This window comes from Harmonia axyridis, chromosome 1, assembly GCF_914767665.1.
Source record: "Harmonia axyridis chromosome 1, icHarAxyr1.1, whole genome shotgun sequence".
In the NCBI taxonomy this organism is placed as follows: Eukaryota; Metazoa; Arthropoda; class Insecta; order Coleoptera; family Coccinellidae; genus Harmonia; species Harmonia axyridis.
The window spans coordinates 30,590,100-30,662,188 of NC_059501.1; the positions used below are offsets into that span (position 1 = coordinate 30,590,100).

Here is a 72,089-nt window from a genome sequence, read left to right on the forward strand (position 1 = left end):
AGGAAGACCCAAGAAATCATGGAAGGAAGGAATAACCAAGGCTATGAGTGATAGGAATCTAAGAGAGGACCAATGGAACGATAGGAACGAGTGGAAGTTAGGCATCGGATAACGTCGCCGGACGTTTTAAATCCGATTATATATATAATATAAGATTATTTTTGATATCTTTTTAACATGATGAATATCTGTAACTCCAATTCTGTGGCTAATCCATTCATTCTGTCACATCTTTTAGAACAAAATCATTCTAGAATATCTGAGATTCGCTCATATTTCATTGTTATATTTTATTTTTATATGTTGTTGCTCGAACTATCCTCCTACGGATATATCTATTATCTGTCAAATTTGTGATACAGAAACACTGTTCTGCCAATCAACATTTTCCAGTGAAAAGCAACAAACGATATTCATGGAAATATTCCATTAATTTCAATTAAAATCCAGTGAATTAAAGAAAATAATGTATAATACTCGTGCCGAAGCCGATTTCAACACTTGTTCGTTCACAAACTGGCTACTTCGTGGCTCGTTTTTGAATTTTGAACTCGTGGAAACACATCGTTCTATCTTTTCGTCACAACGCCCGTTATTTTTCGATTTTTGAGCCTTTAATTCTATTTTGTCCGCCCGCCTTACCGTCCGTAAACTCGATATCCAGAACCAGAGAATATTCAAGAAGAAGATCGAAAAAAATTTCCGGATCTTTCTGTTACCACAAAAACGATCTCGAGTTAGGACATAAATGGTTCCACGCATAAATCGGAGCATTTTGGCTGATGTTTTACAAAACCAAATAAAACATATTGAAGCTGGCTGATTTTAGGAGCACAGGTCGAATGATTTCAATGCGCCACCCACGATTGGCATCACCATCAAATATAACATATTGGCAGATAATATATTTTTTAGTTTTAAATTGCATTATTCATTTCAGATATTTATTGTATTTTGCCCACCACTAGTTATTTTTAGACTAAACGGCCAATCATTTGGGAACAAACTGAATATAGTTGAACATAGAAATTTATTCACAGGCGAAACTAATTTTTCACCTTGTTGATTTTGATTTCATTACTCAATACAATGTTTTTTGTTAATCGAAATTTAAATAAGTCCTTGCAGCTCTAGGATCTTGCTCTGTCTAAAAATGCAAAACTGGTGAAGTCTCAGTGCCTCAGGCTGTTTCTACATTGGAGGTACGAAGAAAAATAAGAGATTCTTCGGATAATTTTAAGAAAAAAAGTCCCGCAAACTAATTATTTTCGAGATGGTGTTTCATGTAGTCCTACTTTTTTATGATTAGATTGGGTATCTGAGTACCATAACTTAAAATGAATGTATTCATCACAGCTTACTAACTGGATCTTTATAATAATTTGAATTTTCCTGGGGAGAACTGGAAAATTGTATGATATTTTCATTTCGAAATCCGGTAGCAGACACGACAAAACTACAAGAAATCAAAAAGTGTAGTTTTTACTGGACCATAGTTTCTTTTCACATTTTTCGCAACTTCCAGTGGTCCACCAGAAGTAAGTTATGGAGGGAAGAAGCAAAATTTGTTGCATCAAATATAATTACCTTGTAGATTCGCATTCAAAATCAGCATACCACATGAAGAAATCTTCAAATTGGAATATCTATTACAAATTTAAGTTGAATATCTTGTGAAAGAAAGGTGCTAAGAGAAAAAACTTTAAAAAAATCATACTTTAACATACTGTATCTTGAAAACAAAGCGTTTGTGGGTCCATGTTTATAGGACTTTTCTGCTTAAATTCGAGAAACCTCCAATTTAGGAACACCCTGCATAGCCCAATGGACTAGTTTAGTGATGTTGATAATACTATATTCGACACTATAGAATTAAAATATAGAACAAAACTGATGAATCAGTGAAAAAATTTTGAAAATTCATCAATAAATGACTGAGAAATAGATTATTTAAATTTACGTATTTTAGCGCGGAACGTCTTTGGTCTCCGACTCGTCTGTGACGTCACGCCACTTGCCTGTGATCGCTAGACCATAAATTACGTTTAAATACTTAGCCGCGCCAAGGCTCTCGTTTGTAGTTGTACAGTGTAGTTTTAACTCGAGTTTTGTTTTTATGTCACCATAATGGAAGAAGGCTTCGTGAAAGGACAAAGTTATTTTTACTCAATAACTCATTTCAAACCAACTTACACCTTAGTATTTTTATCATCAGAAATAGACAGCTAGTACTGATAGGTACTTACATCAAAATGATCTTCACACACATATGAAGTAGTTTTAGGTCCAATACCAGTCGCCTCGTGTAAGTGGCGTGACGTCACACACTAGACTATGAAATTATTCTTCCAAGCGCAAGTTCAAAGTGCCATAACTTTTTCATTTCTAGAGATATTTCAATGATTCTTCCACATTTTTGTTTCATTTTATTTAAATTTTTAGAATAAATTAACAAAAAAAATGAAAACTAGTCCATTGCTTATTCAATATCCTAAAAAATCCGCTACTCCTCAAATCATCTGAAGAAAGAACTGAATATAAAATAAATATCATTATATGGTATATCAGCTCCAATAGAGAACACAGAGCACATTGCAAGATGATCGAATTGAGATAAACTGAAAGTTTCCTGAAGTGGAACTCGGAATTCTATACAGCCACCTATCCCGGCCCCAATCAACGAGCCGTTCTGTCGCCTTCACTACTGATTAGGTAGAAAAGAAATATAAATCTCACAGAGTGCTACTAACGGGATAAATCCGTGGCAGCCCGACACCTAGATCTATAGGGATAATGAGATAAATCGCGTATAATATCGTCTTGTTAGACGCTATTTCAATTCGAAATAAATCGGCATTAGCTCTTTATTCACAGGATTCCTTTCAGGCCCTCGATATATCTTCCACGGCCTGCTTCATTCATAATCCACTTCCCAAGTGGGACGCTGACCGAATAGAGAAGAACGCTTTGAATATTTTTATAAGGCGCTCTGGCTTGTGACATAATGAGCTCAAGCGAAGGTTGCGCTGTAGACGTGCACTGTGGTCATAGAAGGAATTGTAGGTATCGTTCAGACCTATTATAACGAGAAACCTGCAAGACGTGTCGAGTTTCCTTATAAAGATGATTTCACTTGAAAGCAAAGAGAGGAAAGAATTGCTCGGATATTTTCTCCCTTAAATGTGGGGAAATATTTCATCCGTCTATTCTAGGTCAGAAAAGTTTTTGCGGTGTTTCTATAAAAACTTTCATTCTATATAAGGAAGATTGTAGTCTGGAATTTGTCCTGACTACATAGGCCAATCGACTTCCCGGATTTTTCAACTGGTTAGTTTTGTGTGAAGAATCTGAAATAGCCCTCAGATTTTTGTCTATCAGATAAATCGACATATGAATAATTAAGTATATTATATTCTAAACTTAAGTATGATTCACGTTATAACTATAACTATTGCCTGTTAAAAACACAATGATTTAAATGTTTATCAACAAAATCATATGGTCTTAGGCAGTGGCGTAACTAGAGTTGACTCATGGGGGGGGTTATGTGTAAGAATTGAAAATTGCTATCACGCTCCTCTATACAATCATTCAAAAAAGTCTAAATTCAAGACGGCGAGGTGTTTTCGTCAGCTCGTCCAACACTACAGCAGCATTGATATTTAGCTCTCTGTGAGTATTGAGCATAGCAAGCCCGTTCAACCTTTGCTGGCCAGTTGTGTTCCTTAAGTATGTTCTCAATCTTCTAAGAGACGAGAAGGACCTTTCACTGGTTGATGTCGATACAGGAAGAGTGGTAAGAATTTTCAGGAGGGCGTTGATAGTGGGGAAAACATCCTGATGGCAGGCAGTGTAATAATTGATCGCCTTCCTTGAGCTAATTTTCAAATCTTTCACCCTCTCGTACCACATATGGAGTTCCCCAATGGCAGTGATGTCACCAATTTGAATATCTTCTTGATAGAAATTCAGGAGCTTTTTAAAACTTTCTTCCTGTGTTCTGGTGACTTCAGCATTACTGGTAATGCTTCATCTTTAATATCATTGTTGTATAGGTATCTAACGCCGATTGATGCTTGTTCTTATGTTGAGATGTCTGTCGTATCATCTGCAGGAACAGTAAAACATTTCGCGGAATTGACCATCTCAACCAATTTCTTCAACATTATATCGTTAATAGCCAAAATAATTTCATTTTGTGTTTTTGGTGAGAGGTAAAGTGCATTTTTCGATTATATTTCTAAATGTTTTTTCAGAGCCTCATCTCCAGAATTGGCTCTGAATCTCAGAAGAGCTCTGAAGTTTCCCTCATTTTCAACAGGACAAATTTCCAAATTAAGCTTCACGTGGTCTCGATGGCCTCGAAGTGGTATACCCTGCCGACCACAAAAAATTACTGTTTCAATTATTGGTAGGACTGCGATCCTATTTTCAATAATTTGTTGCTGCAGAGCTGTGTTTTGTAGCACCTCGACATTCGGTATCAAACCCCTATAAGTTTTCAACCGATCTTCAGCCTTAAGTAAAGAGCGTTTATGGTATTCATTATTTTCGTGGTTATTGAATTGTTCCACCGCGTCCTTCCAATGATTGAAAGGCTTTTTTACTAAGACACCCAATGGCTGAAAGCCTCTTTCTGCACCAAAAGACGAAAACAATGAACAATATCTGCAGTAAGCCCCGTCTTCGAACTTGGAGTAGAGCAGCCATTTCCACCTTAACAACCATCCATATTGAAATTTAAGGTTTCGGGCACCAGATCCCGGAAATTTGAAATTTCATTCAGGAATCCAAGGGTTCTCCATTATCACTCTTCTTTCTTCATCGCCAATCTGCAAAAGCTTTTGCACTTATTTACTACATCAATTAATTGAGCAGCATCATAAAAGTGACAAATACTGTTTCCAATTTTAACCTTATAATAACTCCGTGTTGAGCTCCAAAAGTTAATTCTCAAATTATTCATTTTTGTTAGATAAAACAAAATAAAATATTCGAAACTGTACAATTGGTAACAAAAAATTTTAATTTTACCTGTTCTTTCAAAATTATACCAATATCATTGGCTTCTCCTGATGGACCTGGTTGTGCATCTGAACAAGTTGTAGGTACACATACACTTCACAGAAGCATGATTTTCTATAGTGTCTTCCACAATCACATTATCAGTCACTTCCGATTTGATTTTCTTAAAAAACTTTAATAATGTGGTGGTACCTTTACGTTGTCCCTCAAATTTTCCCCAAAGTGTTCAAAAATCCCCCAAATTTGGGGAAAAATACCCCAACATGAAACATGACAACCCTGGATGATTGCAATAAGCAATAACATAATTAATCAGACGGGTCACGTGACTTGCTAGGCCCAGAGGCGCCGAGTATTGAGGGGCACTTACGGTGCCCCGATTCCCTCAAATGATAGTATTATTCGTTCTAGGTTAGGCGCGGTTCTAGGCGAGAAGACTATTCTACTTGTAAAAGTAAGAAATAATACTGAAAAGAGAGGCAATTTTGGTATCTTGCTTAAATAGCTGATGAATGAGAAAATTGCTTACACTTCAAGTAAGCATTTTTCATGTAGTACAATTCAAAAATATTTTTCTTCTCACAATCTGTAATTCCACAATAACAACTTTGAAAAAGCAAAATCTTCCAAGTTATTTTTTTATTGTTCTGCCAAAAAAAATTTTTACTTCTGATCAATGGGGGGGTTACGTCCCCAATAACCCCCCCCTTGTTACGCCCATGGTCTTAGGTATTCATTATCCAATTTCGATTTATATGACTTTCTACTCTTCTACTCTTCTACTCTTTCTACTTTAAATGATATTTATGAATTGGATCTTCTGATTATAATCATCAAAAGCACTTTATGTGAATTTAGTCGGCAAAACCTTATTTGCATTCCCTTTTCAATCAAATATCGCAACAGCTCCATACTTGGTGACCACCAGGAATATTTACATGTTAGAAATAATAATAAAATGGAAAGTCTTCATTCTTTCAGTATGTAGTTGCGAATTTGATTTTAAAAAAATGGTGAAAAAGGCGAGATTCACTCCACTTAATAAGTGCCTTGTTCGATCTAACCTATGATCCATAGCATTCAATTTTCTATACTGTCCAAGAAAATCATCCACACTCGTTTCAGTGTCTCCTCAAGGATCAACGCCACCTTTATATGTATCGCTGCTTTCAAGTCATAATTATGTTTCCTGTAGAAAATTTTGAAAACAATTCATAATGGTAGGTCAACTAGGGACTGGTCAATGCCAGCTGATGAACGCTGAATGCTCTTTGAGCAGCTACCACTGAGTCACCGTTTCCAATATACATATCATATGTAAACAGGCATTGCTCTACTGACCACTGCTCCATGGTGACTGAAAACCAAAAAGGCCATCCTTTGGACGGCGAATAGGGATTCATCAAGCCAAGTAGCTTGACATTTTAACCATCTGCTTGAATGAAAATCAAGCTCGTGAAAAATTACATACTTGAGCTTGACTTGACTATATTTTTGATATTTTTTGCTTGACTTGATATCAAGCTACTTGATATTACTTGAGCTTGACATACACGCGTCGCATGGCATATATTTCTGCAATCTCATGCGCGCTTAGACTAAATAAATGGATTCCTCGAGCGCCGAGAGACTGAAGCATTCGCTAGTATGACTTTATTAGTAGTTTTCTCACATTTCTATGGAATATCCTTCCAAACTTGGCCAAAATGGCCAAGTATTCTTTATCAACGCCAGCATCTTCAGTTCCGATGAAAGACAATTTCCCAGAGCTGCTTTCACAGTTACAAAAACCCGCAATAGGTTAGGCGACAAATCTATAAGATGCCTCATGTGTCATGTTAGATCCTGGATGGAAAATTATTAAATCAAACGAAGCCTGCAGGTCTCAATATTAAGAAACTTTATTTTTTCATCATTTTTCATTTTTTTTATGATTTATAGTGATTTGGTTTATGTTTCTATTTGATATTTTCGGTTCTCTCATACAATAAGTTTGATTAATAAAAGTATTTTGTGCAACAAGTGGGGAAAGTCCAACTTTTCTCGCGAGTGTCGAAGTTTGTGGCACGAGCCTGCAAGGCGAAAATTGCTAAAAATCAAGTAGCTTGATATGATTTAAGTACATGATAAATAAAGTCAAGTACTTGACTTGACTTGAGATTGAAAAACTACTACTTGACTTGACCTTGACTTGAAATCAAGCCAAGTAGCTTGAAAATCAAGCCAAACCGTAGATTCTTAACGGCGAATGAATGCCCCCCTCCCCTTCCATACCATGACTCACCAATTCTTAATACCGTCCCATTCAAAATGTATATGTTTCTGATCGTCACCTCGTAGATTCACCCTCTGAAGAGTCTGAAGTGATAGATCGGAATAATAGAACACCCGGAACATACATAATGAACTTCATCAAAATTAGAAGTTTGACGTTAACGTTCATCAGGAAAAGCTAAAATTTCTCTGGAATCAGTTTGAACCCAGTCTGAATATACCAACACAGAAACAAATTTCATTATGTTACAAAAGTTTGGAAATACACATACCTACAGATATACTGAAAAAGAGACAAGAAATAAAAGTTGTCGAGAAGAGTATGAAATGCATTTTACAAATCGTAAATATTAAAATCCCAAAAGTCACTGAGCGGTAGACCCGAGAACAATATTCTCAGCAGTATATTTATTTGATTCAGCATGGGGTGACTAAAAATATAAAAGGTAGAATATAGTTTTTAATATCACATATTCTGCTTGTATGCTTTATTGGCAATGTCCTATTTTACAACCCGACCAATGAGTATTCACCAAACTTATCTTTCCTTCAGCAAACACAAATAATTTGAATAAAGAAATAACTTCGTTTTCCCTGAAAATTCGTTGGAACCCGTAGACCACGAACAAACAAACCAAATTCTTTCCGCTGTCTGCTCTCTTTCATCATCCAGAAATCAGCACATTGGGCAAATCACATTCGCCAGATAAACCAAACCGTCCTTTGAGCAAACATAAAGAAGATCAACGAAACGACAAATGTCATTTTCTCGGCATTTTTCGCCCACCATCAGCAAGGCGTCACAACAACCTACGTAACACGAAACTCACAGTCATTTGCTCCTCCTGTACATCAATCATCTCGCAGCAGAGACTCCCTTAAGCTTTACAAAATCTGAAATGTATTATCATTTGGATGAGTATGCGTATCTTTGTGTGATTGAGCAGGTATACATGGAGTGGCTTCTGCGGAATGCGCATTATATTCAAATGTGGAGGCTGGATCTTTGTCACAGGGAAGTGCTGGAAAATCCCACTGATCCATCATTATTATTTGATGTAGTCTATGATCAGAATTAATTTTGTTGTAGGTATTGATGCTGTATTGGATTATACATTTTTTTCTCAACAATCGATATTTTATCATATTAGATAGATTTCAGTTTGTGAGACCTAAATATTATAAAAATTGGATAAGATAGGTACAACAAGAAAACACTAGAGACAAGATCTTTTCAACAAGTTTGAAATATACAATAATAAATTGTATACATTGTTTTCTGATATGGTTTATGTATTATTAGATCTTAAAAGCTACTTAAAAACAAACTGAGGGACCCCTACTCGATGCGGCTATGGCCATTTGCTTGGTAAGTAAATTATTATTATTTGCCAGGAGATGGCGAAAGAGGTCCCATGTCCTAGTGGAACTATGAAATATTGTATCTGTTTGGGCGAAATAATTTTGTGTGTGATTTGATTGTGAGCTATTGGACATTGAATATCATTTTAATCTGAATTCGAATTGAATGTTTCTTTATAGGCTTTAGAATATCGTAGGTATTTCACAATATTGTAGTTGATTCTAGGGCATGTTTCGTCAATAAAATACGAAAATCTCATTCAAACGATCTTACTTTTCGAATCTCAAAATATCTTCATCTGAATAATTCTACTGTATGTACGTGTTGAGGTACCAGGTTTTTCACCATAATTTGACCCCCCCTTTAACTTTGTAACTAGGAGAGGTACAAAAAAATGTTTTCTACAAAAGTTTGTAGGATTTCACATATGCCTACTTATGCGTTTCGTCCCTGGCACACACACCGGACTCATCAGTGTGACTTTGGTATAATTATGTGTGCCGTGTCACAGACGCTTGGGGAATTTATTATTATCGGGAGCCGCCGGGACTCGAACCCGGGACCTTGTTGCATCTCGGTGAGTGAGAACACAGTCTTAGCCTCTAGGCCACTGAGTGCTGTGTTTTATTATTGTTGCTATGTGGACTTTATGAGGAGCCGCCACAAGTTTCACGAAATCAACTAGTGTTTTTTTTAAATGATTTCACAAAACGAAATATATACAGAGTGGGCAACATATTGATAGCAACTTCATTTTTTCGAATGGAACTCCTTGTATATTTTTCTATATTTGACTAGCTCTTCTTTCCCTGATTTCGAATATATAACATATGTTTGGTCTATCTCTTTCATTCTGAGTACCACAGAGTTTCAAAGTTTAAGAACCACCTGGCAAGCTAAGTAATTTCAATTGAAGGTTGCGATATTCAGAATGCCCTTTTTTGAGTTATCTCGTTGGCAATGATATATAACAAACATTTGTCATTGAATAAAACTATTCACCGAATATGCACTACACAGCAGCGGAAAAATTTGAAATATTTTCGCTTTATGAAGAGACCAATAAAAATAAGAAAGCTACAAGGAGAAAATATATGCAGTTGCATCCAAATGATCCAATTTCAATTTATAGTGAAAAACGTAGGTCATATCGTTGCCAACCAGATAACTCAAAAAAGGGCATTTTGAGTTATCGCAGCCTTCCACATTGATTAATTTTGCCAGGTGGTTCTTAAAATTTGAAACTCTGTGGTACTCAGAATGAAAGAGATAGACCAAACATATGTTATATATTCGAAATCAGGGGAAAAAGAGCTAGTCAAATATAGAAAAATATACAGGGTGTTCCATTTGAAAAAATGAAGTTGCTATCAATATGTTGCCCACTCTGTATATATTTCGTTTTGTGAAATCATTTTAGGAAACACTAGTCGATTTCGTAAAAATTTTGTAGAAAACATTTTTTTGTACCTCTTCTAGTAACAAAGTTAAAGGGGGGGTCACATTATCGTGAAAAACCTGGTACCTACAAAACGTAGGTTTGTACTTTTTTGAAACGCAAAAACAATTGTGATACATTTTTGTGTTGAAGTTAATTCTGCATTGGGGACCATAGGTTAGGAGCCTCGACATTTTTCGGTAATAAGTTATTACAATTAGAGAAACTAAACCTACTAAAGAATTCATCATCGTCATGACCACCCGGGCCCTGTCTTAATACCGAACTCACATTAGACGTCAAGATATAGCTTATGATTTATGTTTTACTTCCTATTTGAATAAAATTGTTCATTCAGTAACCACCGAAACATTATCTTTACATTGGCACATAACAATGTGAATAACACAGAATAATAATAATAATATGTTATTGTATCGACCAGTGTCGCCGCTAGGACCAGCAAACTGGACATTTTGCCGAGCACCAAATTTTTTGGGCGCAGTCAGTTAAATTTTATTTTTCCGGGCCGCCAAAATATCTGGAGGCGGCCCTGGTGACAGCCGATGTTAAGTTTCAAAATATGCTTCGATAAATTGGCAACCGATCGTAGTGTGCAGTGAAAATAAAATTTATACCGAAAAGATGCTCTGTATCCGAAAAAAAGGTAGAATTACTATTTGGTATGTAACTCTGTTGATTTTGACACTCACACTTCGCATTAAGATGCGAATGCGTCAGGGTTTAATACATGTTTGAAATTTAAAATTAGAAATAGTTTTTCAAATGCAAATTGGATTCAAAAACTTAATATAATGAAATTATAACAAGCAACTTTGAGGTGTAACTCTGTAATAGTCTGAGTCTTAGAATACACGTTATAAACATCGTTATACATCGATCTGTTAATGTGAAAATGCCATTATATGCGGAAATGGTAGATTTGGTTGTAACGCAACAAGAATATAGCATTGGTCAGGCGATTGAACATTAAATGTAACATTCAGCGATCAGTAATTACACCCTATGGTGTCTCCTACTTACTCTTGCAAGGTCGTCGTGAATATTTAAATTCAATATTGACTCATTGCGACTAACGTTCATTCCATATATTATTCAAATATCTCCCCATGAAATGATAGATATTTCCAGGCATATATCAATATTTAATGTTTTTCATTGTGATTATTGTGGGCATTGTTTTTGTGTCCTATCGAAACTACTTACACAGCATTTTTATAGTTAATAATAAGAAAATTTTCTTAGTGACTCGTGGCTCGAGCTCCTTCGGTCACTTCGATACAAACCTTCATACTTCAAAATCATCATAGGATAAAGAGTCCAGGATGACCCCACTTGCCATACTACCTCTCACAATACATTGACAAAATTACACCAGTAGGTACTTTCCGTTACCTTTCATCTATCAATTTCTAATAGGCACCACACCACGTCTTTGATATATTTTTTTAAATTCGCCTCCATGACCTAATTTGTCATTTTAAAATGTGTAACGTTCATTTTTCGTTTCATGTATTGTTTATTATAACTTTTTTTATTGTGAGTGATGTCTGGTAGGGAGTATGGTTTTATATTTATTTGACCTACCAGCAATACTTCTTAACGAATATTTGTGATTTGTGATTTCCATAACTGAAGGATGTTTGATGGAGTATTTTATATAACAACAATATAGTATAATAGAAAATAAAACAGCAAAATTGACCAACAATCAAAAACAAGAAGCAAAAAGAAATAAAACCACTTGGGAGACATTTGAGCAATTTCACTGATACCTTATGACTGCCATTTAATCATGTAGGATTCAGAAAACTCAATTTACCACTTATCATGTCCTTTCATGTACTCCATTTGAATAAATAAATCATCATAATTTGAATTACTATCAACATATGTAATCATTTGTTATTGATTTACATATTGAACAACTGTTATTGGAGGTGTGACATACTAGCATAATTAACGATTTTAGAAATAATACCCTGTGTTAAGTTGAGAATGAGGTTTAAGATTCTCTGATATCGGCGTATTACTAATATGCCTTCGCTCTGAGCTCCAGCAACGTGCTAGCTAGTTTTTTGGGATATCAGGCTTCCTCTGCCATTTGTGATTTTTAACCCTCATCTTTTTCACAACAAACCCTATTATTTGACGATTCCGGATACTAAAATGTAGGTACTGAAGATCAATTTTTTTTTTGTTGAAACAGGGAATCCTCATGGACGAACAGCATGAGACTCTTACTCACTAAAGCAAACCTGCTCTTTGGAATATACCAGTAATAGATTCCTTCATCCTGATTGGAAACAGGTAAAATCTCACCTTTTTGGACATCATAGTTCAAGGGCACTGAAGATATCTTTCAGTATGCTACTCAAAAAAACGTTTATTTTATAAGTTGATAGGAATTATTCTGGTGAATTTTTTATCTACCAGTGGAAGTTTATAGTGCGTCCAATCATTATTTTCAACAAATTTGACAATTTACTATATCTCTAGGAATCGAGTTGTAACAGGAAGGATACGCTGTCAGATAAGAAAGAAAAAAGAAAGAAGGAAATGCTATTCAGAAGTAGGTAACAAAAATCATTCAATTTTTTTTACAATGATCACATAAATAATAATTTTAAAATAAACAAAATTATATCAGCATAATTGCAATTATCTCTCCCCAAAAAATTAATACTTTAATTCACAGGCTATGAGATACAGGCAACAGCCCGGCGGTGGGAAAGGACCAGAAAAGAAATCCAGAATGAAACCATGTGAAATGATTTTTTTTTTCTAGAACAGTTCACTAAAATAGCTCTGGTGCGCTAATAATTTCGAAAACCCGTTGAAAAGAACTGGACCATAATATGATATGAAGCTTTGAGTGATGTTTGTAGATTTGAACGGAACACTGAAAGTTTTTTCCTTGTTGATCTTGTTTTATATTTTCCTAGTGTCGTATCAACTGCATGACTAATTTTATTGAAATAGGTAATAGCTGAGTGAACATAGAGATTCCTGATATTCAGCACATTGAGGTCACCATACAAAACATCCGAAGATAATATATAATTGAGGCTCAACAAGCTATTGCTTAGCCAACAATAAACCTCTTTGAGACCCTGTTCAGCCTTGCCATAAACTTGCGATCACGAGTCACCCGCACAGTGTCATCAGCATACGAGACAATACTACAATCCTTCAGTATACCTCTCCTTGCGTTGATATAAACTGAAAAGAGTGATAGCCCCAAAACGGAGCCTTGCGGATAGCCCTGCTAATTAAACGCCACATATCATTAAAAAACACATCGCCAAAATTTGATGGCAGGTTACCCTAGAGAATTCTGCATAAGAGAGAGGCAACTAATGTCAAACTCAACAGGGAATCAAGCTGAATACAATGGGATTTCTTCATACTCGATAAGTTATTTTTCCCTTAATTCCTTCGAAGAAAACTGCATTTCAAACGTCTTTCCATCTCCCCCTGACATCCCAATTGATAAGAACGAACGACGGCAAGCCTTCAAATATCACTCAGACACTCGAGGAGCATTCGAATGAGGAGCACTGAATTAATTTCAAGTTGGGTTCATTCACAGCTCGATTCTTTATGGCCAAAAGGAGTGAAAAGTGGAGATAGGATAAAATAAATGCGACAGGAATAAATTCGGAATCCCTTGCTCAGTTTGGGCTTATCTGGGTCGTGCCTCCTACTTTTTGCAGAATCGGTGGCACCGTAATCAACGGAAATGAGACTGGTCCTTCGATCTGCGAAAATTCATCCGGATCCGACAGTTTCATAAGGAGAGGATGAGCTTGAATCGTGTTAATCTTTCACAAAAAAAAAGTTCATTCAAGTATAAGGACAGTTTATTGTAATATAATTGGTTTTAACTAATGAAGTTTCACCAGAAAGGATAAACTGATAGCAACATTTTTGTTCTTGAAAATTAAGACGATTCCAATGCAGTTAAGAGTATGAATTTCATCGAAATGCAACAACAAAAATGGCTTTCTGCAATTTGCAGACAGTTTTGCTTCGGTAGATCTACTGATGAGGAATTATATTTCAATTATCATGCATTTGTAAGAACAATCACAAGTTATGGGGATGGGTTGATGAAACTTGAGACAATTGAAAAAAATGGTTGGCAATTGTTTATACGGCTTGATGAATTCAAATTTCAAATTCAAATTCAAATTTATTCATCGACAAGTTAGTACAATAGATTCATACAGTGTATGCATAACTTAATTATAACAAACCTACTTAATGTACATCAAATTGAGCATGTATCAAGGGTAGAAAATTTCGCCTAAGTTGCATAACAACTTGTGTGCTACTCTTTTCAACCCAACAAAATAACTATTACTTCTAATACAAACTATTTTATAGTGACAGAGTGGACCAATAGAGAGGCATTTTTTTTTGTTGTTTTTTTTTTTTGTAAAATGTAAGATGCGCAACATCATGTAAATAACTGGGCAAAGTATTGTGGATTTTCTGCAATAAAATTTTTAACTTCGGTTTTAAATCTTCGTTGGCGATGGATTAATCTTCTTATATTTAATGGCAAAATGTTAAATATTTTCGGAATCAAAAAAGTCAGAAACCGCTGGCAAACGTTAGAGTGAAACAAAGGCAATTGTAAGTTTTCATTGAGGTTCGATCTTGTTGAATGTCCATGTGATATGACAGGAAATAGCTGCATTATTTTCAGAAAGTACGAGAGACTAGAATTCACATATAAGTTCCTCAGGTTGAACAAACCACTACCGGAATATAATTCTATTGTTGGGAACATGCGTGGTTTCCTGAATATGATCTTTAAAGCTGAATTTTGGCAGACTTGTAAGTTGTATAAAGCATTGTCATAAGCACTTCCCCACATAGTTATACAATATTTCAATATTGATTCTATCAGCGATTTATACACAATTATGATCAATCTCTTGTTTAAAACGTCTCTTAACTGATATAACTTATAGAAAACTTTCCTCATCCTAGTACATAAATAAGCAGTGTGACAATTCCATTTCAAGTTTTGATCTATTATCACGCCAAGATATTTTATCATTGCACATTTTTTTATGAAAGTTGAACAACAACAATCTGGTTTGGTGCAGTTTTCTTCATGAATACAAATTTCAAAAATATCCGGTTGATCTGAGGATGTCGCAGAGAAAGTCATAAAGTAGGATTTCGATATATTAAGACTCAGAAGACTTCCACTCAGCCATTCTTGCATGATACCGATTCCGACTTCAGCTCTTCCGTATACTTCCTCCCAAGACCTTCCATCAAACAATAATACCGTATCATCCGCATAGGATATAACTTTACAATTCCTTATTAAGCTTCCAATATTGTTGATGTAGATCAAAAAAAGAATAGGGCCGAGAACAGTGCCCTGGGGTATACCTGTCGTAATCGTCTTATGTGTACTGAAGGAGTTATTTATTTTAGTTTTTTGTGTTCTGTTAGTTAGGTAGTCTCTTATTAATTCCAATGGTCCATCTCTAATTCCCATCCTCTCCAATCTATCGAGAAGAATGTTATGAGGAACGGTGTCAAATGCCTTCTTTAAATCAAGAAATATTGCTAGACTTTTTTGTTTTCTCTGTAAATTCTCATTGATGTTTCTTATTAAGGTAAATACTGCATCCTCAGTGCTTCTATTCTTTCTGAATCCGAATTGGTTTTCATAAAAATGATTATCTTTTTCCAAATATTCTACGATTCTATCTTTAAGACATTTTTCGAATATTTTATTGAAGTTGTTTATTATTGAAATTGGCCGATAGTTCGTGAGTAGTGTTGGGTCCCCATCCTTAAAGATAGGTGTCACAATAGAAGTCTTCCATTCCTGAGGTATTTTAGATGTTATTAAACAAAGATTTATCATGTACTCTAAAGGTTTTAATATATATATATGAATATTTTTGATAACCTCGGCTCTTATTCCGTCATCACCCGGGCTTGAATTATCTTTAAGAGTGTTTATATGTTGAACCAGCTCATTTTCGTTAACCGGACGTAAAAAAATAGAGTGCGGATTTATATATGCCGTGTGTCTCTGATTGTTATGTTGTACAATATTGTTTTGGAGATCGGAACCGATACTAATGAAGAACTCATTGAAAGTATTAGTCATTTTTTGTTCATCATGTATTACTTCATTATTATGTATAATTTTTTTAATTTGCTGCTTGTTTCGTTTTCGTGTTCTGGTCGTTTCATTTATTGTCTCCCATATCTTTTTGTAGTTGTTTTTTGATTCGACGATTTTATTCCTAAGATAATTGTTTTTGGCCAACTTAATTATCTTATTGAGGTTATTTCGAAAATGTTTATATTCATTTAGTAATTCGACAGAATAATTTACGTTTAGTGATTTCTTAAGTTGATCCCTCTTCTTTATAGATGCCATAATGCCCTCCGTAATCCACAATTTTCTCTTTCTATTTTTATTATTCAGCCTAATTGTTTGAGTCGATTGCAATATGTAACTCTTCAACCTTTCAATAAAAAACCCATAAGCCCGTCCAACACACTCACTCTGATAGACCCCCGACCAGTCCTCCTTGCTGAGAATCTTTTTGAGTTGATTTAAGTCAAGTCTCTGTCTGAAATTATCGTTATCATGTTTTAAATTTTTTTCTTTTTGAATGGATAACCCTATAGTATAATGATCCGTTAGTGCCGAGTGTAGAACAAACGGTGTAATTGTATTATTTTGTTCGTGAAAATCCTTAACTTTAATAAATAGATGATCTATGAGGGTAGCAGACAGTTCTGTTTCCCTCGTTGGTTTATTGATACACGAGAAATAAGCGTTTTGTGACATTATATTCAAGTATTTGTTCACTTGTTTATCGTTTATATCTAACAGATTTATATTCACATCTCCAACAAATATATCCACTCCAGTAGGTTTAATCTCAGAAAGTAAGTCTTCCAGTTCGCCTAAGAATGTATCCAACTTGCCGGATGGTGATCTATAACATGCGGTTATACCAAAAGAAGTATTGTCATCTAGTTCAATTTCACATCGTAAAATATTGGTTTCATTTAGTTGAAATAATGAATGTTTCACAGTAAAATTTTCTCTGAGATAAATCACTAGACCATCGTTTTTGTTTAATAGAGATTCATTATATAAAATTTTAAAGCCCTGCAGTTGAAAGTTATTCACATTTTCCAAAATGAAAGTCTCCGAAAAAATCATAACATCTATATTATTTAAGTTTATCATATTTAAATAGATAACAAGTTCATCGAAGTTTTTCTGAAGACTACGAATGTTCATATGTAGAATGTTAAGTTTATTTTTCCCAGTAAAGATAGCGCCTACCTCCACAGGATCCTCTACGATTTTAGCATCAAGCTCTGCAAGCTCATCCACCATCTCCATATAGTCCAACTCCACCATAATTCGAAGAAAAAATTTAGAAATAACAAATGCCCCGTAGAATATCACCAAAAATCAACTGTATTCATGTAAACCATTTAGCTCCCCTGTGCTGCATCAAAATTTGTAATATTAAAATACGTGGTTAGAGTGATCAAATATCCTCGCTAGAAGAAATTCTCTTAATTGTATTTTCATCTAATCTGATGAAAATGTTGCCAAAGCGTGTAAACATTTGTTTTCTATCATATTTTTTAGTTGCTTCTCTGTATAAATTTAATCTGTGTTTACTTAGATCTTCCGTAATGCCAATCTTAGTTCCTTTCAATTTCGATGTGTTTTTAAGTACATTCAGTTTGTTTTGAAACTTATCGAATTTAATTATCACTGGTCGCGGTTTTTGACCAGACTCACCAATTCGGTAACATCGCACCACGTCGTCTCTAGTGATTTGTGTTTTCATTTTACAATTCAATAAATCAAGAATCTTTCCCGACAAATTTTCATTCGTTTCCTCCTTTAAATTGTAAACACAGATATTGTTTATTTTCGCTGCTTGTTGCATGCTCTCGATTCGACCTTCCAGCTGTTTCATTTTATCCGCATTTTTTGCTGCTTCTTCTTCTAACTGAGTTATCTTATTTTCCATCTTTGATAAAAGTTTGTTAAGGAATTCATCGTCACAAAGTAATTCCTTCAATGCCTCCTTCACGATATTTTTCATGTCAGCTGACTTGTTTGGAGCCATTTCGTATAGGTGCACAGTACTTTGGTTCACTAAAATTGCAATTTCTCACTCTTGATTCAATTTATATGCGTTTTCAACGGGAGCTCAATATCGGACGTGTTATTCGCTCCGCGACATCGAACGAATCATGCGATGAAGGTAGATTTAATGCAGTAATGCAGTTGTTGCTCCTTTGGCTTGAGGAAATTTGACTTCTCAAAGAGGTTATTGGGTAGTTTTACTTTTCCGTTCGCTGTGAGGACAAGGTATAGCGTTTTCCGATAAGAGATTTTTCATTTTGATTTTGGAAAAAAGTATGTACAGAGTAATTCATCAATCAACTCAATGTTGCCATATGCACCGACTCAGCTTCCTCTGCGGAACTCATCAAGGACCGATATACACACCATTCCATTGTCCAAAGTATCCAGGATTGCTATTAGCAACTAATTTGTACTCACCACCGCCTAACAATATTATGGATACCATCACATGTAGGGATACCAGGTAATGAATTCGCTGATGAAGCCGCAAAGGATGCATCCAAGAACCTCCTCACCGAAACATCATCTCACAAAAAGGCCTTCAATTACTTCTAAAGTCCAAAATTGAAGAGAAATGGCAGCAGGAATGGGACCGCAATACCTCCAAGCTACACGATATCCGTCCAAGTGTTAAGCCCCTCAAGTTCATAATAACAGACAGTCGGACCACTGTCATAATGAGAAGACTCAGAATTGGACACACCAAATATACTCACAGTTACATCATGACTTCGTCCAACCCACCTTTGTGTGAACACTGCAACCTGCCGCTCACTGTCAAGCACATTCTAATGGACTGTCCCTTCCTCACCATGAGACGAGAATTACACGGTCTTCAGGGAAATTTGCAAGCAGACCTCACCAAGCCGGACTCTATTGCTAATGAGTAATAATAATTTTAGTAATGGAGCAGTTTTTACTTGTCAAATGTCAAAGATGACAGCTTCAAAAGTCACTGCCCAGATAGAGGGCTATTTAAAGTGGAACATTTTATTGCATAATCTTTACATGTACTACTTTGTGCATTACATGTGTTGAAGTTCTACTTTACGCAGACTCGTAAGAGAAAATCTGTTCATACATTTATTTGTAACAACCATTATACAGCTACGAGGAGAACATGAGAAACATTTATATTTTGGATGGGACGGTACTCAGAAATGTTGGCATGGTGTTGGGAACGTTGAATTGCCTCCCAAAGAAATGCCATTTGGGTTTTCACTCAAAACAGAACACTGGTCGGTAGAGCAGTGAGTGTTTATACAATTTGGAACCGCGAACCACGAGCAACATAATGATGACTTGAAAGAAACTTTGCCGAGACGTTTACAAGACGAGTTCGTGTAGGTGAACCCTCTTTCTCAGGATTATGCGTGTTTCTTCCTGGAATCGCTGGTGGACTCTTCAGTTAGGCAATCCAGCGATCTCTGCCAAAGACACATTCTCCCACCATCGTGGAGAGGTGACTCTGCTGCAACGCGGTGATCCCTATAAATCCGCCGTGGCAAAAGTAGTGTGGCGCGACACCCATAACGCCACCTCTAGAGCAGACAGAGTCACTCCTCTACCAGCACCGATGACCTACCAGAAGAGGAGGTGGATAGGTGTACTTAGGGGGGCGAGAGCACAAGCGAGTTTTGAAGATGAAAATACATGAATCAGCGTGCCATCGGCGCTTGTGACCGATGAACACGCCAGAAGCTGTGAGTTTGAGCGGGCAGGAGTCGCCGCAGCGCTCCAACGTTGCAGCTTTCAGCCTTACGTGAGGCTAAACCACTTTGGCGAGACGTTTTCGAGACAAGTTTGTGAAGGTGCGCCCTCTCCCCCAGGAGAGGTGACTCTGTTGCAACGCGGCAACCCCTATAAATAGGCCAAACTAGAGTGTGGCGTGACAACCATAACGCCCCCTCTCGACCAAAGATAGTCACTACACTGTAACGCCCTTTTTGCGTCACTGGCGCCTCTGCCAATTGCCCTTCAGCACTTTGCAGTAGTATCTCGAGCGCCAGCCAATTTTAGGGAGAAATTGACAAACCTTACCAGGGCAGCTTAGTGAAGACAGGATTCGGTGTCACCTAGGATGGTAGCGGTGACCAAGTAACAAACAACGCAACAAAATTAATAGGTTTATTGATTCAATTATACAATACAGACAATCTCAGTAAAAACGGGAAATCAGAAAAAGCATAAACTATATCAATCTGTATACTTCAATTCGGTTACTGAGATGATTTGTACTGTCTACAACTACTGTGTCCTTACCTCACCAATTTAATGTCAGTCAGAACCGTTGAACAAGTTAGTCGGATCCGGGAGCCGGGAAATTATGATATTTGGAGATTGAGAATCGTGGATTTTGTAGAGTCGGGAAGGAATGAAAACTAATCCTAGCGCGTTGAAAAACTCCACCGGTACACCACCCTCTCGTTGTCTCTATCAAATGAAACCCTTGAATATTCACTCGTAAGAAAGTCACAAGTAAAAATTAGCAAACTCCCCAGAAAAAGACTAACAAGTAAGTTTACTGATGAAAATGGCGATTTTCGACCTCAGAAACGGATTTGTAATTATTGGTGTTCAATTACCAATTTTACTATTTTCCGGTCACCTGGTAACCACTTAACCAAAATGTCTTTTCTAAAACTAAACTACTACCTAAACCTCTAAATCTAACTATATCTATCTACTGAACTATCTACTACCTAAATCTATCTGAATAACTAACTAACTTCACTATACTACTGAATCTGAAAATCTCTACTATCTAAACTACTGAAAACTACTACTCAACTATCTGAAAGCCTGAACATCAATTACCGATTTTGGGTCGGTTACACCCTTTTATAACTTCGGTGCGGGACGGTGAAAGAATTTAGCCCACGTGACTCTTCATGTCGACAAAAACCTCGTTTTTCGAGAAAATTCTCTTGGCGGAACGTAATCTAACATATGGAAAAAAATATATCAGCGGTAAAAACGCCGAAATAAATAATTTCTTATATTATTTCACTCGGATTATTCGAGGCCCTGGTCGGTTGAAAAACATGAAGCATGGACTTTTTCATTATCGCGGTGAACAATTAATAAATTATTTCCAATATTTACGGAATATATCAGAATGATTAATTTGAACGGAAAACAATAAAAATATTCTTTAGACGGAGCCTGATCATTCCTGTGGGAATAATCAGACTTCGTTACAACACAACGAAACGTCAGGAATGACATTGACCACTGACGAGACACTGAAACTGTGGTGAAGTTTCCAGAAAAGAAGGACGTCATCATTCAGACATCATTTTTTCTGTAATAGAATGGCGTATAGACACAACTGTGCAAAGTGAGTTAAATAAATATTATCTTGAAAAATTAATATTTTTCTGAAATGTGGAGCTAAAATCATTGGCTGAGGCATATTGATCATCCTAGATTCAGAACACGATTCATCAATTACAATTGTTAAAAATCGACAATCTTCAATCCTAAAACATTTAACGACAATTTATATTCGTGTGAAGCACAACTTTATTTTATGATTTTTTATTCTGCCTACAAATGGTTGCCAACATATACTTTTTTGTGCACTTAAATATCAATGGAAGACTATGCTACTTTAAAGAGTCTGACTTACACATTTATTTCAGATTCAAAGTGTTTTTTTTTTGCTTAAACTCATCAAATCAGTCGGTTATGCTAAAGGGGCTTTTCCATTGTTGGAACATTCTATCAACTTTTCAGGAATATGTATTATTCCTCTTGGAAATTCGCAGTAACCAAAGAGTTCCGTGAATTATTTGATTCGTCAAAGAGCGAATTCAGAAACTCGGTCGCTTATTTATTGAAGTAATCCGGCGCAATTGAACAATGTGGGCCGAGAATTGTATCTTTTGAGCTCAGATATTATTGTCTCATTGAAGGGGCCGAAATAATTAGCGCGGCAGTGGAGATAAAGCGATTATTTCGGGAATCTATAACAAATGTCCGTTTCTAATTGGTCTCTCTATTGTAGCGCCATAATAATTACCGAGGTCGGTATCGGAGTGGTCCGAGCTCGTTTCGAATGGAACTACAAAATTCTTTGGCGAAGGCACAAAACAATGAAATCTGAATACCCTAACAAGAAGATGAAATGACGACGGATTAAATCGCAATGATTTCTCCAACGATGAGTTTCACTTGTACCAAAAGGAGGCTCATTCAATACAGAACATTTTTCCTCAATTGAAGCAGTGTTTTCGATTGTTTCTATTTTTTTATTCCGAAAATGTATCTCAAGATGAATGTACAGGTGGGCAAATTTCGATGTTTTAGCACTACAACTTTTAAACCAGAGGGGATAGACAAAATCTGATACCCACTTCTCGGTCTCTTTTTTTGAGAAACTTACAAGGGTAGTATTCATTTTTGGCCACCTTCTTTTGTTTTCGAGTTATAAGCGAAAATTGTAAAAATGGCGATATCGAAAAACATCTATATCTAATACTTATGATAGAGCTCTGAAATTAAAACCTTATACAGGCACTTTTTTACGTGGAATCCAGTGGCGTGCTCGTCTTTTCAAAAGGGTTTTTAATTGCGAAGCTATGACCCGAAGTTATGTCTTTTCAAATGGGAACACTAGATTTCTGTGCTATTTTTTGAAAGCTTAATTTTTCCTGATTTCAAAAATATATGACATCATATGGTTCGTATCAATATAAATAATAGAAAATGGTCAAAAACCTTTTTTTACCTAAGATTCTCATTGTTTCTATGGTTTCAACTGTTGACGAGCACAAAAAAATTGAGCTTCCTATAACAAGAGTAGTGTCCTTCCATCAATCTGATTATTTCTATGCTTTTTACTAATTTATACAAAATTCGAATCTAGGTATATTTTATAAATTTTATATCTAAAAATAGATTCGGAAATAACGAAAAGATTCACAGGATCGATTGTTTCAATCGAAAGAGCTGTAATGAGATGGATGCATCAGATTATTTTCATAGGTCTCCAGAATGAATACGCACAAGTATAGTTTATTCAAAGTCACTTGAACTATGCCATAAAAACTCTTGGCCATAGATGTCCCTTTGAAGCGGATACCGCGATCTGCAAAATACCGGGGTTTATCTAAAAGTATTGTTAGGCAATAAATTCACTGAGCCCAAAGGAATTTCTGGAAACTTGGACAAACCTTGTATAATTGAAATATTCATCTTCCTCCAAGTGACTCTGGATATACTATACCAATCCATTTCAAATAGCACATGAAACAATGCATATATGATTGAACAATTTAATTACGAAGGGAATTAGTGAAAACCATAGAAAAAATCAGATTAACGGAAGGACACTTCTCTTGTTATAGGAAGCTCAATTTTTCTGTGCTCGTCAACAGTTGAAACCATAGAAATAATGAGAATCTTAGGTAAAAAAAGGTTTTTGACCACTTTCTATTATTTATATTGATACGAACCATATGATGTTCTATATTTTTGAAATCAGGAAAAATTAAGCTTTCAAAAAATAGCTCAGAAATCTAGTGTTCCCTTTTGAAAAAACATAACTTTGGGTCATAGCTTCGTAATTAAGAACCCTTTTGAAAAGACGAGCATGCCACTGGATTCCACGTGAAAAAGTGCCTTTATAATGTTTTAATTTCAGAGCTCTATCATCAGTATTAGCGGAGATATAGATGTATTTCGATATCGCCATTTTTCCAATTTTCGCTTACAACTCGAAAACAAAAGAAAGTGGCCAAAAATGAATACGACCCTTGTTAGTTTCTCAGAAAAAGAGACCGAGAAGTGGCTATCAGATTTTGTCTATCTCCTCTGGTTCAAAAGTTGTAGTGCTAAAACATCGAAATTTGCCCACCCTGTACAGAGTGGGTTTTAAGAACTATTCATTTATCTCGGAAACACATCATACGATTTTAATATATTTTGGTGTGTTAGAATCTTGTGATATTATTTACATTGTTATCATATTCTTCCTTTTTCCAGAAAAATAAAACTGAATATTTCGGATAGATCACCCAGTTTTTTTTTTCATTTAGAAATATGGAATATTTTTCATGTAATATTCCCCATTACATACATAAATGCAATAATTTTGGAGTTATAGCTACGTTCATTTTATCTTCGCCGAAAATAAAATAATACATTTGAATGTCTATGATTGAAAAAATTCTAAGAGGCTTAAGTTTTAGAGCTTATACAATCTTTTATAACATTTGAAGCACTTGACCAAATTAATGTGTTCTTCTATATAACATTCAAACATTCAGACCATCATAAATACAGAAAAATCCTCTTTCTCATTTCTATGAATAAAGGAGGAAGCAACCCGATCAATGCATAATAAATAAAAATCAACATCATTTATTTTATTTAATTTAGTGCAAACTATAGTTACCAATATATGCGAACATAAATTATGTTAAGCTTTCTCACATTTGGCGAGTTTATTGTCGAAAAATACTCAGGACCACTTCTATATTGTCCAAACCAAAGTGCACTTTCTTCCGTTTGAAACATGACGAGTTGAATGACTCTAAGTATATTCGTAAGTAATATCATGAAGGCATCTAATTTTTCCGAAAAAAATCGAAACGTTTCCAAATAATATTTTAACCAGAAGCTTGAATGCTGGTGGCCTCAAGGATCAGAGTTGGAGAGGATTTTAACACCTGCACGAGTGCTTTATGTTGGAAAAATATAACTTTGCAGTGTTTTATTTTAAATTTTTTCATAGGAAAACTTAAATGCCCCAATGGTATTTAATAATTCCATTTCATGAGACCATACAAACTTGTTATCAAAGGTATTGTAACTTTTGGTGACAACAGCTGTCAAGTTCTACCGCGGGTAAACTCGAAAAAGCTGCTGACAGGTGCTGTCATATAGTTTTTTCATAAGTAATATCATAAGGGCATCTAATTTTTCCGAAAAGAATCGAAAAAACACGTTGCTAAGTAATATTTTGACAAGAAGCATGAGTGCTGGTAGCAACAAAAATCCGAGTCGAAGACGAGGATTTTTGCACCTGCACGAATGCTTTTTGTCAAAAAATATTACTTTGCAATGTGTTTTTTCGATTTTTTTCACAGGAAAAATTAGATGCCCGAATGGTATTTGACAAGACTATTTCCTGAGTAACAGATTATTCTGCATGCATTACCTATGTATTGTCTTCACAACTAGTTCTTTGTAATTTTCACAGTTTTCCTTCTTCATATTCCACGCCCAATCTTTTAGAATTAGGTTTAGTTGTTCTAAAGTTGTGTTTTCCATAAGCTCATAGTTCTTTGCTTTGCAGAATGTCATGAACTGTTTCCATATTGAAATATGAGTTCTGAAGGTATTATACGGTATACTTTTCTCAATCGCCAGATCAATATTAGACAAAGAATCGCTTCCAAAGCGACTCATTTTCACGATATAAGCTGACTAACTAGCACTTGACAATAAAATCAGAAAAAATTGTTGAGCGTCGTTTTCTGGTGTCCTTGGAGATTATAATTACGTTTGTTTTCAAAGGTATTGTAATTTTTGGTGACAACAACTGTCAAGTTTTGCCGCGGGTAAACGCGAATAAACTGCTGACAGGTCCTGCCAAACAGTTTTTCCACCTAGAAACCATTTGTAATTCAAAATTGCGCGTTTCTGATTGGTGCAAATTACGACGAGGGAAATAGTCATCTAGAAACTATTTGTAATTTAAAATTGAGAGTTCGTAATTGATGTAAATTTAAACGAGGGAAATAATCGCTGGAAAATTTTTCACATGTAAATGAAATAGAGTACGAAAAAAATTGAATGGAGGCGCCGGGCATCGATCCCGGTACCTCTCGCATGCTAAGCGAGCGCTCTACCATCTGAGCTACGCCCCCTGTTGATAAACTTTGGGCCAAGAATTGTACTCGTTCATGCATGCGTGTCTCAATATTTTTTCACTTTGACTTAGATAACGATGATTCCTCCAAATATTTCACTTCTTGCATATTCTTATATTTTATTCAGGTGAATATTCGGTGGGTTAGATATTATTAGAAGTAAAATGATAATTTTATGAAGGAGTATGCTCTGAATTAACGCTAGCTCTAAAATTTGAGCGTTCTTTTCCTGACGATTTTTCTACCGAACATATTGCTCTATCATTTCGGAAAAATGTCTGTTATTATAGAATTTTGAGTCGGAAATAGTCTTATATGAGAAAAGTTACTCCACTAAAAGAAAAAACCAATAAGGACAAGGTACACTCACCGCCCACCGGCAAGAAAACTCGGCCACCTAAAATTGTCGTTGACCAAGAACTTTTTTAATTTTTCATCGATTTCAATTGTTTCAACACCAAAAATAAGTTAAATTCTTTGGTAATGAAACGGAAAGTTTTCCAAAAATGTTAATAGCTTATTTATAAAGGGTGAAAAAAATTTTGTATTTCTGATCGGTAAATTCGTAGTTTACGCTCTGTTCATTGCAAAAACTATCTTTCTCGCCATCTTTCAGATTATACTTCACCTTGACATCTTGATTCCTTTTGAAGATACACGTATTCAAATAAAAGCCTTGTTTCAGGGCAAAAATGTGTGGCGGCTTCTCTTAAAGCTCCACATAGCAACAATGAACATAGCACTCTGTGGCCTAGAGGTTAAGAGTGTAGACTCACTCACCGAGATGCGACAAGGTGCCGGGTTCGGGTACCGGCGGCTCCCGATAATAATAAATTCCCCAAGCGTCTGTGACACGGCACACACAAATATACCAAAGTCACACTGATGAATCCGGTGTGTGTGCCAGGGACGAAACGCATAAGTAGGCATATGTGAAATCCTACATTGGTGACCTCGACGTGATGGCGGAAAACTGCGGCGTTGGAGCGCAGAGGCGACTCACTGCTCCGCTCAACGTTACGGCTACTGGGGTGTCCATCGGACACTAGAGCCGATGGCACGCCGAGCCTCGTGTTTCCGTCGTCACAACATGCAAGCCCGACGTGATGGGAATGGCCGTCTTAACGATGTGTCCTGGAAAGCAGAAGGTTGATGCGTAGCTCCCATATATCTGCAATTTCCAACGAAACTCTAGACGTCCATTCCCATGACGTGCAATACGTGCTCCTTGGTCTGCCGCGGTATAGCGGACCTGAATAGGCGGCATTCACCGTCCACACGATGCCGCAAGGTGCAGCTCTGATTAGGCGGCAATCACCCGGCTGCACCGATGACCTCGTAACACGCATAGGTTTCGTTCCTCCGTCACTGGGGAGGGAGTCATGTGGCGGCTTCTCTTATAGCTCCACATAGCAACAATAAACATAGCACTCGGTGGCCTAGAGGTTAAGAGTGTAGACTCACTCACCGAGATGCGACAAGGTGCCGGGTTCGGGTACCGGCGGCTCCCGATAATAATAAATTCCCCAAGCGTCTGTGACACGGCACACACAAATATACCAAAGTCACACTGATGAGTCCGGTGTGTGTGCCAGGGACGAAACGCATAAGTAGGCATATGTGAAATCCTACAAATGTAATTGGTACCTAACATTTCTATATTCGAGAAATTTGAAACAAAAAATAACATAACTGTCATTCTTCAATATTTCGTATGCCCACCTCTAGCGGAAATAAAACTGCACGCAATCGAATATCGAATTCATACGAAGAATAATGTAATTTGTAGGAATTGCGTCAAAACGCAAAACGCAGCTAGTCAACTGTTTCTGGTAGTATAGGACAACGACGAATTTTTCTCTGAATTTCATCCCAGAGATGTTCAATCAGATTCAGATCCGGGCTACATGCAGACCATTTTGAACTTTGAATATCAACCTCATCTCATCCAAATATTGGTTAACATTATTTGATACATACAGTCTTGCATTGAGCTTGGAGACTACTATAAACCTATTTACAGTTCTGTGGTCACAAAGGGTGCAATTGATGAATTAACGAACCAGTACTCTGAAGCCCTGATGACTTCACCTGCTTACCTCAGCTTTTTTGATACCTAAAGATAGGTTGTGTTCATGACAGTTTCCGAACAGGTCAGACTATCGTCGGAAAATCAATTAAGTCTTCAAACTTGTGCCGAACTCCTCGTTTCGAAGGCCTGGCTGATCACATGCTATCATCGGATTACCCCAGAGCTCAAAGACGCAAACCAGGGTTCAGGGAAGTTCCAGATAAATTTCAATTATAAACGTCCCCCCTGGGATTGTAAATAAATCATAAACATAGGAGCGCAAAGTTACATGTTTATCATCCGATTTTCCAACTACAAAATATCGTTAAATAACCTGAAACCGAAGTCTATGAAGTATGTACTTTGTACCTATGTGCGCCCCATTTATCATGCTAACTCCTCGTAATTATAAAACCAACCACGAGCAATTTATCATTACCTTCAGGCTGAATTGAATGAGCTTCAAATTACGTGCTGAGATTGGTTTTTTACTTCTTTCAGAAGTTTGCTCAATAATCAAATTGGATATTTCAATTTGTGAAGTTTCGTAAAAACTAATGGAAATTTTGATAGTTGAGTTATTTGAATAAATTGCAAAAGTTTCAGTGGTTACAAATCACAAACATAAGAGAATTTCTGATTAGATCTTAAGGCACCTTATTGATTTCCCTTCATGAACATCCAGATAATATGTTCGTACATAATGAATCGGAAAAAGAAAATCATGATAAACAGCTAATAATCTTGAAGGCTCATTGCCCTTTTTGAGCTTATTCCAGATCCTATCGTTTCACCCACTAGATGACGGCCACCGTGAACATGAAACTCTCGAACAGAATGAGCTGAAGACTGCTTACTTCAGGGTAGTCTCAGGTCTCACATACCGTGATTTGGTTTTTCAAGGTTCCAGTTTCATCTGTCATGCAGCATGAAAATAAGACACATACTCATGGAAGTAGCAAAGGAGGTTTATTCAAAGAATCACCAACATTAACGCAAGATATTCAAGTTTTCTCGAGAAGAGCAAATCTAGAACTCTCTCTAGAACACTCAATGGATCTGAATGAAAAATTTATCGTTGAAGACATATAATAAGTATATTGTAGCCAATTGTCTACCTTGTGAAGATATCATAAATAATATTCTTTACGAATGATTCATATCATAAAAGATGTCATAACTGCATGAACTTAATGAGGAATTTTAATGTTTGGACATAATGAGTTGAATATATTATTTGTATATGTATACACCGCCAAGTGCCCTTCTAGAAATTCTGTATACACATGAAATTCTGAAAATCGTGAGAGTATTTAATAGTTATTCAATTCTTAATACGATATCACCTTCCTTATCGACCGAAACCTCAGAGGCCGCTAGCTAGCTTGGGAGAGATGTTATGGGGCGCCACTGATTATGTTTTAAGAACAGCGACTATTTCAGGAGGTGGGCTGGGTGAACCGAAACCTGAAGTACCACATGGGTAGAGAAGTAGGGGATACAAGGGTGAATCAAAATCACTCAAAAACTTTCTCTCTGAAACTATAATTAACTGATTAGCCAGCAAAAAGTGCCATTAAACGATCAAAATAACAATAAATGTTGAAGGGAAATATTATAGTTCTTTACTGTGGCGACTTCTGTGAAAAGTGGGATACCTATGTTATTAAAAGATGACAATGTTCAATTTCCAAATAACTCAGATAACTCCAAATACACACAGATTTCGTTAACTAACTCAACTATTGATCTCTTTATCTTCCTTTGTATGAAATAAATTCTGAAGCACCTCGGAGATCCTGAATTACTACAAATTCAATTCCTAGACTCGATCACTCTCAAGATACGAGGCGTGTATTTAAAGTAAGGTCTCCATTAATTTTTTTCACATTAAATAACATTTATTTACTAAGTTTTGTACATTGCTGTAAAGCTTGAAATCTAAGCTAATTTTCTACGTAATCGCCATTCACTTCGATGAGCTTCCTCATTCGTACGACAAACTTTTGTTTCGAACCACGATCCCGCCGCCTCGCGCAAGAACGAAATGACCGCTTCATGAACTTCTTCATCGTTCGCAAATTTCATTCCTACTAGATGTTTTTTAAGAGCTCTACTGCACATATCTTGGAGTTTTTCGGCCAACTCATTGAGAGTCAACCTGTGATCTTTCAGCACAAGCGCCTCAACTTTCCGCACTGTTTCGTCCGAGTGTGACGGCCTCCCGCTGCGCTCCTCGTCGTGGACGTTTAGTCGGCCAGCAGAAAATTCTCTACACCATTTTCGAACGTTTTTCACGTCCATACATTTCTCACCATACACTTCTTCCAATTGACGATGAATTTCTATAGGTGGAGTTTTTTTGAGTGCAAAAACTTAATGGCAGAACGTAACTCGCACCTGGCGGAAGCAACAACCGGCACTTCCATTGCAAATGGCTGCTACGTCAAGACTAAGCGTCCTAATGAGCTCCACCAGGTGTGGAGGGGGGCCTAACGTATACAACAGTGTTGCTGGATTTCATCTAGCGCTACTTGCGGCGATACAATAGCCTTGGAGACCTTACTTTAAATACACGACTCGTACTTCTACTCTAATACTCACTACCCATCTATTCATCTATAACGCAGCCTAAAACGCTACAAAGGCGGAAGAATATACGGATAGGTTAGACAAATAAACCAGAATCTAACGTGATAAGTATCGTCGCAAATGCGATCCGGAAATACCAGGTTTTTTTTCCAAATTTTGACTTGGGAACCTTTCACTCAATCCACCTAGGCGATTTAATGAATTACAGTTAATTCTCTTCAATGATTCAACATCGTTTCAACTAACCTTCTAACCTTCATCTCTTACCATCATAATCTATCTAAACAAGATGGAAGACTGATCATCGAGTGCTGTAAAAAAAATATTCCAGGGGTGGGCAAAATATTCTCGAACGACTTATTACCGTGACAATGAATTGCTCAAAAAATAATTAAAAATTCCTGAGAGCTGAAATCCCAAAGTCGAAAGGATCAGTTCAACTTTATTTTGTAGAAGTTATTTTCCAAGTATCTCCCGATTCTGAAGTCTTTTTCAGCCCAAAGTCTTCAATGTCTTTAGTTGATACCTATCAGTTACTTCCAAAATTTGCAGGTTAACTGAAAATAAGATGACATGATTTCATTACAAATTGAAGTTTCCTCATTCTGAGGACGGAGCCTGTTGATTCATTCAGAAACTTGTCTCATACTTCGAACTTGAACCTGAAAGTTCATGAATTAAAATCACGCCAGAGAGGAACAGCGATGGTAGAAAGTTCATCTCGCCAAATATCAGGCCTCGACCTGTATACAGAATGAGTCTTTGAACCGTTTCAAAAGACAGCAAAGGTAACCTTCGTGCGTTCGGTTACACTTTCGTGGCATGCCCCCATAAATTCGGCGGAATGGAAGTTCCGCTCTCACAATTATGAAACTTGAAAATAAATTTCACTTTCAACATCAAACAGAACACGGACATCAAACATTACAGAAAACTTTGATACTTACATTCGGGGAAAATTCTATTTGCGTGTTTCGAATGTTCCATTCTGCCGAATTTCCAGCTGGATTTCACGGCGCTTGAAATGCAGTCGAATTCGCAGAAACTCTATCATGTTTGTGAATATAAATTAAATAATTTCGGTTTGGTCGATAGGCACCGCGGACTAGCGTCCATTGCAATGCCGATGTTCACGAATTATATAATACAATGGACGTTGCGAATGAACCGTTGATTTTCGCAGAGAATCAATGTAGTGTTATCTTTGATATTCCAGTTCAACAGCACTTTGAATTCGATGTATATCGAACGTGCAGAACTTCCAATTAACTCGGCGATTATGTCCTTCATTGTTAGCAGAAGAGTAGGGGATAATGTGTTCCAAACTTATAATGACAGAAGACAATATTTCTCTGTCACATTCTGTGTTGAAATGGTTTGATTTTGAGCTTAAAGATTATACCGGGTGCTTCCTGAAACAGTTAATTGGAGTGAGGGATTCTATCTGAATCCTCATGTGTACCCCTCGTGAACCAAAGAGGGATTACTACCCCGTGGCTTTCTGCGTATCAGTCAAACATCAATTTGTGATATGATTTTTATCAGTAACTCTGAAAATTTTAAGATTTGGGATGGGTTCTAGTCACACAATATAAATTTTCAGTATTCGAATTCAGTATTTTATTTTATATTTTTAACAAAAGACGTAACTAATTACTAATCTTGTTATTCAATGCCGTTTTGAATTATAAATAATATAAGATGAGTTTAGGTGAGAAATTAGTTGCGTGAGATGAGTTATTGATATGTTTTGTTTAAAAAAATATATAATTCTAAATTTGAATACCCGAAATTTATATTGTGTGACAAGAACCCACCCCAAATCATAAAATTTTTAAAATAACCGATAAAATCAAATCAATTCGCGCCCCACGTTGGGCGCCAATTGAAATTTAAAAAAACACTAAAACATCAAATAATGATGGTTTTTTTTGTTAATGGGTTATGAATTTCCCAAGTTTCAATAAGAGGATTATTACTTTTGATTTTTAAAAAGTAGTAGGTCATTGATGATACAAACATTCTTGTTGTTATTATGGCTACTATGCATTTGGCAGCATTGTTTTATCAAGCAAGCATTGGGAAGAAAAACCAATCTGATCTAGCTGTCATCGCAATGAATTATTATTATTTTTATTGATTCTTTTTTTATATGGGAAATCCATTGCCCATTAACAAAAAAACCATCATTATTTGATGTTTTAGTGTTTTTTTATATTTCTGAACATCCTACCTACATAGTATCATACATCATTTTGAAGGGAAAAACATTACAAATCCAACGAAGTAATAACATACAGGGTGTTCCATTAAAAAAAATATAGGTTTGTGTTGAATCTTCAAAACCATTCCCTGAAATAAAAATTGAGTACGCAACTGGATTCTCCGCAGAATTCTTATTCAGATGTAGTTTTTACCTCAGCATTATTTCTAATAACTTCGGAGATAAAGGAGAGGTCTGAAAAGTATAAATTTCCAATATCGCCCTGTATCTCTTGAACGGAAACAGTTATGCAAAATCTGATTAGACCAACTTGAGTTTCACGAAAAAGTAGGACAGGAACGTGAAAACAGCAAGGCTCTATCTTAAATAACAAGCGAGAAACCTGGATGTCTCACCCAAAATGGGATGCACTGTACATAAAAAAAAAGGCTTCCGAACATATTTCGCTCGCATCTAATTAGTATTGACGAACTTCTTCTCTACACTTGATATCCTCTTGCGTACGCGACCATATATCATCGCTCATGTTTATAGCGAAAATAATTTTCTAAATTAATGATCTCCTATGCTATTCAACATTTATTTCGAACTATATGACCCGAGATTCGTCAGTAAATCAAGGAGAAGCACCACATAAATGTGAGGCATTTTATTTAAAAATTAGTGCTTTTGGTGCTTTGAATTTCGCAATAGCAGATGGATTCTAGAAAATCATGAGCTTTCGATTAATTTTCAAGATGAAATCGGCCTTTCAATAAGTTTCATGAACTTATTGAAATCCGATAAAGATTTCACAGAATACTTACCGTTAATTCCTTTTATTAGAATGTTCAACACTTTTACAAATCGAATCAATGAGATTAACTAGGTGTTCAATTCAAAATGAGAGAAAAATTAGCGATTTTCTGAATGTGAGTTCAATGTTTTGATCATATGATTTTGACGTTGACCCATCTAGCTCCATCTCTCTCTTCCATATGCGGCATGCCAGAATTTCTCTCTAAAGGCCTGTCCATTTCATATTAGGTCTATGACCGAAACCTGAAGTACCACATGGGTGGAGAAGTAGGGTGAATGAAAATCATTCAAAACTTACTCTCTGAAACTATAATGAACTGATTAGCCAGCAAAAAGTGCCATTAAACGATCAAAATAACAATAAATGTTGAAGGTAAAAATTGTCAATGGTTCTGCTATAATTGTGAAAAATAGTCTCCAGCTAAAAATTCTTCGATTCCTATTGTATTGAATATAAATTATTTTCGATGCATTCATTCTTCAAGAATAAGATGAACATCACTCATTGTCCTTCTCCCGCATGTCAAGATTATCAAGGATGAGAATTATTTATCTTTAGTAGGTACATGAAAAAAAAGGCTTCCGAACATATTTCGCTCGCATCTAATTAGTATTGACGAACTTCTTCTCTACACTTGATATCCTCTTGCGTACGCGACCATATATCATCGCTCATGTTTATAGCGAAAATAATTTTCTAAATTAATGATCTCCTATGCTATTCAACATTTATTTCGAACTATATGACCCGAGATTCGTCTGTAAATCAAGGAGAAGCACCACATAAATACACCAACTCAAACTCCGTCATTTTTTACCGACGTTATCCGGGCAATAATTACGTTTCATAGCATGTGATACCATTGGAGCGATCTTTAGTTTCTTGGCCCATTTAGTCTCTAACCTACGTCATTTATCAAAAGAGTCGGTGCTCTCTCTTTCTCGCGGCATCCGAAGATGCTACCGGCATATGAACACCACATTTTGAGATTGTAATTGAGTGTAACACGTATATCATTGTTGGGCTGTTGCCTGATGCTTCCTTCCACTTTTGATATATGGTGCAGAATCCTTTTCATGTATACGGGTTATAAAATTAAATTTACAATTCCTGTGTGTGTTTGCGCTATGATGTTTTCGACGTAAAGCTTCAATTATGGAGGAATTATAGGAGCGTAATCCACGAAGTCGTTCGCAGACTTTACGGCGGATTTTATATGTGGAATGGACGACCTCAAACGACATTCTTTGGTGCTTTTTCGACCTAGAGGTGCAATCTTGAAGTTTTATCATGATCGTAACGCGAAATCGCAGGGTATGCTGAAATAAACATGTCACAATAAGGATCACAGTGTTCCCATCATCTCCTGTTGATTTGAGAGAGTAGAGAAGATAATCCGCAGGAGTCGTATGGCTCACCTAATCTAAATTGAGCCTCCAAACGAACACTTTTGTCATACCTACAAATCTGATGATTCTGAACTATATTTTCATGTTTATGACTAACCATAATATCGTGCTTGTTAAATCTGGAGGTAATTGCAGAGTATGGTTAGAATAGGTTGAAACTATAATTTTGAAGATTGTATCATATGAAAAAAGAAGAGTATCAGATTTTTTTTCTTATTTGCTTGGACTTTGTTGACTTGTGGTCCTTATTCTTTGTGATTGCCTTTGTGACATTAAATTTACTTCCTTCGTTCAGGTAAGGACAGAAAGCTTATAATAGGCTTGTTATTGATCGAAATCGATCAAAGGATTTTCAAAATGGAACTATCCAATATTATTCCTCAATAATTCGGAAATTCCCATGCTGTTCTTTTTAATAATAATAATAATATTTGCACACAAGAAAATCCTAACATGTACAAATATTTGCCATCAAAAATTTACATGGCTTGTCAATAAAAAAAATCTTGAACTATTAATAATATTAATAAATAGTAATTGATAATCAATAACATAAATAAAACATCATAATATATAAATAGCATTGACAGTCATTATATAAATAAAAACATCATATCAGGTAAAAAGCACTGAAAGTCAATATATAAATAAAAACATCATAGATAATATGTAAGTACAAATCATCGCACAATATCAAGAAATACACATATGCACAAAAATGACTACAAAATAAATTCACTCATTCAAGAAATCGCTCAACTTGTATACTGTAAGATCCAATACTTTTTTACTGAACACAGCTGGACTCAATTCCTTGATATGATCTGAAAGTTTATTATAAATTTTTAAACATGTATGATTCGGACCTTGTTGGGTCTTCTTTAGTCTCGCAGAAGGGATAGCAAATTTATTTTTCTCGCCTGTATTATATTCGTGGAATTTGGAATTTTTCGGAAACCTATCATGGTGTTGGTGGACGTAATTGGCGCAAGTAAGTATAAAGGCTGCCGTTAACTATAACGGCGCCAATTATTTTGACTACAAAATTCTCTCTCTCTTGAATACCTCTCTACAACTGTCTGTATTTTTCATGTACTGCTTTCTTCTGCTGGATTAAAACTTGATTTGAATCAAGAAGGCACTTCGAAAGCTATTAGAATGTTTTCAATCGAAAAGGGTTGGTTGTTGGTTCTAAATATATTATACATAGACCTAGGTGAATAGGTTCTTGAAAAATATTTTCAAAATTTACATAATATAAGAAACTATTCAAAATAATTACTATCCACTAGCGAGAATCGAACTCGGACCCATTAATTCCGAAATCCAAATGGAAATTTAGAAATTCATAAGTCCGAATCTATAAGTGCTAGTAATATTGAATTCTGTATCATCGTAACACGTAACTATATTCCAAAAGTTATGACTATATGTGGTTGGGCTTGACAAAAAAGGTTTTTTATCAAATTTCTTGATTTCAAATTGATTGGATTGTTTTCTCTAGATTGATCGATTTTTTGACAAATTTTGTTTGAATATCTCTAATAATTTTCGAGAAAATTCTGGACAGCGTATAACGAAAGGATGATAGGTATTTTCAATTCGATTTTCGAATTTTTCATATTTCGAAACGTAAAATGTGAAAATTTAATAGTTGAAGAACTTTTTTTTTCGTGACTGATGCCAGACGTTTATTAAAATATTTTCGAGTATAATTGAAGTTGGACTGATAAAATTTTCGAATGGTCTATAAGTTCTTTACTTTCTGTTTGTTCAATTTTCGAGCTGTGTTCTCATTTTGCTGTTGAATGTTCTGATATTGAAATTGACTGTTCAGAAAACCATTCTTTCTCTATTAAAAATAAATAAAGTAATAATCAAAATAAATAATAATAAAAATCAGAAATGAACATTTAACCGAAAATATTTGACTAGAAATTGCTGTAATCACAGTTGACTAGAGGACAAATAATAATTAAGATAGAGTGGGCATTGCAAATTGAGTTTTAACAAATCAGCACGATATTATATGGGATAGCCAAAATGTTGGAAGGAAGAGATAATATGATCAATAATAACTCAATCAAAATAAAAGTTGAAACAGATTTATTAGTAGGATGAATTTGCATGTTTCTGTTCAATCCTTACTTTCGGAATGTTAACAATTCCTTCGTTGAAACGTACGTCAAAGTCTTATTGAAAATCCAAAAGACCAGAGTTTTGATACATCATATTTATAGATCGGGATTCACGGTTTAGCTTCAGCTTGACTTGATTTCAAGCTCAAGTAAAATAGTAGTTTTTCAATCTTAAGTCAAGTGGAGTATTCATTTATAGTTGAATCAAATCAAGCTACTTGATTTTTTGAAGTTTTATTGTGTAGTGTCACATCAATAAACAAATGATGAAATGAGAAGGAACCTTGCATACCAAACTTTTATTTATTAAAGTTATTGTATAAAAGAACCGAAAATATCAACTTTTTTGAAATAGAAATTTTCCATCCAGGATCTAAGACACCTTATAGGCATCTTATAGCTTTGTCGCCTAACCATTGTGGGTTTTTGTAACTGTAAGAGCAGATCTGGAAAATTGCCTTTCAATAGGAGCTGAAGATGCTGGCGTTGATAAAAAATCCTTGGCCATTTTCGTCAAGTTTGGAAAGATATTATATAGGAATCCCTTTATTTACTCTAGATTGCAGAAATATATTCCGTGCGAAACGTGTATATCAAGCTCAAGTATTATCAAGTAGCTTGATATCAAGTCAAGCAATAAATATCTATGGATTAATTGCTTAGCTTGGTATTCAAGCTACTTGACTCAAGCTCAAGTAGCTTGAGCTTGACTTGAAATCAACTCAAATTCAAGACAAGTAGTAGTTTTTTGATGTCAAGTCAAGTATTTATTTATTAAGTACTTGACTCAACTTCCAAAAACTACTACTTGACTTGAACTTGGGTTGATTTCAAGTCAAGCTCCAAGCTCAAGCTACTTGAGCTTGAGCTTGAGTCAAGTAGCTTGAATATCAGCTCAAGTATCTACTTTTTCACGAGCTTGATTTTCAAGTCAAGAAGCTGGTTAAAATGTCAAGCTTCTTGATGAATCCAATTCTGCAGTTCTCTAATTACGTGATTTTTTTTATCGAGAATTTCAGTGTTTTCATGCGACGAATGATGAACTCATATCAACCTACGAATAATGCCACAACTCTCAGCTTCCATTATTCTGAAACAATTATTAAACACTGAAGATCCAACACGCCTTGCAACATCGATTTTTCATCTATTCAACAACACCATATGAATTTTTATGAATCATTTCTCTTATGAGAGAATCCTGCAAAAAAATTACATGACAGTCTCAACGTCGAAAGAGTTATCTATCATGCCATAAGCAAAGAAAACACTGACTGCCTGAAGGGGGAGCCGATCAGTGTTACCACACGTGTTTCATCTGATTAATGTCAGAGCATATTCTAATTTTGACTTAACTAAAATGGGACGCAAACCTTTTACAAAATCATTTTTCACCCGGCTAAAATTAGTCGGAGGCATTCTAGCACCCAATGTATATGTCATCTCACTGATATGTTGATTAATAGTTTATTTCCCAATTTTCAAGCTGGCTCAGCCCATTTTGTCATTAACAAAGCAATGAGGACTTGCAATGGAATAACTCTATCGACTTGGCATCTTGGCAACAAGCAAGACTTCATAAATTATCTCATGTGAATCTCCTAACATCGGCCGAATATCATAGCTTACGCTCTCTGCCAGCTGCCCTGTCTAGAAATCAATTATAAAGTCATTTTATTTCTTTTTCTCGGAAAGCACAAATAAAAGGATCCAAGAAGCTCATATTTGAGATATTGTTCCCATTTGTTCGTGCGTTTGTTCGTTCTATAATAATCCGTTGATGTCTTGATGTAAACGATAATTCATAAAATATTTCTAAGTGACGCCAACATTCTACTATTAGGGATATTTTGTCATGAAGTTATGATGGAAGGCATTTTGATTTACAGCATGTTCAGAATGTGAACAGACATTGCGAACTTCATTTGTGTGATCAGGGATTCCATTTTGAATTTCGGAAAAGATGCCTGAAGACTGTTCTACGAAAAGGTGTTGGAAACAATACTATATAAGCTCATAAAATATAGGCTGAAGGATATATTGATAATCGAAATTGATTACTCGCATATCGCTTGGTGAAACATTACTTTAATATTGATGAAAGAAAATAAAATAAAACAATTTTAATAAACAATAAAAAGTTTTGAGAATGGGATGAAACCCGAAACATGCAAGTCAACGAGATTTATATAATTTATTAAAATTGAGAAACGTATAATCAAGTGTTATATTTTAATCTCATTTATTGATATGGAAGATATATTCTTGCCATATAATTTTTCAATTTTTTGTTAGTAGTTTTGTCTTGAAATAGTTAAATTTTTTATGTGACTGGTTCGAATTTATTATTGGGCTGTTAAAAAGTGAACCTCGTTTTAAAAAAACGACATATGAATTAATTTTTTATTTAAAATGAATACGTCTCAGTTGCAGGTTTGATTATGAACAATAATAAAAAAAAAGAACCTTTAATAATCATGGGAAATAACAATAGATAAATTGAATCAAAGTATAGGATTCGAACTGTGTTAATCTCAACACGATGAGATATATTGGGTTATTCTATCTTCTTGAATTTGAATGCTTCTGATTATATGATCAGCTTGAAATTCTACACGAGGGGTGAAATTGTTAATTAAACAAAGATATCGAACTGGCAGTATTGTAGAACAAGAGTTAACAACTGGGAAAACGTACCGTCATCGGAGGTAAGTGGCGATGTATTGCTGTCTTTCAATGAAATAGCTTCTATTTCTATTTGGCTGTCGTCGGTATTCGGTTATGCGGTACTGATGAAGTCCAAAAAGAAGGAAACTGGTCTATCATCCCTACCTACCTCCGACCACATTTTCAATGTGGTTAACTCTTGATCTATGTAGACTTCTGTCTGTCAGATATTTTTCTTTATTATGATGTCGCTTCATCATTAATGTATTATCCTCCATCGTTATTCTCATTTTATATTTCCACCTGAAATTGTAACTCCAATTACTTTTTTTTTTTTTAAACTTTTTTCATAGACTTATAGTTCAAAAAACAACACAACTATTTGCTTAGGCTAATTGGCTCTCTGGTAGGAATTTACAGAGATCTCAACCTGTAAGTTGCTACCAGAGAAACAGTTTTTTCGGTTACACTAAGGGTTAGTGAAATAAATACAGAAGTTTCGAATCTCATGAGTTTTTTGGAGTATAAGACACTTATGAGGAAAAATTGTACTAAAAAATAAAAAAATTACGGAAGATGCGTCTGTTTTCATGTTAATTTAATTATTCAATTTATTAACCCTTCAGTCCATTTTTGCTGTTTAGATAATTTATTTTTCTGTATGCTCACGGACGAACAAAAATGTGAAGTCTTTGAATCAACTTCTCCATTGTGAATTAAGGATAATAAAGTTGTCTTTTTCAGAATTTACGGAAAAAAAAAGTTTTGTCTTGGGGTCTCTCTGACATTTCTTCATTCGATTGCTATCTCATATACCTATTTATATTCATCTTGTCATATTGAAAAAAATCATCTTTCTTTTGTCAAGTATTAACTTGTAATAATTTTCCCCTACTAACACGATCCACTTCTGCCTCCTAGGACATTATTTCTTCAAAATGTTGAATATTTCTGTGGCACTCACCAAAATATTCTTTTTGGGTTCATTTTGCTGTTGTGTTTCATATATTTATATAACAATATTGTTATCAGATTTTCGTTATTAATATCTGCATGTTGCTTTGCAGTTACCTTTCACAGCGATCTCCATAAATTATCTCCGCATGTATGCGTTATTTTGATTTTTTGTATGATCTTGAATATTTCAATTAATGGTTTGGTTGATTTCTTCGTTTGAAATCTTACCTAAGCGACTCATATTGTCTTCTACAACTTAATCATTAATTATTATAACTGAGAAAATATTTATATTGGCATGAGATACAATTTCCGGAAAAAGTACCCACCCCAAGCGAAAATCGAACCCGCAACCTCCGAATAACTAGTCCAGTGCTTTCACCAATGAGCTACCGAAGAAGCTGAAAGTTCCAACCGCATACGGGGAACTGCTTCTCCCAGGATCTTTCAACTTCCTCGGTATATCATTGGTTAGAACGCTGGACTACTTATTCGGTGATTGCGGGATCGATTCCCGCGCGAGGAGGTTTTTTTTACGGAGTTAAAAATGGCCTGTCATACCAATATATACATATATTTTCTCAATTATTCCCGGACAAAAATCATGATTTCAAATTATTAAAACATTGTCAGTTGTCACTGTTGGTACCTATGGTTACATCATTGAAAACGAAAAAGTTGATATACCAATCATAATTTGAAGACAGCTGTTGTTTTTGCTGCCTCTTTGGTTTGTGTTGGTCAGATAGAGTGAAAATTTTGAAATATTTAGAAACATACAATGGAACAGTTCTTCCTATGAGTCTCTCGACGGAAACCGAGAATTCTAGTTTTCTATTGAAAATTTTTAGCGGAAGACATTGCCTCAGTTCACCCTCTCCGAATATAGTTTCCTTTGGAATGCTTCTCCCCCTTGGCCAATACCCCGATGAGAAAGGGGCTGTTCCCTCCAATATTCTCGGACATATGAACGCCGCGCCTGAACGGACTTCCGAATCATTTTTCTATTAAACGTGTATTTTGTTACGTTTGAGCTTTCATAGCGAAGTGTCCATCTGATGGCCGCATCACTTAGATGATTTCCCAGGGGTGTCGCCGTTTTCCAGAACAACACAGCCATTCGGTAACTCGATATCTGAGATGAGACACGATTGGATTCCCCAAATAATCCAATACTACAAATGCAACATGCAGCTCCGAGTTCAAGTTTGTGTGTTCTTCTTTGAAACTTTTAAATAACGGAGTTGGCCGGAAATGGAAATGTGTTGCCATTCAATTTTCTTCGACTGATCCCTTAGCTCTTATAAATAGTGATTTTCAGAGCTTTTCTTCGGCAGATCCACCCTATCCAATGTCTGTAAATGGAATTGGAATTATCGAGAGATCAGACTAATAACATTGTTTTCAGTTGGAAACTTCTTTCAACTTATAGCATATCTTCAATTAATGTCCTTTGGAATCAATCGACAAAAAATGAAGAAAGCACTTACATGAAGTCAGGAGATTTGAGCGATCATTTATACATACGTCAATTTCCTCCTTGATGACCCCATATACAGGGTGAGTCTTTGACTTGTACATATATTTTAACCGAAGGTTCTTGAGGTCAAAAGAAACACTTTTTTCATGTACCATTTTTTCCGATTCGGCCCTGTTAAAAAGATATAGCCATTTTAAATTTTCAAAATGAGCTAATTCACCCCTGAAAACCGGAACACTGAAGTGTTCTCAAGCATAAGATATTGTTGTATTCCTCTTTGGAATAATGCACGATGTAGAAGAAAGAATAGCAGGATTGCTGTCACCAGGGCAGCTTTATTAAGGAAAGCTCCGTAAAACTTGATGAGATGAGAAGAAAAGGGTTTGCTGAGGGTAGATGCGATGATGGGTTGAGTTCACTTGTAGTCACACTTAACTTTCACTTATTAGGGTTTTTAGGAGATGCACTCGTTAAGGAAGAATACGAAATATTATGTAGAACGATATTTATTAAGATTCTCGACGGAAAGATAAGATATGAACTATACGGATCAGAGGAAAGATTAGAACTCGTCGGATGAAAGATCTGAACTGATCGGATCAGAGGAAAGATTAGAACTCGTCGGATGAAAGATCTGAACTGATTTAATGGCGGTGTGCTGCTTCTTTTATATTGATATGATAAATGCTGCTGTCAGCAGAAAGTAATAATGAATAGGCTTATTGTTATAGGGGTTGCCAACACCTCCCCCCTAAAAAGATTTTTGATTACATTTTTTAAATAAAGAGCAAAAATCTAGAAGCAACAGATCACCTTACAAAACATAAAAATATCTGAGTTATGGAGCTGATACATCGGTACAGTTATAGAAATATATAAATAACAAATGAATCAATAAAATAAGAGAACATGGCATTTTCCAGAATTAAAATATTAAATATGAAAACATTAATTATCATGAAAATTAAGAATGTTATTAAAATATCAAAATATGTTGAGATTATTGAAATTCAAAAGTTCAAGGTAAGCTGAAAATAAAGTTATAAAGGATTAATCTTGATTCCTTGGAGTCTCTTGGATCTTCTCATTGACTGGGATCCGGTGCTGATGGCATCTTCAGAAGGACGTGAAGTAGAAGGTTTAGGGTAGTTGAGACGCTCTAACTCTACATCGTAGAAGACTGGAATTGGTTGCTCGACTGGCGTTGTACAGCATTGATTGAATATCTGGAAACATGGACTTCCTTCGATTGCTCTGGGTTCCTTGGTACAGCAGAGGTATCTTCTTAAGAATTGAAGGAAACCACACCATTTTAGAATGTTGTAACCAATGATGAGAGTGATCAAGCCAAGTATTATTGGAATTATTGTTTGAAGCCATGATGAATGTTGGATCACAAAGGGTTTGTTCAGTTGTTGTTGAAGTTGCTCATCAAATTCACTTAGTTTGTGTTGAGCATATTTTAACTCATGAAGATTAATTTGTGTGAATTTGAGAGGTTCCAAATGTATTGAGTTCAGAGTAATGTTTTCTTTTAATTTTTCACAACAGTCATCGTCGACTATATTTGTAGAAGGAATTTCAAAACTTGAATTAGTAGACATCAAAATAGAATTGGTTTCAAGATTGACTTGGTTGGTGAAGGCTTTACAATTTTGATTAAGTTCTAAGGTTCCCATTTGCTTGATAACTTCATTTTTCAAAGGATCTTCATCGCAAATAATCGTTAGTTGGGTTGGAGTAGAAACAGAAAATAACCATAGATTGTTGTCAATTTCATGCCAGATTTCAGCGTCAGCAATTAAATTTCTTGTGTTACATGACTTTGGAATTGATTTTCTCACAGCAGATATTAATTGAACTTCACATGCAGCATCGGTCTTTCTAAGGGTAGGCATCTTCTTGCATATCCATTCCTTTGGATGGTATTCTTCACAATTTGCCAAAGTATCGACCATCAAATAACTAGTTCTCATATGGGAGATAAGGAGAAAGGATTTTGATGGTTCAATATAGGAAAATAAAGTATTATCATTTTTGTGTGGAGTAGGTAAAGACAACATATGATAAATGTCAAGTTTTTCAAGAGAAGCAAGAGGTATCTCAAACGCAATAATTAATAAGTCTTTTGTTAGAAATGATTTTAAATTCATGATTTTATAATAAAGATAAACATTTTCAATATTAAGAGAAATTGGAAGAGTGAACTTTGAAGATATAATTGATAATTCATGGAGCAATTGTTCTGGAAAAAGTATTCTATAACTTATAATACCATGTTGTAATAAAATGAAATCATTGACATAATTTTCAAGAGTATTCAATACTTCATCAGTCATTTCTATAAGTAACAATAAATGATTGGCGATATGAGTTTCAATTTCAAAAGATTCTTTCATTCTCTCTACTTGCTTTGAATAAACGTAGAATGCTTTCAAATTATTATTGAGGATTTCGATATTTTCATTCATTTTACGAAAAGAACTGTTGAAATTAGAAATAGTTGAAGATAAAATGGAAATTTGTTGTTGCATTAATACTTTAGTTTGTTTATTATTATTGATTAGTTCATTTATTGAATCTGAATAAAATTCAGCATCATTTGAATCAGGGGTACCGATAAACCATTTGATTGCTGTGCCAACTCCATTTAAAATACCGCGTTTCTTCCTTTGAGAAGATATTTGATGAGAAATTGTTTTGTATAATTGTTTGATAAGCTTCATTTTTGTTTTAACATAATTCAATTGATTTTTACAGTCACTTGAAATGTGATCAGCCATTGCAATTTTACATATATTTGAGGAAGCCGTGTAATAAAGAGAAATATGTTCTACTTGAAATTTAATGTTGGTTAAATTATGATATGTAAGAAGTGTGAATCGATTATTTGAAATTTGTGCTTTTCCTAGATAATGGAATAAAAGACCCGAGGAAGAATCAATAGAGGATATTTTATATTTGTTTTGATGTGCTCGGATTGGGGCTAGGAATATGAATGCAAGGAGGAGAAGAACCGTTGTCTTCATTTTCATCTGAAATGACATAAGGTTTTAATTGGTTAAAATGATAGGTTTTCAATTTTGTTCTACTTATTCTTAAAGAGGCTGTTTGATTATTATGAATTTGTTCTATTTTATAAGGACCTTTATAATTTGGATTGAGTTTCTTATTCGTTGCCTTTGAATGATTGTCATACAATAATACTAGATCTCCTTCGCTAAAAGCATATGTTCGATTATGTGATTTATCGTAATATTCTTTCGATTTATTTTTTGATTTAATCAGATTTTCACGTGCCGTTTCCCTTAAAATTTTCAATTTATTAGTTATATCGGTTGCAAGTTCTGAATAATTTGCTAAAGGTTTAGGTTTGTTAATTTGAGACGGTATTCTTGCTCGTTGTCCGAAAACTAATTCATAAGGGGTTTTCTGAGTTGATTTGTGAATTGATGAATTATAGGTAAAAGTAGCAAAATTTAAAAATTCATCCCAATTATCAGTATCTTTATTTATATAGCATTTAAAATAATCCTTCAGAGTTAAATGAGTTCTTTCTAATGAACCTTGAGTTTGTGGATGATATGGAGTAGATTGTTTATGTTTAATTGACATCAGTCGATTGATTTCTTTAAAGATATTTGAGGAAAATTCTACACCTTGATCAGTGAGGATTCTATCAGGAAATCCGAATTGTGTACAAAATTTAAGAAAATAAATTGCTACGGTTTTAGCATCATGAGTATTCAAAGAATATGCTTGAATAAATTTTGTAAGATCATCTTGAATGGTTAAAATGAATCGATTATTATTTTTGGTGTTAGGAAGTGGACCTACGATATCTAGTGCAATTTGTTCACAAAATTTAGTTGAAGTGGTTGTTATAATCATTGGGCTTTTATTATGTTTGAAATCAGTTTTTGATTGTTGACAGATTTTACATTTCTTAATATATTGCCTTATTTCATCTTTCATGTTTTTCCAAGAATATAACTGTTTGATTTTCTCATAAGTGCGTTCGAATCCTTGATGACCACCTAGAGGTGAATCATGATTTTCAAATAAAATTTCTTTAATTAAGTTTTCATCATGTACGAATATACGTTCTTCAGATAAAATTTCATAATCGAAATCACGGAATAGGAAATATAAAAGACTATAATAAGTTTCTTCTCGAATGACTGAATTTTGTTTGGATAAAGCTATATTTGGAATGACGAATTTCTGAATACCATTATATTTTAAAAGAAGTCGAAGATTGAATAAAGTTTCGAATAAATTTTCATAAAGAACAGATTCATCATAAAATTCTTTCAGAAATATAATATAAATAGATTGTTGAGGTAATCTCTTAACAACTATATCGGATATCTTCGAACGAGTGGGTAAATCTGAAAATTTTGATTTTAAATAGTCTGAGAATTCATTAGAATCAGAAAGGTCACATGACATTGGTATTATAAAGTTTTTTATTTGTAAAATAGGAATATTAATTAATTTTGGTTTTGGAATTTGAACTTCTCTTTGATGAAAATTCTTGAAATTGTCGAAAGTTAGTTCTTCTTCATTAATTGAATGAATAATTTTGGTTGAATCTTGATTTGGAAAATTATAAATTGATATCTTAATATTGGAATCTGAGAAAACATATTGAATCATTTTAAAAATCTTAGGCCAATATAATTTATCTAATCCACAAGCAATTCGTGGTAAAGCCAAATGAGTATCTTTGTTTTGGATGCATAATTTTTTGAGATTTAGAAGTGAATTGAACACTGTTTTATAGGATGGTTTTTCATGATAAAATTCTTTAGTTATGAGATAGTAAATGTTTCGATTCTTATGTCGAATTTTTGCAACTTGTCCAACTGATTTATTTTGAGATAAAAGATTTTTTATTTGTCCAAATTTATTTTTGAAAGAAAGAGCAATTCCTTTTCCCATATGGAAATCTTTAGAAACACAATGACCTAGAGAATATTTTTCAGGTGAATTGAATAAATCATCATTAATTTCCGAAATATTGGAAGGCTGTTCGATTTTATTTTGTTCATATAATTTAAGAAAATCACCGAAGGAATTTTGATTGATTGAATTAATTTTTTCAGGAATGATTCTACTTAAAGCATCAGCATTTTGATTTAATTTTCCTTTTTTATAAACAATTTCGTAATCATAATCCATTAATTTTAATCTCCATCTAACTAAACGACTTGAAGGTTCTTTACAATTTTTAAGCCAGACTAAAGGTTTATGATCTGTGCAAATAATGAATTTTTGTCCATAAAGATATGGTCTAAAATGTTTACATGCTTCTACAATAGCCAGAAGTTCTTTTTCAGTGGTTGAATAATTTCGTTCTGCTTTATTGAGCGTTTTAGAAAAATAACTAATTGGAAGGTCTTTTCCGATTGTTCCTTGAGATAAAATAGCACCGATTGCATCATTTGAAGCGTCAGTAGTTAATATAAAAGTTTCTGAAAAATTTGGAAATTGAAGAATTGGTTCTTTTGAAAGTAATTCCTTAAATTGATCGAAAGATTTTTGACATTTATTAGTCCATTCAAATTTTTGATTTTTCTTTAATAAATTGGTCAATGGTTTTGCGATAGCTGAAAAATTTTCAATGAATTTCCGATAGTAACCGATAAGTCCTAAAAATGATTTGATTTCCTTAGCAGTTTTGGGTATTGGAATATTTTTAATAGTTTCAATTTTCTTTGGATCTGGTTGTACTCCAGATGCAGATATATGATGTCCTAAATAAGATATTTCTTTACATAAAAATTCGCATTTGTCCGGTTGTAATTGTAAATTATGACGTCGCAATTGTTCAAACACGGTTTCTAATTTCCGATTGTGGTCTTCTAAAGACGAACCATAAACTACAACATCATCTAAATAACAAAAACACATATTTCCTTGAAGTCCAGATAAAACAATATTCATTAATCGTGCTAAACGACTTGGGCTGTTTTTAAGTCCCATAGGCATTCTATTAAATTCGAAAAGTCCTGAAGGAGTTGCAATTGCAGTTTTAAATTTATCATTTTCTTCTAATTCAATTTGGTAAAATCCTGAAGCAAGATCTAAAGTTGAAAAATATATAGCATTGCCTAATTGATCTAAAATATTTTCAATATTTGGAAGTGGATAAGAATCACCAATTGTAATTTCATTTAACTTTCGAAAATCGCAAACAAGTCTCCATTTTTGTTTTCCTGAAGCGTCCATCTTTTTAGGTACTATCCAAATAGGTGAATTCCATGGAGAATTCGAAGGTCTTAAAATATTTTGATCTAACATTTTTTTGTATTTGAGCATTAGCTTCTTTTTCATGAATTTTAGGTAATCGATAAATTTTTGAAGAAATTTGAGTATTTGTTGTCGGAATACTATGTTTCATAGTTGATGTACAATTTAAATTATCACCAGGTAAAAAGAATAAATCAGAATAATTTTCACAAATTTTTATAATGGATGATTTTTCTTCAGAATTTAAATGATTTAATCGAAGAGTTTCTTTTAATAATTTATGACGTTTGGTTGTCTCAAATTTAGAGGAATCATAAGGTTTAGAATTAGTAAAATTTATAAACTTTTCTGGTTGAATTTTTTCTAATTTGAAAAAAGGTTTATCAATTGTAACAGGTTCAAAATTCAAATTTAGAATAGGTATTTTTGCTTTCGAATTTTGATTATTGACTAAAATATTAGGAATATAAACGTTTGGAGAAATTTCGGTTCTTTCAATAAGTCCGTAATGTAGATTATTCGAAATATTAACTTCAGCGATATATTCTGAGCGAGGAGGAATGATAATTTTATCAATAGGGATAGTGTTATTGAATTTAATAATGCGAGTATTCATTGAAACTGATTTGTCTGCGTAATTAATTATTACATTGTGGTCCTCGAAAAAGTCTGAGCCTAGCAGTCCATCATAATGAGATTGAATTTTATTTGCATTGATAACATTGAATTTATGCTTGATATCTAAATTGTCCAGTGATAAGTTAACAATAGTGGTCCCTAAGGTTTCAATTGGCATATCCGGATTGATACCGTTGACAAGAATAATCTCTCCTATATTGACATAAGTTTTTTCAGGATTAAATGCTGAATGTTTAACTATAGAGCATGCAGCTCCAGTGTCGATTAAAAAAGTCATATGAGATTTAGATGCATTTTTTACTTTAAATGAAAGAGTGTACAATTGATTTGAAGGAACGATATTATGAACAAACGATTTAAATGGAATGCCGGTGAAATTAATTAATCGGTTTCCTGGGCATTCGTCAGGTCCGACATTTTCAAGTTTAAATGGTTGATTTTAGAATTATTTTTATTTCGTTTAAAACAATCATTTATCAAATGTCCCGATTTTTTACAATAATTACAGAATTTAAAAGAGGATGCATTTGGATTGAGATTTTGATTCTTAGAAGGAGTATTAGAAGTAGAAGGATGAGGATGATTTTGATTCACATAATTCGGTCTATAATTAGAGCTAAAATTCCTTGAATTAGACATAGTATTATTTCGTGAATTATTAGGGTTGGTATTTCCTTGATTATATTTATGACGAAAAAAATTATTTTGATTAAAATTCCTTTGATTAAAGTTTCTTTGATTAGAGTGCGTTCCACGTTGAAAATTATTATTCTTTGGAATTATTTTTGATTTCGTATAATTAATAAGTTTTTCTTCCTGAAGAGCTATTGAATACGCTTCATTCAAATCACCAATATTACGTGCCCTTAACATTTGACTAATTTCAGGTTTACAATGAATAATGAATCTACGAAGTGCAGTTTGTTGAATTGCTTTTTTCAATCCTGGAATTTCTCTATCTGAATAAGTGTTTAGAATTTCTGCTTGAATGCATTCATTTTTAATTTTTTCTAATCTTTTGAAGAAATCAGTTATTGATTCAGAGAAATATTGTTTGATTGTTTCTAATTCTTCATGAATTTGAACTAAATGTTTGGTTTGACCATAAAATTGTTTTAAAATTATTTTTAAATCATGCCAAGATTCAATATCAGATAATTCTAATTCATTAATTACTTCGGTAGATAATTGTGAAACTACATATAAAAAGAGAGTTGGAGTTTGTTGTGGGCTTGCTAATTGAAATGCAGAATTTGTGTTTTGAATGAATGTATTGAGTTCAGATCTTTCCCCAGAAAATGGCTTAATGAATTTAAATAAGAGTGCAGTTGGAAGATTTAAATCATCACCTTCTTCCGAAATATTATCATTATTTGTTGTATGAACAGACATTTTAAAGGATTTATATAGGAATTATATGAGAACAATTACTTGAGAATACGATAATATAGCAAATTGACTTACTTGTCGTCTGTTTATTTGAAGAGAAAAAAAAACTGTGTGTAGACCCCGATGGTCCGGTGAATCTTCAGATTCAGTAGCACAGTGGGTTGCTTCTGCGTAGACACCCGATGGTCCGGTGGATCTTCAGACCCAGTAACAGAAGTGGAGTAGCAGGGTGGTTTTGGAGGGTTGCGTAGAGGGTACGACCTATGAACAGCTATGCTGAAGTGGAGGAATCCTGGTCCAATGCTCTGTGTGTTGACTCCCGGTGAATCGACTGATTCAGTTACACAGATGGTCCGGTGTTGTCCTCTCACCTAGGCTTCGTCACTTTGGAATTATTTTCCAAAATTGTGGCTATCCCAACGCTTTGTCACCAAATTTATGTGTTGTATTCCTCTTTGGAATAATGCACGATGTAGAAGAAAGAATAGCAGGATTGCTGTCACCAGGGCAGCTTTATTAAGGAAAGCTCCGTAAAACTTGATGAGATGAGAAGAAAAGGGTTTGCTGAGGGTAGATGCGATGATGGGTTGAGTTCACTTGTAGTCACACTTAACTTTCACTTATTAGGGTTTTTAGGAGATGCACTCGTTAAGGAAGAATACGAAATATTATGTAGAACGATATTTATTAAGATTCTCGACGGAAAGATAAGATATGAACTATACGGATCAGAGGAAAGATTAGAACTCGTCGGATGAAAGATCTGAACTGATCGGATCAGAGGAAAGATTAGAACTCGTCGGATGAAAGATCTGAACTGATTTAATGGCGGTGTGCTGCTTCTTTTATATTGATATGATAAATGCTGCTGTCAGCAGAAAGTAATAATGAATAGGCTTATTGTTATAGGGGTTGCCAACAATATACCTCTTGAACCTTGGAAATAAGCTACTAAATTAGAAAAACCATCATAAACTCACGTTTAACATTCCATTTGTTGAACAAAGTAGTGTTTATAATCTAATAAATGAGTTATTCCAATTTCGTTGACGCTAAAGATTAAATATTCTTCTCTTGATTTCTATTTCATTTTCGATAATTATAACGAATTGAGCTCGCTACCACCCATATTAGCTCTGATACTCATAATTCATATCCATTCATTCATTATATTTCATTTATATGATATCGTTGTTTATTTTTCGTGCAAGAATTAACCTTAAAATCTCAAATAAATAATATTCATCTATGAAAGATCTAACACAGACTATAGTAATCTGTGGTTTTAAGTTTGAATTTCAAATTTCGAGTGATGCCAAATATAAACACAGCAGTTCGGTTCGAATAATCTATGTTCTAAGTTCTAACCTAAAATTTTCATTTACAGTTTACACTGTTATTGTTATAAGATATTTGTTATGAAATGAAGCATTTGATTTGTTCCAACTATCTCATAAAAATATTGAAATGCATCAATATTTTTGAAACCATCAGTATGAAAATATGGAAATATGTAAAATATTCTGGCTCTGTAATCAATGGAAAATGTTAGACTCCACTTGTAATCAAATTTGTTGTTAATGTGTACCTACATTATAGCCAACTTTACTACTTAATTCATCTTGATTTTGGCATTGAAAATAAATGAGAAGTATTCAATGTAAATATCCACAATAGAATATTTGGTTTCTTTCAAGTCAACTAATTTGTTTTCACATTAAAACAATTATGGCCCTCTTGGAAGTATGTCAATCATAAGCTCTTAGGATGAATTTATGGAATAGCAAAAGAATAAAAGTATTCAATCTCAATCACATGAAAATTTGTCTAGTATGTACCTAGTCCTAGTGATATGTTTCGATGTGAGTTTGAATGAGCCGAAGAAGAATACAGTATTGTTCGATAGCAGCAGTCTTTAGTGGGATATTGATTGTTGTCATTATAATGGGACTATTTTGTGAAAACTTTTTTAAACATGGGTTTTATGAATAATCTGGACTTTTCAAAAAGAATGTTGATTTTAGTGAAGTATCTTCTTATTATCAGAGCTGTGCCAAAGCTCAGTGATTTTTAATCAAATCGAGGAGTTGAGGTGAGCTTATTCAAATAACTTCATTTTCAAACTAAGTTGGCTAGTACTTCAATTCTTAAATCTGAGACATGACTTCATAGTAAATATTCATTTCTGTGGTTTTTTTTTCCACAATAGAACAGAGTTGCATTCAGCCAAAGTACCCAATTTTTTGAATTTCACAGATAATTTTTTTTTTTAAGATCAAGTTATTCGAAAACGGCGCTTTGTACAAGAAAATATGAAGAATACTTTTATTTTTCAAATTAGCCAAATATTCTTCAATGAACGTTCAAATTACTATTAAGAGTTGGTTTCTTCGAATTTCTGGTATTTTTATGGTATGTTATGTTCATAACAAAGAAACAGAAGAATGTGTATGGAATCTGGTGTTCGGAGAAGATGTATCACATCAAAAAAAAGCTATATTTCAAAAATCATTTCCTTCGATACAACCATTTCCGAGATATAGCCGAAAATCACATTTTTTTAACGATTTTCAACAGCCTGTATCTTTTTAACCGGGCCGAATCGGAAAAAATGGTAAAGGAAAAAAGTGTTTCTTTTGACCTCAGGAATCTTGGGTTAAAATATATGTACAAGTCAAAGACTCACCCTGTATAGTTTTGTATTCGAATCAGATTTAAACCTTTAGTCTGATGGGATTTCCAAGAAGAGGTTTCATTTTAATATTGGGTAAAATAGTATATTGTGCAACAAGTGGAGAAAATTAAACTTTTCTCATGAGTGTCGAAATGCAAATGCCCGAGTGAGAAAAAGGACTTTCTCTACATGTTGCACACTATACTTTTCCTACAACAGCACAAATATAAATAATTCAAGTAAAATACCTGATTCATTTCAAAATGACCTTCGTTGAGAGTACCTATGCATTTCTTAGGTTTCCATACAAACCACTTTCAATAGCACAATTTCATTGGTCTATCAAGCGTAGTCTGGGCAAAGTGCCGTGGGGAATAACATTTCTCACATTATGAGCAATATATGTATAGTTTTGAAATTCAGTAAGCTAAGACATATATATATATATACTTTTCATAGCAGTTGAAGGAAATAGTATATTGTGCAAGAAGTAGGAAAAGTTCAACTTTGCTCACGTGTGAGAAAAACTTTCACATTTGGCTCGTGAAAAACTCAATTCACAATTTCACTCCATATTTGGAGTTTAATTATTGTTTTCGGCAGTTCCATCAAATCAGGTGGGTTCTGTTACTGAGGTCTGATGAATGAATCGAAGTACTTTCTGCCCATGTCTATCAACCAGTTCTTGAGTTTCTTCTTAAACGTCCATGTTTCTCAATATTCCTCAGTTGTTTAGGAATTATGGCATACACCCGTGATACCAGGTAGGGGAACCATCTCTGGCCTATACGTTTTTCAGCTTTGGACGTGAGAAACTGGTTCCTTTTATTCCTTGCTCCATGATGGTAGTCAACTTTCTGGATCCGCATATACTGTGTTCTTAATGCAGACAGCATCTGTGATACGAATAGCTGATGACGATCCATGATCCTGGAAATAATATGAAATTCGTCTGGCTAAAACAACAAAGGCTTTGCATAGATGACGCGGAGTATCCATTTCTGAATCCCTTAACTTTTTTTCATGTGACATTCATATGCTCCAAGTATTCCATATCATAATTAGGATTGACATAGTGCGAAGTATATATATATATATATATATCATCTTTGAATGTTCTCTAAGTCTAGCTATTTTTTCAGATATTTAAACTTGGGAAGAAGACATCTCAGCTTTTTCACCATATTATCTATGTGTTTATAAGCCCATATGAGGAAGATCTGATTCGTAAGGGATAGAAGGTAATTATTTTGTTTGTCCTAAATTCAACGTCATCTTATTCTCCCTAAACCACCGCCCAAGTCTGAATAGATCCTTACAAGGGTTTAATTTTAATTCCTTTCAATATTCTCTTTTAAGTATGGCCGTATTGTCTGCAAAACAGATGACTTCTCCTTCTCTTTCCATCATAAATAGGCTGTTCGCATATATTATGAATAAAAGTAGACCTAATTCGGACCGTCATACTGCACAGGCATTCTTTTACTGCTCCTATTATTTATTTTCATAATCTGTGTTCTATCCAACAAATGATTTTGAATCAGTTTGTATGATCTACCTCGAAAGCTCGACAGGAAAAGCTTTCGAAGGAGTTTCCTATGTGATATTATAATGTCGAATGCTTTTGAAAGGTCTATGAAAATGCATATACCTACCTTCGTTCCAGCCAACCTCCTGTTTACCCCCTCTTCCAGTTCTCCAATTCTTCTGCAGACTTGCCAGTTCTAAAACCGTGTTGAGTTTCTGACAATATCTTATTCCTTTTTAGGATATGGAGTATTAGAATTTTTGTAATATTTTCCAATATTTCAGGTATGTCGGAATTTAGACGAATTGGTCTGTGATTCGATAAGTTGGTTTCATCTCAGGACTTGAAAAATGATTTAATCACTTCCATCTTGGAGCATTTGGAAATTCACCAAATTCAAAATATCTGTTTATCACTAACATCAAAGATTCTGCTATTTCGTCCCAAATATTTTTTAATAGTTCACTTCTGATACTATCGTCTCTTGGAGTCCCATCATTTTTTTATGATGATGGAAACGAATGGGTATTATTATTATTACTGCACCACCAAAGATACACATTTTATGCAAGATTGGTGCTGTTACTATTCCAGAATCAATTTGTGTTCATTAGGTTGACAATTATTGTTAAATCGTACAACCATTTTCAAGAGTGTACTCAAGTAAAGAAGGCAATCTCCGGTCAATCTCAAAGACATATCGCTTTCAATCTCCCATATACTTCGTCATCATCAAATAATCGCAGCTAAATACCCGACATTCCTACCGTTATCCTTCAAGTGATCCTCTCACACAAAAACAGCCCTGTTGCACCTTGAGCCTCCTCGTCAACCACATTCATACCGAACACATCCCAAGAACCCTTCGCCGACAACTCCAGAATAACTTTCATTGTCGTCATTCCGCGTATATAATCTAGATCAAACATCGTGAACGGAGGCCGCACAAAGATGAAAGAACAAAAAAAAAAAGAAGCCACGGGAACTCTTCTTTCCCTCCGAATGCTTCAGATAAGTGAGCATTATTAGCTATTCACCTTCTTGATTGTTAATATTTCGACTACCATCTCCGATTTTTTGTCGGGCGTAATTCGAGATGGGCCTAATAGGTCGGCGGTGTGTCTCGTTCCTTTTTGGAAGGCGGTTTGAGGACGGACCAGAATGCGGCATCGGTGAAAAAAGGGTGAACGACAGCTCGGCCGGCAGCTGGACCCGGGCTCGAATTGCTGGTATCGTTTATTCGAAGTACGGGAGAGCGTTCTCTTCGTACAATTTTAGGATTGCCCGTTTAGAAGTTGAGGACGCGCGCTATAGAATATGTAGGAGATGATGGCACTTCATTCGATCTCTGGAAATGGGACCTTATGAATAATTCAGAGGTGTTTGTTTTCTGGTTTTCGGAATCGATACAGCTGCACTTGAATTGATCTCGGATTTCGTCGTTGGAATGGACTAGTTTAGTGATGTTGATAATACTATATTTGACACGATAGAATTAAAATATAGAGCAAAACTGATAAATCAGTGAAAAAAATTTGAAAATCCATCAATAAATGACTGAGAAATAGATTATTTAAATTTACGTATTTTTGCGGGGAACGTCTTTGGTGTGTGACGTCACGGCACTTGCCTGTGATCGCTACACCATAAATAACGTTTAAATACTTAGCCGCTCCAAGGCTCTTGCGCCGTTTGTAGTTGTACAGTGTAGTTTAAACTCGAGTTTTGTTTTTATGTCACCATAATGGAAGAAGGCTTCATGAAAGGACAAAGTGACAATTTGCCTAAAATAGATATATTCGCAGTGATGGAGTTTTTTTCTTCAAATCCATCTTATGTCAGTGCTGAAATAAAAGGAGTTAAACTTTTCAAGTAAGTATCTACTTTTTTTTTTTTTTTCATGGTTCAACTTATAACGATGATTTATTCAAAAAACGTTTCATAAAGAGTTTGTAGTTGAGTACTGGTTGTTGAAGTCTATCAATGGCAAAACATATTTATGTGAGGAGAAAAAAGTAAAAAGAGAAAAGAGTAATTTATATGTATGTATATAGTAAGTTATTTCAGCCATCGTGTAACGAAAAAAACAAGACACGAACGGCACAAGTGATTGTACACCGATGAATTCGTAAGCACTCTGCGAATACCAGTCGTCTAGTGTGTGACGTCACGCCACTTACACGTACTAAGAAATTATTCTTCCAAGCGCAACTTCAAAGTCCCATAACTTTTTCATTTCTAGAGATATTTCAATGATTCTTCCACATTTTTGTTTCATTTTACTTAAATTTTTAGAATTAATCCTTAACAAGAAAATGAAAACTAGTCCATTTCAGGATTGCTCGTTTAGAAGTTGAGGACGCGCGCTATAGAATATGTAGGAGATGATGGCACTTCATTCGATCTCTGGAAATGGGACCTTATGAATAATTCAGAGGTGTTTGTTTTCTGGTTTTCGGAATCGATACAGCTGCACTTCAATTGATCTCGGATTTCGTCGGTGGAATTGTTTGAGCTTGGTTCGCGATTCGTAATGATTTCTTAAGAGCTTATTATAAGTATTACCTTCCATCCAATTATTTGACTCGGCATTGAAAGATGGAAGGAATTTAATTCAATTACGTAGACCCAATTTTGTACTTTATATTCGTTCAACCACATTTCGTGAAGAGGAGGAAAAGGTTTTGCTCTTCAATGATGATTTTTTTGATCGACAAGTGGACCCAGCAGTTATTTGAAAAAAAATAGGTTTCGTATTGGTAAGACAATTGATTTAAAAAATATGAACACATTTAATAGGAGGGGTGTATACCACGTGGCATTCTCGTGATCTGTCAAACTTTAACTTCTTCTGTACTTCTTCTCTCACCTCAGTGTTTTTGAGATCCCAACACTTTACAGGATGGGTGGAGCAAGTTCAAACGTTTCTCTGATTTACCGTCCTTTTTCAACACATGCAAGAATTTAAAATAAGTTGGTACGGCTATAGTTTTATTTTTATAATAAACGCATTCTCAGCTGTATAATATTTATGTGAAAAAAAAGGGATGTTTGTTCGGTAAGTTATATCATAGATATATTTATTCTTCAATGAAAAATTCATCTAATTTTTTCGACTAACTCTTTGAAATGAATAAAAGTGAAAACCTCAATGTAAATCGAGGTTTACATTGGTCTCTAGCGTAAATAAAGCGTACTTATTTTCGAATTGATCGTTGAAATGGAATTAATTTTCAGTGGAAATTACGAACTCATTTTGAATACTGAAAACTTTAGAATGTCAAAATTCCAGAATAGCATATCCATATTTATAGAAGGTGTCTCACAAAGAAAAATTACATAGTTTTTAGCTTAATGCGTAAACGCATAAATTTGAGGGGATACAAGGAATATGTCAATCAGTAGCCTGGCTGTTGGAAATTTAGTCGCTATAGACAATTTTTTGATAGTGAATCGGGCGGTTCGTGAATTCCACAAAAATGATATCACTTCAATTTTAGTGTGAAGAAATTTCTCCAATATCCGAGGCTTGCGTCAAACATTCCATTCATTCAGAAATGGGTAAAAAGTTTGAAAAGAGGAATGACTTTGTGAATACCAACATAAGATAAACAAAAAACCCGGGCACCCAAGCACCGAAAATCATGGGGATATCCCAACCATGCTTCCACGTCGACGGCCAAACCGATATTTCACGGTTCCAAGCTCATGTTCAATATTTGGTGGGACACCAGCTCGGCGTCGTGTATTATTTGTTGTTGAAATCGACTGAAACAATCACAGGCCATCGTTTTCGAACGCAAATAATGCGTTTGAACCAAGCATTGAGAAACAAACGGCCGCAATACAACGAGAGACATGATGAAATGATTTAACAACAAGACAATGCTCCATGTTGCGGAAGTGGTCAAGACATATTTGTAAACGTTGGAAAGGGAAGTCCTACTCCACCCGTCTTATTCTCCAGACATTGCTCCCTCGGACTATCACTTGTTTCGATCAATAGCACACGACCTGGCTGACCAACACTTCCGATCTTATGAAGAAGTAAAAAATTGGATCGATTCGTGGATTGCTTCAAAAGATGACCAGTTTTTTCAACGCGGGATTCGTACGCTGCCAAAATATGGGAGGAAATAGTGGCCAAAGATGGACAATTCGTTGAATGATAAAGTTTTTCACAATAAAGCTTCGAATTTCTTCTTTCTCATCAAATATTTCTCAGATAAGAAACCCTTATCTTTGTATACGTAAAATTGACTGAAAGAATAAAAATATACTTTGATTGAAATTGAGTTTTGATGAATTTGTGTTGTACAAGATCATGATCTTCTGATAGACACCCTATACATTTTTGATCCAAACTGCAAACAGTCTTATAATATTACATATTGAAGGATTGAAAATCAAAAGGGTTTTTTCGAAAAAACTTTTTCTTCAATTTCCAGAAAATGTGAGTCCTCATCACCACCAGTTTTTTCATAGAAATCACATTGATCTATGAACCGTTGAGTTCTTACCCCAAGACTGTTTGCAGTTTGGATCAAAAATGTATAAGGTGTCTATCAGAAGATCATAATCTTGGACAACTCAAATTCATCAAAACTCAATTTTAATCAAAGTATATTGCTGAAATTTTCATCAAATGAGCTATTTACTACAGTAATATACTAGATGTGACATTTGAAATAAGAAACTAGTAGTCTGGGTCCGGTATAATTGGATGTTATAGAGATCTGAAAATATATTAAGGAGAAAGATCATTGTCTCCCAAACCTCAACATGCAAATTTTCAGCACAAAATTATGATTAGTTTTCCATAAACGTCTGAAAGGCTATCGCGGTGAATCACCCTGTATATCAAATATATAATCTTATCAAATAATGTGATAATAATACTTTCTTCCATGTGACAGAAGAGGTTAAAATTTTGACTTTAGCCTTATTTCCAATGGAGGCAGAATAGTCGGTCTGAACAACATCAGACCTAGAACTGAACCACTCAAACGATCGAATTTTAGCACCGTCTACCAATTCGCTCCATCACACCACCACCCAATATTCAATTTGGATCTGAATGAATCTTAGACGACGCCAATTGTCCGGTTCCTGTTGAAAAGAGGGATCCTCCAAGCAAGTGGTGGGTTTGAAAGAGCTTTAAATTAATACCGAACTTGATAAGTAGTTCGCGTGTTAGTGACAGTGGTGAGACGGCTGTCCAAATATTGTTCGTGTCAATGCAACGGTCCAAAAGGCCTGACACTTGCATTTGAATGTAAATGAGCGACTGGAGGGTAGAAGGGGGAAGCGATTAATACCCCAGCCGACGTGGTCTTTTGTGCTAGGTGTGGGGAACTTGTCATGTGATCAGATTTCACAAATTTGCACTGGCTGGTTTCCGTTCGGTAGTTGAACCCGACTCGTTTGGGGTTTTAATTTCGTTCTCACCGTCGATAGCATTCAGAAGGGCGGGGTTGAAAACCATGAATGTTCGTGTTGAATATTTCACGATAATTTTAGAAAATTCGTATTATTTTCTATAGCAGCATATTCTGCTAGATGATGAGTCAAAATAATATTCGAATACAATAGAAAAATACAAAATACCATAGGGATATCAAAATATAAAATTGAAAGATTTGTTTAGCAGTTCATCGATATTCATAAACAATCTGCATTAGTAGAATTATAATCTGACCGTATTTAACTCAACTTTTTTCGAAGAGGTCCTTAAAATTTGAAATTTAAAATCTTCGGAATGTAAACATTCAACATCTCAAAATTGCTAGCACCAGCAGCAGTATTGTCTAAAGTGAGGACGAAGGTTTATGATTAGCTAGGTTATTGGAATGTCCCAGGAAAAAATTGATTTCAAGCACTTATTTTGTTGAGTTGTTTTTAATTCATTCATTTCTTTTTTCACAATCATTCTTGTTTTGATGTATCAGAATAACAATTTTAGGATCAAGGACAATTAATAATCAACAACGTCTACTGACGTTCGAAGATTTAGGTTTACATTCAGATTCAATGAGGTTCTTGTTGCACCGCGATCTTATGGTCTATTGTGCCGCTTATCAGAGCAGTTCTCGCTATTAGTCGTCGTAGTCAACAGCTCGACCTCCAGTTTCAGACTTCTAATGAACTCTAGTATCTGGGATGGCGTCAACGATGTTACTTCTTCACTTTTACAAGTGTCTTGTCTAAAGCATATTTTGCGGTGGCTAGCGATGGCGAGGCATTCCGTCACCAGGTCATATGGACTTTTTTCCTTCTCCCCACAGAATCTGCATGCGTCGTTTTCTAATAAGGTGCTTCCTGAGACGGCAATGACCTTTTAGGGATCCAGTTATCAGGCATATTCTTGCTGAGATCCAGATACTTCTTAGATCCTGCAGTATCAAAGTTTCAAAGAAACACCTCGGCATGATCCAACCCAGGAAGATTCCACCAGAGAGTAGCTCTTTTGGTTTTTCCCATGAAACTCTTTTTTGTAGGTACATTTACCTATTCCACGTAAAGGTTCTTGGTTAGTGAAAGGAATATGTGCTCCTTTTCTGTCAAATACGTTTGCCTCTTCATTCCCTCCAATTCCCGAGTGAGCAGGATCCCAGAGAAAACAGACCTTGTCATTCTTGCCTATTTCATTGGGTTTCCTCCGAAACTATCTTAGAATCGATAATATGTGAGCTCAATGCTTTGATTGCAGCCTGACTACCAGAATGTATCGCTATATCACATTTCTGATAGTTCCTTACTAGGTTCATTTCCACACATATTTCGATTTCAAGTATATCTGCCGCAATGACGCTTGGACAGCGGCCTAATGATAGTAAGCATCTGGACCAGTCACGAATACTCCAGTGCTAATCTCCATCATGGTTTGAGAACCATCTGCTAACCATTTTTTGATATATCCTTCATTGAAATATACAATCTACTCTTCACAAGTATTGATAGCGTATTAAACTGGCTGCAGCAGTGCCAATTAATTCGAACTAATTATGTCATTTAGCTTTACAAAAATTCGAATTCATTCGCATTGGTACAGCTAGTCGAATACGCTATAAGTAAATGTGGTGAAATTAAAATGAACGGATTTTCTGCTAGTTGGTCTATTGGCATTTTTCATCCCCTTCCAGATTTTGTTGATATTTTATAGATCGTTTTTAGATTTCTGCCCTAGAATTGAATGCCGTATGTCCATATTGGTTCAATTATGGCTTTGTGAATAAGTTTATTTCTTATTATTATTATTTTCATCTTATTTTGGAGCTTGGATGTTCTACCTATTACCCTGCTCATTTGTCGGAATCTGATACTTATTCGGGCCTTTTTTTGCTTGAATGTGTTGTTTCCAGTTGGTGAGGCGTTGGTCTAAGTGGATTCCTAGGCATGTGGCTTCTGTTTTAACCGGGATTTGGATTTCCATTTATTTTAACTGGTTACTGGACATGTTTCATTTGTGGGTGAAAGTTACTTGGGCTAATATTGTTTTATTGATGGTTACCCGTCATTTTCGATACCATTTCTCCATTTCATTCAGTTGGGTCCAGTATACTTCCCTGTGGAACTCCTGCTTTTATTTAAGTTGCTTCAGATAGAGTATCACCCTGTTTCACAGCAAAATATCGATTGGAGAAATATGATTCCAGAATGAAATAGTATGACTGGGGAAAAGATTTTTCAATTTGTATGGTAGACCATTATGCCAAACATTGTCGAACTATTTGATGGTTATCTTTTTGAGAGCTGGAATTGTGGATTTCTTTTTCCATTCTTTATTTTCTACTAAGCATCATAGTGGAGGTTTTCTTGATACTAGTTTTCTTTATCATTCTGTCGAATATCAAAACGTCACCTTCAAATATTATAATATAAAAATAAGAGAATAAATCGATTTCCTCTCGTATGCAAAATACTTACACAGAATTTAAATAATCTAGACTGAACCGAATCATTTCAACCACTTCTTTCATCCCTCAAAACCAAGACTACACCTTGAGAAATGAGCGAATTATTCTATCTTTATTTATCTTCAATTAACTCATGGGATTTTATCTTATTCCTAGCTTTCGATATGTACCATATCGAAACGAATCGTTGCCAAAACTGAAGAGGTATATATGTGGTCTCCAGATATGCAAATGGCGTATGCATGAACGAACCAGAGCTATCTCAAATCCCTGTGTGAAAGCACTCAAAGCACTAATGTTCCAAGCGCTCTGCTGGTAAGCATATAATTACAGTGCTAATTGTTAGAGCTTCGAAAATTTCTTAAAATTGCTTAGAGCCTAATATCCCCAAAAATGCCCCAAAGTAGTCTACCACCCGATATCACGTTATTGGGATGACTCAAGAAATGGATAATATTCTGATTGAGAGTGAGTGAGTCTTCAATAGTATTTTCGATAAGATCCATTATTGTCACTGGGATTTTGAGGCAACTTCTGAACCAGCAATATATTAGAATTGATTCGTTCATATGTCTTCTAAGATTTGACTAGTTTGATTCTGTTGTTAAGATTAAGTAAAATATAGTTATTCCTGGCAAGTTACATATTATATATGGACATTGTAATAATTTTAACATTTAAGACTCACATTGATTAGCCCTGAAGAAGGACAAGTTATTGTCCGAAAGCTTGGCTGAAGCAATGAAGAGCTAAAATTGTTCAAGTTTGACTACACACCCGATAACCTTTCTGTTTCAAATTATAAATTATTAGTCGAGATTTACAAGTAGTTAATAGTGCAACGATTTTGCACGCTTCATTCCATGTTACGCTACTGGAATTTTTGAAGACGCGGTAATTTGTCAATTAATCGTATCATATCGTGTACTATCGGTCGGAACGCAGATGCGCGTTTCTGGAGAGAATCTTCTGAAAGATTTTCAATGATTATTGAGACTTCAGCAAGAATACGTACCTAAGATTTAGATTTCAGTCATTAATAATTTAATTTGAGACTCGGAATCTTATTTATCGGCGAGAATTGTGTCGGGATTCTCGGTAAGTGTTGACATGAATATTTGTATTCAACAAGTAATAATCTCACCAGAATGAATCAATTTGATTTGAAACAGTTGTTTTTTTTTAGGGTCATCCATCTTGTCGAAACGTATTTCAGGTTTGGTAGAATTCTTTTTGTGTCAAATAATGTCAGCAAAACTCCTTCTCAGGTTTATTTGATAATAAATGTAATGATTTCTTTGTAATTTCTTGGTTAGAAATCCGAGAAGGAGTTGTAAATTCAGTTAACATATTCTGATATCATTTTTGTTCATTTTCTCAAAGCACCTCCCGTGGGATTAGAACGAAGAAACCTCCCGTGGGATTAGAACAAAAAAAACCTTTCTTGGGATTGATAGATATCAAGAACTACTTCCTTGAGATACAAAATTTGGAATAGTACGTATGTTAGACCACTTTAGTTCCTGAATCTGAGAGAATACCTGCGAAATACCTGGCATTATCACATCAACTTCGTTGAATGGGGATTGGAGTACTATAGCTTCCTGATAAGAATTGGTGTTCAGAAGGCTGAAGATAATTTACAGAAGAGGTTCCATCCTAGTAGCAGAGTAACTCATTTAAAATCGTTTTAAGTTAAGTTTCTATTTTATTATTTGTTTGGAGTGAAAAGGATCGATCATTGTATATTTTAATTTTATTAAATTTGTAAAAACCTGGGTAGGAGTTTTGTTGCCAAATAAGCCAAACGACCCCTAGAAATTAGTCCTTAGAGTCTCATGGGCAATTGTAACGTTACAATAGATTAGAATGATTTGGCAATATCTTATATCTAACCTAGATTAAATTCGGCAAATAACTCTGTGACTGTCATAATAATGTAGTGAATTCAGCTATTTAAGGCAGGCGCGGATCCAGGGGGGGGAACTGGGGGAACGTTCCCCCCCCCAAATGGCCAGGGCACCTCGTAAATTTTGCCGGCCCTCCTAGAATTTGACATACTAAGGCTCAAATAATCACAAGATCAGCAAAAATTTCACCTTCAATACATTTTGTGAAACACATATTAATGAAGGGCAAGAAAATGACGTCCCAAAATGACGGAAGGGTCTGGGTTCCACATTTTCAGTATTTTGAGAATCTAAAAGTTCCCCCCCCCCAAAAGTGGGGCCTTGATCCGCGCCTGATTCAAGGTATTCAACTCCCACGAAATTTGAAATATTGCTCACTGCCAACGATTCCACAGGTTCATCAATAATACATTAAAACGAAATTGGCGAACGTGAATTGTTGCACCAGCCGTGTGGTAGTCTGCTAGTTAGTTACCACTCGACCTCCTCACTAATCAGAATAGTAAATGCGACACTTCACGTGGAAACCCTAGCTCCGGAGCATCGACAGAAAAATTCTATCAATTAAAATCCCCCCGATCCGGTTGCAAATTCACGCTGATGTACTTTATTCCCTTCCCCCCCCCCTCTTTCTGTCGCGGTATTTGCTTTTTAGCCCTTTTGCTTGTTCACGCATTATCCCAGGGCCGGATCGACGCTCGGAAAGTGACGTTTAGTGTTTCATTATCGATCAGCTTGTGGGGCCGATAATGCGGAAGAGCTGGGGATTTTAATTATGCTACTGGTGGAAATAATTTACCTTGTACGGTCGTATTGACATTCGGTTGATCAACTCCCTGACTCGCTAAGCGGATATCTCTAACAGGAGGACCGTGTGGGGGTTGGAATGGAGGTTGTCGACGGTGTGGAAAATGAGATGACTGGGTAAGTTAGGTGTTGGATTCATAATCGAGTCAGGGAAACAGTGAATGTGCTTTATACTGTGTTATGTTCATATAGGGTAATTCGAGGATAGATAGATGGTTAATGTTTTGGAATTTCATTTTAATGTTCTTATATGTTGGAAAAAATTGCCTTTCATTTTCATGAAGGATCAGTATTGTGTCAGGAATATGTATCAAACAACAAAAATCAGGAGTTGTTCGACAAGATAGATACCTCTCTAAAGATTCCTAACTACGTACACAAGTATTGTGAATGAGAAGGAAGAAGTTGTACACAATGCAGAAGACAAGGCTGAAGCTATAAAAAAAACAGGGCGCGGCAGAGCCGATTGACGAGTTTTGACAGATCATTGCTCGGGATGTGGTGGGGGTAGGTAGGTGCGGAAGGAGTCTTTGTGTTCCTTAGAGTCAGTAGTTTTTAGTCGGTACCATGGTTTGGACCGGACTGCATCGAGGCTGTGCTGTTCCCAGGTTTTACGAGAATAAGTGTTCTGCAAACAAAATCAAGACTGGGGCTCGTCATCTTGAAGTACACGACGAGGGCGAGCGCATGGACGACCGAGTACCGTAAGAACACCGGAAAATGTGCAGGATGTTCGAGCAGCAGTCGAACATTCACGCTCTGCACGGAGGCATCCGATAGCTTTGGGAATGTCAGACCGATCTTTGAGGAGGATTCTGCATAAGGATTTATCATTCCACCCGTATTAAATCATGCTTGTTCCAGAGTGCTGCTGATTACGTGAACCATAAAAATCGTCGTGAGGTAATGATTCAGTGCATCTCTCTAATAGCAACTTTTTTCAGAAGTGATGAGGCACATTTTCACCTTTCTTGAACAGTGAATGAGCAAAATTGCCGGTATAGGGCTGCATGTAATCCTCTCCAACTCCATGAAAGACCACTCTATTCAACTAACGTCACAGTTAAAATGAATCACGTTTCAATAGGTATTTATGTATTATATATATATTTATGTATTTTACATAATATGAAATCGTCCTCCTCTGTACTAGGCGTTTTTTCACAATAAACTGATCGGATCGAAATATTTAAAGATAATTAGGTAGATAGGTAAAAAATCGATTCCATAAAATTGTACTAATTTCATACATTCCGTTCCAGAAATGAACAATTTCTTATAGACCTACATCAGTTATTTTTTTCCGAAAAAAAAGTTCAATATGGAAAAGTTTAGAGTATTGTCGGTGAAATTGGACATTTTTGAAATAAAAGGGGGGTCCAAACCTCATCGGAGCCCCACCTGACTACGACCTCGCAAAAGATATAGCAGGAATTTGAAAAACCTTTTTTGAAGAACTTTACGAAGGAGACCCAAAACAACTTCCAGAAAAGAGAGATAACCTTTAAAAACCAGATATACTAAGATCCTAAGTAGAAAATGTCATAAGAGCCATATGAAATGAAAAATCACCAGGAAATTATTAGATGACGTTAGAGGATCTGAAGTCTGAAGGAATAGAAATTTTGCACAATATCATCTGAAAGACAGGCGGTGGCCTGAGAACTGAAGAGAGTCTCCCTTTGTTTCAATTTGCAAAAAAAGTTTGGAGTGCTACAATTGCAGAACCATTTCTTTCCTCTCTCACGCCAATAAGGTCTTTTTCCATGTCATCAATCTCAATTCAATATTTCTTATTCCTCAAATTTCAGAAAAACAAGCAGGTTTTGTCCTAGGAAAAGAGCTAGGGAACAAACACCAAGCAACTCCATGGAAAGGTTAGAGAATTCAATATCCCACTTTGCCTCTGCTTGGTAGACGATCAGAAGGCTTTTGATGAAATAAACGGGGTCCACCTCTGAAACAGATTGCAGTAAATGTGAACACCGAAATACCTGATACAACTGATTCGCAACCCATATCAAAACATGGCGAGAGTCAAAATTGACCGAACCCATTCAGAGAGGTTTCGGACTAACATCAAACAGGTCTGAATTCACCTAAACTATTCAACGCATGCAGCAAATATATTATGAGACGGGTTATGCATGAGTGACAGGGAGGCATATCTATTGGTGGTAAAATAATCAACAACTTTGGCCGATGACTCACTGATCATGGTGTCAAGCGTACAAGAAATTACAGAAATCATGGATGGCTCTCTTCAATTAGCCAAATGAATGGCTTGTAAGCAAATGAATCGGAGACTCAAATAATGACAATAAATGAACTAGAGAATAATTCTCCTCAAATGAAAAAAATCGCAAGATATGAAGTTGTAAACAATATATATCTTGGCTCCTTGATTAGATGCCTAAAACACTGGTGTGCTCACTTACCCTTGAAAAACCTTGAGATTGAAGTGGCGACTTTTGAAGGGATCAGCTTTCTTCGATTTCAATGGTATTGGTGCCTCTTCACTTGATTTCCTCATCGTTTCTTATGGTGGCACTCACGTCATTTTACTGTCAATGCCATTTTGAGGTTAAATCAATAATAAACTTTTGACAGAACAAATGAAAATTTTAAAATGATGCCGTTGATTGGTCAATTAACAGTGACTTAATAAACACAGTGGCGACTATTCTTTCAAACTGAGCCTTAAAATGGAGAACCATATGGCTTAACCACAGAACAATGAATGTGAACAGAAAGCCGCCATATTTAGGTTCAGTTAACCGAAAACGAGTCCACGCGTGTCGCCACTATAGGTCAATTCTTTGTATAGCGCCACCTTAAGGAATAAAAGGGAAAACGGACCCATGTCGAGCCAAGTCGCCAGAATTACCTTAAATAAAATGTAATCAGTGAACACACACGTATTATAGACATTTTACTCCTTGATCACCAACACTGGATCAAGCTGAAAAAAATTTCCCAGAAGAAATTAACAATTCTAATTGTACTTCTCAATATAATTCATCAATATTTCTGTTTGAATTATAAACCTTCTAGCTCATGGGTTCCCAACCGGTGGTCCGTGGACCACCAGTGGTCCGCAGAGCCCAAAATATGGTCCGCGAATGGTTCACTGCAGTTCTTCAATAATATCCGCAAATTCTTATGTGGGATAAACTCGTTGGCCTCTGTACTGATGGTGCTCCGGCAATGTTGGGATCATGTTCCGGGCTGGCAACGTTAATAAAAAAAAGTCCGAAGATAATAACAACGCACTGTATCATATATCGCCAGGCATTAGTTTCTAAAACTCTTCCTGTGTGCCTCAATTATACACTGCAAATGGCCATAAAAGTTGTGAATGTTATAAAAAGCAGTGCCTTAAGTACACGCCTCTTCAAAAAATTATGCACTGAAATGGACTCTGGCCATGAGGCACTTCTTTTTCACACAGAAGTTCGATGGCTATCGAAAGGTACTATGTTGGGAAATTTATATGAACTAGAGCGGAGGTTGAGATTGTTTTGGTTGACAAAAAAATTAATGATTTGTTGAACAGTTCACTGATGCGGCATGTCGGATGAATTTGGCGTATCTTGTGGATATTTTCACATATTCAAATAAATTGAATAGGCAACTGCAAGGTTCCGGAAATGAAAAATTGGAAAACGTGGCCAATATATTCAGTTTTGAAGATAAAAACTTCGAGCTTATTTGCAAACTTCGTATGTGGTTGCGTAAAATTGAAGAAAATAATTATTCTGCATTTGCGACACAAAAAGCACTTGTGGAAGACCCGAAATATGATAATAGTAAAGCAAATTCAGAGAAAAACATCAAGACACTTACAAATGCTGATTGATGAATTTAATCGTTACTTCCCATAATATACCACAGAAGCTTAAGTTGATCAAAACCTTATTTGTAACCCTTTTAGCACGAACGCTGTAGAAGTAACGCAAGAAATTCAGGAATAACTCGTTGAATTTCAAAATGGTAGAAACTGCAAGAATGCTTTTGAATCAAATTCACCTGAGTCGTTTTGGTGTAAAAAAGCAATTTCTTATACCAAACTTTGAGAAATCGCCTTGCGCTATTTTATAGTTTTTTCAACGACTTATTTGTGTGAAGAAGGATTTTCTACTTTGTTGGTAGTTAAAAACAAGGCAAGGAATCGTATGAAAGTGACTGATGATTTGCGTGTAGCCTTAAGTAACAATATTAATAGCTTAATCAAGTATATCAAAGTAACCATTATAGAAAGAAGTAGATACATATACTCCAATTAAGGATTAATTCTGTTTCGTTATAAATGGATTCCGATATTTCAATCGCCATTATTATTTTTCCCTGAGGCAATATGTTCGGAATCGATACGAGCAGCGTTTGCATGTCAAAATATTGATATAGATATTTTACAGAAAATTATTCACAGATTAATATAAATATCATGTTTTGATTTGTTCTCCATCTCGACTTCCTTAAGCCTCTGCGAGACATCTTAGCTTAGACCTTGTACGGGTAAGGAGAGCTATGTTCTATATAGGTTTTGTTGTTGTGTCTCATTGACATTTCAGGCACATCACTATTAAAGGTTGGAGGGTCTTATGTAACTAAAAATGTCTCTCCCGGCCCCGGAAAATATGTGTTGAATATTTCTTTTTCCGATTCTTCTATACCCGCCACGAGGATTTTTTTCGGTAGTTTCGTGTAGCCAGCAGGCCTCTGTGAGACCTCCCATGAGCTTAGAGCTTCTGCGAGTTAGGCCCTTTCCTGACTTCTCGATACGGTATCGGTGTGGGTGTGGGATCTGTAAGCTCTATGTAGGATCCCTCCCTGTTGACGCATTTACCGAGCAGGTCAGGAAGCTTTCATAGAAATCAACTAAATGAAGTATTTTAGTCAATGCGGTTTAACGCGACAATGAGGAGGGGTTATACACAAAGCTAACTCATCACGCACCGATAGATAATGTACCAATAAGTCATGAAAGCAAATTTAAATTCAGTTATCGATTATCAGTCTGAAATACAAATTGTATAAACCTAGAAAGCAGAAAAAAGTTATTGAAAATATAGGATACAGGTGGGGCATAGTAACGACTTGATATTTTTGAGATAAATAAGTGTAACATCTGAAAACATGGGAACTATACCCAATAAATATTATATAAAAAATATTTTTAAGGACTAGGTTTCATTTGGATGCCCTAAAAAATGAACTTCTGAGTTGATCAAACTCATATTTTTGTTACATTATATACTTTCATATGGCATAAAAGCTAGTCGCGAGAATATACATTTTTTTTTCAGAATTCAGACGAGAAAATTTAGCGGCAAGCTTTCATATCATATGAAATGATGTAATATAACAGAATTAAAAAGCTAGTGGTTGGAAATATTTCATTTAATGATGGTTTAATATTTGACTGGAGTAGAACTCGATTTATGACTGAAAGAAGAAATAAAATGAAATTAATTCTTAAAAAATTTGGGTTGAGATACTGATAGATAATGGAACTTTGTAAATAACCGATCTGATTTTATACATTGCGCTCGAGAAAAACCCAAATTATACCTACTAGACCTTCGATAGTTATTTTTTTCGAGAAATGATGAATAAATCTAGAACTTCTCAAGATAGCTCAGGAAATGTACCTACCCCAAATTAACCTATAAATTAAGAAATATGCGGGTATATGCAATACAATAGTAGGTATTCCATTCAATTTGAAAAATTTGAGTCTATTTTGGGTGGAATTAGAATCCCGTATTTTTGAGCAAATTTCGTGGGACCCCTTCGTACCCCTCCCTATATATGATCACTAATTACACGATTTTGCACGAAGATTTTTGGTGAATATATCGAATAACCATTTCAAAGTTTTGGTAAAATTTCGAGCCGATAGCTTAACCAGAATCATGGAACTCAAGAAGAATATCGAAAAAAAACATTAATACATATTCCATGGAATTAAAAATTCGAGTGTTGATGTGGAGTAACAATTTCAAGCCCGATGCAACATTTATAGCTGATGATTTGATCTGAAAAAGAGAAAATATAAGGAGAATATTGGGAAAAAATTGAATATTGAATATTTCCGTGATTACCGGAATGTCATTTAGCTAGTATACAGGGTGTTTTTGACTACCATACGAAATTTCAGTAGGGGATTCCTTAGGTATTCAAAAAAATATCTATGAACATATATCGGGAGTTGCTTTGTTCTGAGATACACGTAAAAGTGGAAAGAAAAGACCGTATTTATAAAATAATAAATATTCTCAAGCCGATTAAGTTGAAATTTGGTATACTTATTTGAATTGTTAGTTCCAGTGCTGCCTCAGTGGTCATCACAGACAATAATATAAGGAAAAAATACGCCAGAGACCTTTTCTTTATTTTTTATTTTTGTAGACTGAGAAACAAAACTCAACTTTTTGGTTTTGTGGTTTCCTCA

General features: G+C 35.1%; 1 protein-coding gene and 1 non-coding gene across 2 annotated transcripts; both read right to left on the reverse strand.

Annotated features, from left to right (window-relative positions):
• Positions 1 to 26,101: 26,101 nt before the first annotated feature.
• Trnaa-agc lies at positions 26,102 to 26,174 on the reverse strand. Its single transcript has one exon. It is a non-coding gene; the product is annotated as a tRNA-Ala (tRNA).
• A 17,873-nt stretch (positions 26,175 to 44,047) lies between these two features.
• Positions 44,048 to 48,820, reverse strand: LOC123684075. The gene has a single exon (XM_045623226.1). The coding sequence runs from the start codon at positions 48,818 to 48,820 to the stop codon at positions 45,470 to 45,472; it is 3,351 nt and encodes a 1,116-aa protein (XP_045479182.1). The 3' UTR covers positions 44,048 to 45,469.
• Between the last annotated feature and the right edge of the window lie 23,269 nt (positions 48,821 to 72,089).

What these genes read in the sequence shown, in the direction of transcription:
- LOC123684075 (XM_045623226.1), bottom strand. Translation starts at nt 48,820, where the DNA reads ATGTTAGATCAAAATATTTTAAGACCTTCGAATTCTCCATGGAATTCA.